The sequence below is a fragment of the Oryctolagus cuniculus genome, chromosome 20 (assembly GCF_051225735.1).
Source record: "Oryctolagus cuniculus isolate XC-2025 breed Fujian yellow rabbit chromosome 20, ASM5122573v1, whole genome shotgun sequence".
Classification (NCBI taxonomy): Eukaryota; Metazoa; Chordata; class Mammalia; order Lagomorpha; family Leporidae; genus Oryctolagus; species Oryctolagus cuniculus.
In genome coordinates, this window is record NC_142886.1 from 17679836 (window position 1) to 17750247 (window position 70412).

Below are 70412 nucleotides of genomic sequence, written 5' to 3' on the forward strand. Positions count from 1 at the left end.
ACTTCCAGTCAAAGAAGTGAATGCCTTCATGTAAGCAGAGAAGGTAGAAGAGCCACTCAAGTGATTTAGAAAGCACACTGCCTATTCCGTCCAGAAAACCATGTGGGTTTAGCTGAACTGGCTGATCAAGCACTGAGCCCTCCACCCTCTTCCTGGGAGTAGGAAAGAGGGCGGAGGCGTGGAGGTGGTGATGCGGCAGGACAGGGGAACTAGATGGAGCAGAGGAACATGAGGGGAGGAGAGAGCACTGTGCCCAGACACATTTCTCAGGGACAGCAGAGCTGCCAGGGCCTTGTCCAGAGCCTTGTGTCCTGGGCCCAGATTACTCTGAGGGCTGCGGAGTGTGGGGTGGATCCAGGTTACCAGAGACAGTCAGAGTAGAGTGAAGAGGACTTGGCAGGGGGTGCTCCCTCCCCTCCCCACCCAGCAACCCCCCCTGGTTCAGGATAGCCTAGCACCAGGATGTCCTGGCTCCCAGCAGCCCCGGGACAATGGACAGCAGAGATGACTCAGAGGCAGAACTGGAACACAAACACCAGTATATTTCATGTGCACGAATGTGAAAAGGAAGAGACAGAGAGACCAACGGAGACACAGAGCAGGCGATGGGTGCACACCAGCCATGGCCTTCTCAGGAGCTGCCCAGTTAGGAGCCAGTCCCACCCCCTTCATGGGCTCCTAGGCAGAGCCAGAGCCTGCAGCCCCTCCAGGTCTGGGGTGACCTCAGGATAGAAGGCACTGTCCCTGTCTCAGCCAAAGCTCCTTGAGCCATGGGCCTGTCTGCCTCCCCGATGGTGGTGGATGCACAAGCCCAGAGCTCCCTAAAGGCAGGTTCTCATAGTCTGACTGGCTCAGTGCCAGCCTCCCCAGGAGACCCATGCAGAGCAAGGGGCGAGCACAGAAGGCTTCATGGACACTCCCTAGGTATTATTGCTGTGAATAAGCATAGGCCATTGTGACTCACCGGCATAGAAAAGGGGTAGGGTCAGGGACGTGGGGCGGGATGCCTAGCTGACATCAGAAGCAGTTGAACCATGCAGGGCAGCACACCGTGACCTGTCACTCAGAGGTGCGCTGCGTCTGGCAGAAGAGGGGCCGAGGACACCAAAGGGTCATGAACAGCCAGCAGACTCTGCCTACCAGCACCCTGCTGCTTGGCAGGGCTGGCACTACTCCTAATGCTGAGTCTCTGGGCATAGAGGGGTTGGGCCTTGAAGATACTCCCCCGGAAAAGCAGGAGTTGAAGTCTGGGCTACCTCTGGTGAGACAACCTGCAGATCAGGCCACTGGCAGCCACCTCCCCTTTGTGGGCTCTATGCCCTGCAAGGGGCCAGAGAAGAAATGGCTGCCGGGCACGGCAGGCTTGCTCCAGGGACTCCTGCACCTGAGTGTTACCGGGCCCAGAAAGAAAGTGGTGCCAGGGGATGCCCACAAGGCATCCGGAATGGTGCAACCCAGACAGCTGTCCAAGGGTTTTGCTCTGGCCGAGGACTGTGGGGGCCTCTTGCTGGGAGACTCAGGCAAGATGGCCACTGGATTCGGTTTAGGAGAGGAGTGAGAACATGGATGGTGTGGTCAAGGGGCCCACATGTTGAGGTCCAGGAGACCAACACATGGAATTGGAGAAGAGGACTCAAAAAAAACAATTGCCGAGGGAGAACAGTGAAGCCAGACAGTATGCTCCTTCTGGAACACTCCACCTGTAGGTGGGAAGCAACCCACACCCACAGGAAGCCCAACTCCCCATAACTCCTGGAGCCTTGGAATTGGGACCACAGTGAAATAAAAGGCAGGGCCGGCCCCCTGCAGAATATAGCTCATCCCTGGACTCCACGGGCCTGAGCGGGAAGTAGGCTGGCAAATGCCCATCACCCTGCCCTGGCCATGGCCGGCTGCAGGGAAATTCTGTCAAAGGCAGGTCCAAGCCGTATCCTGAGCCAGCACACCACTGCCATGCACCATGCTCAGACCAGCCAGCGGCCCAGCTCCGGCTGCCTGCATGGTCAAGGAGGAGCAGCCCGCAGGGAAGGGGTGTCGCTCTGGAGGCGGCATTCCCACTTTGCAACGATCTACAGAAAGGGAAAGGCTAATTTCCACCTACGAGTTCTAGTGCACCCAAGAAAAGACCATGACCATGGGTCGGGCCACTTCCTCAAGCCGGAGGGGAGAGCAGAAGAGAAGTGGGCTGGAATGAGGCTCCCAGCTGTCCACTGCCAGCAATGGACCCGTCACGGGGAAAAGGGGACAACCAAGGTGACAATGCCCATGACAGTGGCAGGGTCAATACTGTTCAAGGAGTAAGCACATAGGGTCCGCCTTGCTGGGGGGTGGGAGGCAGAAGAGCAGTCCTGAGGTTTTGCTGCAGAGCTGGGGCTATGACAGGATCAGGACTGGTACCTCCCCATGCGGGGGAGGGTGCCCCGAAGAGCCAAAGCTGACAGGTCGTCGTCTTCCTCCTCATCTTCCATGGGTCTCCAACACAGGAGATCTGCTCCTCCAACCCCTGGAAAGCGAGATTCCCTGATTGACATGTGAATATACCAATCAAGGCAAATGAACCTTCTCCCCAGCTGATTTCCCTCTGTGTTCCCACTGTGGATCCACAGGGCCCATCTTGGCCTGACTGCAGGGAGTGGGGGTGGGGTGGGGTGTCCTTTGTTTTAGTCTGGGACCCTGCAGGGAGCAGGTGCAGGGACAGCCCACCAGACTAGGGGTGTGGAGGCATAGCTCAAGGACTGCCCACACATCAGGCCCACACAGGAGTGTGGGCAAAGCTGCAAGAGCCTGGCGGGGTGGGGGATGGGGGTGGGGGAGGTCTGTCCCAGGCTTTTACATCTGGCAGCGGCTGTGTTGGCCAGGGAGCTGGGATGGGAGTGGACATAGTGATCAACATGGATAAAAGGGCTAAAGTGGTCAAGGCCTTGAAAACAAGAGAAAAGGGGAAACGCCACCGAACACACGGGGATTGATACCTCCAAAAGCCCAAGGTTGGTGGGAATCCAGCACCACATGGACCCCCAGAAGGCCGAAGGAGCAGCGAAGGGCCCTGGGGGAGGGGAGAGGAGCCAAGGGAAGGTGTCCCAGCCCTCCCAGACCAGCCTGGCCACGGCGCAGCCTCCTGGCTGCCCAGTCTCTCTTGGGCTGTAGCTCAGCAGGCCCCTGGGGAGGTATTGGTTGCAAGCAAGCACCTGAATATTGCCTAATGGAGCCAGCCAAAGCCCAGTAAATCCAGGTGAGAGGGAGGGACATGGCCACAGCAGCAGCCCAGAGCCTCCTCTGGCCTTGCCTCCCACCTGCGGCCCCAGTGTCAGCATCCCGTAGCCAGGACGTGGCCTGCTGCTTCCAGAGTCATCCGTGTGGTCCATTCGCTGCTCAGCGACAGGCCTCCTGCTTCCAGCCTCTGAGCTGGGTGCAGACCCGTGGCCCCTTCCCAGCGCTCCTCTGCTGCCTGGCACCCTGCCCCCCTGCCCCCCCGTCACCATCTGACCGTACCCCACAACAGTGGAGAGGGCAGGGCTGTGGGTGAGGCCCAGCCCGGGCAGGGCTTGTGCTGTGCAGAGGGGACAAGCCACCAGCTTGGTCTCTTTGTCCACGGGTTCCACAAGAGACCCCCGGGCCCCGCCGCCAGCCCCCCCAACTCAGTCAGTCTTGACGTGGCCATTGGCCAGGGCCAGGGCACTGGCGGGCTGGCCGGGCTCGGCGTCCCGGTCGAAGCGCAGGCGCAGGGTGTTGCGGATGATGAGCTGCTCCATGATGAGTGCGCCGCAGAACCAGGGCACCGCGTACTCCAGGGTGATGAGGCCCATGAAGTCAAAGTCGAACTGGGAGTAGTCCCAGGGGCAGGCGTTGAACTGGCGCAGGATGAAGCCGGTCGTGAACTCCCACAGGTAGGTCCAGAGCGTGTAGATGAGGCAGCGCAGCAGCAGCGGGCAGCGGCCGCGCAGGTGCAGGTACATGCGCTCCACGATGAGGATGGACGTGCCGTAGATGAAGAGCGCCCACACGCTCGTGACCCCCGGGAACTTCCAGTTAAAGTTCACCACGAACTCCCAGGCCGCCGTGAACATCACCTCGCAGAAGTAGCCGTGGATGGCGTACAGATACCAGCGGGACAGCGCCGTCAGGGGCTCGGCGGACGCCATGGTGCAGACAGGGCTTGGCTGCTGGAGACAAGGTGACAGGGTGAGGGCGGGCCCGCGGCTGCCTTCACATCACCCAGCTCATGGACCTGTCATGGGGAAAGGGGGACAAGCTAGAGGGCTTTCAATCTGGCCACTACCTTCTCTGTCCAAACCTTTTGTTGATTTGAGAGGCAAAAACCAGAGGTCTCCCTTTCACGGTTTCACCCCCAGATGTCCAGAACAGTGGGGAGTCAAGAACACAATCTAGATCTCCCATGTGGGTGGCAGGGACCCAACTACTTGGGCCATCATCACTTGCCGCTTACCACGGTGCACATTAGCAGAAAGCTGGACTTTACTGGAAGAGGCGCTAGGACTCCAACCCAAGCACCCCAATATGGGATGCATGCATTCAAACAGCAGCTTGACCACCAGGCCAAATGCCTGTCCCATAGTTCTTGACCTGATTCCCTGTTTATTGCTTCATTCCACATACCAGATGGGCATAAGAGATGAATGCAATAAAACAACCCAGCCCACTGGGTGTCTCTGAGCAACGTGGATGCTACTTGGAGGACAGTGTCTACTACATTCTCTATAACTTTTTTTTCTTATCTGTGGTCCTTTGAAGAACTGGTTCTCCTGGCCCAGTCACCTTCATTTCTAAGCTAATATGTCTGACCAAGCCCATCCACCATCTCTTCTCCCACTTCTTCCCAGACAGTTCCGTGTCACGCTTATCTTAGCCATTTGCAACTATACAGCTCAGTGGCTTTAACTACACCACGTTGTAGTGCCCATCCCCACCATCTAGCTCCACAATCTTTTTATCATCTCAAACTCAAACTGTGTACCCATTAAATAGTAACTTCCCTGTTCTCCTCCCTACTGCACCCTAGGTATGGAATCATACAGTATTTGCCTTTTTGTCACTGGCTTATTTCACTGTGTTCATAGTTCACGCATGAGACAGCATATGTCAGAATATTTTGCCTTTGGAGGCCAGTGCTGTGGCATAGTATATTAAGTCTGGCCTTTGGTGCCAGCATCCCATATGGGTGCTGGTTCAACTTCCAGCTGCTCCACTTCTTTTATTATTATTATTTATTTGAGAGGTAGAGTTTCAGACAGTGAAATGGAGAGACAGAGAGAAAGGTCTTCCTTCCGTTGGTTCACTCCCCAAATGGCCACCATGACCGGAGCTGCACTGGTCTGAAGCCAGGAGCCAGGTGCTTCTTCCTGGTCTCCCATGCGGGTGCAGGGGCCCAAGCACTTGGGCCATCTTCTACTGCTTTTCCCAGGCCACAGCAGAGAGCTGGATTGGAAGAGGAGCAGCCAGGACTAGAACTGGTGCCCATATGGGTGCCGGCGCCACAGGTGGAGGATTAACCTATTGCGCCACGGCACCGGCCCCTACTCCATTTCTAATCTAGCTCCCTGCTAATGTGCCTGGGAAAACAGTGGAAGATGGCCCAAATGCTTGGGACCCTGCATCCATGTGAGAGACCCGAATGAAGCTTATGGCTTCTGGCTTTGGATCAGCTCAGCTCTGGCCATTGTGGCCATCTGGGAAGTGAACCAGCAGATGGAAGATTCTCTTTCAGTCTCTCCCTCTGTCTGTAACTCTATCTCTCAAATAAAATCTTAAAAAAAAAAAGACTCTCTGGCCTTTGAAGTCTAACACTCCATTGTATGCACAGGTCACACCTGGTGTATGTGTCTCTCTGTTGACCAATACCTGGGTTGTGTCCACCTCTTATGACTGTGAAGCAGGCCGATGGGCCCATTTCACCCCTCTGTGCTGGAGGCTGGGTTTTCAGGATCTTCCTGGCCTATCTAGTTCTTTTCAGGCCATCTTGGAGTAACTAGAGTCCAGCACATCTTTCCCCGGGATCTAAACACCAATGAGCGGAACGTCACTACTTTGGCTCCCTCCTCCGACCCCCAACAAAAGCTCCACCCAGCCTTGAGCTGGCATCTTTTTGGATGTCCACTCAAGGAAATTTTCAGATTCAGCCTTTCAGTCTGTCTGTCCAGAAATGTTAACAAAGGCCCTTAGTACCATGACTCAACCCTGCTACCAAATTCCTTTCCCCTGTACCAGAAGATCCATCTCATCAGCCTGACAGATGTGAGACGATGTTCCAGATGCCCAGCAGGAGGAGAGGAGCAGGGACACTGTTATCTGAGTGGAGAGACACTTCTTAATGATCAGATATTCTCAGCTTAAAACAGAACACAGAGACATTGGCCTTAAAGAAGTCCAGAGTGAATCAAATGAGCCATTCAAGTGTAGCTGCACAGGCTGGCGCTGTGGGTGGCAATTTAAACCTCTTCCTGTGGCACTGGCATCCCATATGGGCACTGGTTCAAATTCCCAGCTGCTCTTCTTCTGATCCAGCTCTCTGCTGTGGCCTGGGAAAGCAGTAGAAGATGGCCCAAGTCCTTGGGTCCCTGCACCTGCGTGGGAGACCTGGAAGAAGCTCCTGGCTCCTGGCTTCAGATCAGTGCAGCTCTGGTTGTTGCAGCCATTTGGGGAGTGAATCAGTGGATGGAAGACTCTCTCTCTCTCTCTCTGTCTTATTCTTAAACTGTTCTTGCTGGTAATTTTACATAGTAGATAGAGGAAGCAATTCTATGCTAAGATAGACTTGTATGTGAATAGTTTTGATAAATTATGACTTGAGTTCTGTGATGTTTTTCTCTTGATACCAGTAATTTATAAGCGATCTGTAGTTTGTATTTCAATTTACTTTAGTTCTTTTTGATTTGACCCAACAAGTTTCAAGTATCCCTGTGTGTTTTAGAAGACTGGAGGCAAACAGATGAAACCCAGCTCCAAGAACCGACATGCAGAGTAACTTCTGGGAAAGGAATGTAAAGAAAACACTGGGTATTTCGGCTAGAGCATAATAAAGGCAGATAATTAGATTTTCTGGTTTTCAAATGTTTGAATTGCAAAAAAAGGAAATTTTGAGGAAAAGAAAAAGACTACTGCTGTGGAAATGGGTGTATAAATCTCTCTTCAAGACTACTTTCCAAAAGAGGAAGAAATACCATTTTGCCCACCTCTGGGTATTGGGATTTTGGAATAATTGTTTGTACCTTCTTACTATATATTTTTTGCATGTGCTGAATTCAAAATGATTCACATTTAATATTCTAGAGTTTAAAAATTACAAAAGGCTCTGCTTTCGGTTATTTTGGGCATACACCCGGAGAGAGCTGCTAGATTCCATGGTAATTCTCTGGTTAACTTGTGAAGAACCGCCTTACTGTTCTCCACAGCACCTGCACCATTTCACATTTGCACAAGCAATGTACAAGAGTTCCAGTTTCCCAACATCCTTGCCAATTTTTACAGTTTTTTTTTTAAAGTATACAATGGCTACCTTAATGAGATACCTAAAGTGGTATCTTATTGTGGTTCCATTTGTCTTTGCCACACTTAATGGGGTTTTGGTGTTTAGTTTCAGTGTCGACTGAGGAAGGAGATAGTGTTCCCTTCTCCCCCTGTTCTCCCTTCTCCCTTCCTCTCCTCTGTTTTAACCCCCACTAGCCTTCAAGGCTCAGCTCCCAGCCTGCTTCCCCAAAGCCTGCTCCACCCCACAGGCCTCTCAGCTTTCCCCTTTGCCTGCACCCATGACTGTCTGGATCTCTCACTTGGACGATTATCAAATGCCACTTCCTTAACATTTTTCCTTATTTAATGCCTATTTTTATTTGAAAGGCATGAAATAGAGACAGAGATCTTCCATCTGCTGGTTCATACACCCAAATGCCCACAGCAGCTAGAGCTAAATCGGGTCAAAACAGGAAGCCCAGAACTCCATCCAAGTCTCCCACGTGGGTAGTAGGGACCCAAGTACTTGAAGCATCACCTACTGCCTTCCCAGGGAACACACGTTAGTGATGCTGGTATCAGAAGCTGGGCTGGGACTCAGACACTCAGATGTGGGATGCAGGCATCAGAAGGGATATCTAACACGCACCCCCTTGTTTTTGATGTTTTGGTGTCCATACGCTCTTCCTGAGGGTCTTGGCTGTCTCACAGTCATCTGCTCTGCAGCCGGGGCCCAGGCCTGTCCTGAGCAGATCCTCTCTCACTGACATGTATGGGCCGAGCAGTGTGTCAGGGGCTCAGAGCTGCATCAAGAATGGGAAGATGGGGCTTGAGATCACAAACCTCAGCTCTGCCAGCTGCCCGTGGGCCCCCAGCTTGACAAGGTGGGAGAGGGGACAGAGGCGAACAAGACGACACCTGCAAGTGCCCACCTGACGGGGAATCCCAGCGGATCTTTCAGCCTAGCAGGTGTAGTCGCAACAGCAGCCACCACCCTGTGCAGTGTTCTGTGGTCTTCGCAGCACTGTTTGAACTTCCTGTCATTGGTTCTTACATAAATGAGATTCCAGGGGAGGACAGGTAGTTTTATTTCCATACTTTAGCCAGACAGTGGGGACTCAGAGAGGGGACATGATTTGCCCAGTATCTAAGGGCTAAGTAATTAGAAGAGCTGAGACTAGAACCAGTATTTCTTGCTTTCTGCTTCGCAACTGCATACTACTGTCCCTCTCCTGGACATGTGTGCCTCATGTCCCCTCCCTGCTCAAAGATATTCAATGGTTCCCCATTTCCCAATGAAACACTATCGATTCCTTGGCCCAGCATTTGAGACTCTTCACACTCTCTCCCCAGTCTACTTTCCAGCCTTATTCTCATAGTCCAACACTTGTAGTCTTGCACTTCCCGGTCTTGGTAGACGCCTGCCTTGTTTTTGGTGTGTCTTTCCCCTCTCACATCCACAATTCAAATCCAGCTCTCAGGTCACCTTTGGAACAAAATCCCCTCAACCACGTTTCCTCTCCAAATTTGCACAGCACGTCCTATGTCTCTCTCGGGTACAGATTGCCTTTTGTGATATATTACGTTGGTAATGTTCAGTCCCTAGTCAGACCTCTCTCCTGAATTCTATACCCTGCTCTTTCCTGGACAGCTCCACCTAAACATCCCTCACATACCCCAAGTTCTTTCTTAAATCGACCTCATTATCTTTCTCCCAACACCTGTTTCCCACCTGTGACCGCATTCTGAATAATGGTACCATTAGGCACGCAGGAGCAGAGGTCCTGGAGTCAGCCTCACATCCCCTTTCACATCCCCACTCTACTGTGTGTTCCTGAGCTCAGCTCTGGCTCAGCACCGTGTCTGCACAGTGTCCAGCACACAGAAAGCACTCAGTCTAAGAATGAAGACATTTCTTAGTAAATGCCACCTCACAGATCATCCCCAAACTCAGTGGCCCACAGCAGCTATCATTGACTCTACAGCTTGCATGTCTGTGGGTGGGCAGATCTTGGGAGACTGCAGGAGTCCTCTGGGGCTCCGCACTGCCTTGGCTGGGGCAGTGCAGCTGAGGTGGCTTTGCTCCACCTGTCTCTCATGCTCCTCTTGGGCCCAGAGGACAAGCCCGGCATATTCTTCTCACAGCAAGGGCAGAGACAACACAGTAAGGAAGCCCGACTGCACAAGGACTTTGGAGGACTCTGGTTAAGGGAGAGGGGGGAGAAGGAGAGGGGATGGTTAATGAATGCAGGAGAGCTTCTGGATGGCAGGAATGATTTCTAGTATTCTGTATCCTAGTACCGTAACTATGGCTGACAAGAGCTAGTCATATATTTCAAAACAGCTAGTAGAGGGGCTGGTGTCATGGCTCACTTGGTTAATCCTCCACCTGCAGCGCCGGCATCCCATATGGGCTCCAGGTTCTAGTCCTGGTTGCTCCTCTTCCAGTCCAGCTCTCTGCTATGGCCTGGGAGGGCAGTGGAGGATGGCCCAAGTGCTTGGGCCCTGCACCCGCATGGGAGACCAGGAGAAGCACCTGGCTCCTGGCTTCAGATCGGCGCAGTCCTGACCATAGCAGCCATCTGGGGGGTGAACCAACAGAAGAAAGACCTTTCTCTCTGTCTCTCTATATCTCTGTCTATAACTCTACCTGTCAAATAAATTTAAAAAATAGCTTAGTAGAGAGGATTTTAAATGTTCCTAACACCAATAAATGATATGTGGGGGCCAGTATTGTGGCACAGTGAGTTAAGCCACTGCCTACTACACTGATATGGGTGCTGGTTTGAGTCCCAGCTGCTTTACTTCTGATCCAGCTCCCTGCTAATGCACCTGGGAAAGCAGTGCAGGATGGTCCAAGTCTCTGGACCCCTGCTACCCATGTAGGAGATCCAGGAGGAGTTCCAGGCTCCTGGCTTTGGCCTGGCCCAGCCCCAGCCATTCTGGCCATTTGAGGAGTGATCTAGAGGATGGAAAATCCCTCTCTCTGTCTCTCTCTTTCTTCCTCCTTTCCTCTCTCTCTTTGTAACATTGCATTTCAAATAAATAAATCTTTTAGAAAATATAAAAGCAACAATAAAGACAATCCAGTTAAGGGGCAAGCGTTGTAGAGCGGCAGGTTCAGCCACCACTTGCGACACCCACATTCCTTACTGGAGTGTCTGGGACTGACTCCCACCTCTGCTTCCAATCCCATTTCCTGTTAAAGTGCACCCCGGAAGGCAGCAAGTGATGGCTCAAGTACTTAGGTTCCTGCCACCCACGTGGCAGACTGGGATGGAGTTCCTGGCTCCTGATGTCAGCCTGGTCCAGCCCCAGGTGTTGCAGGTATTTGAGGAGTGAACCAGTAGATAGAAGATATCTCATTCTCTCTCTCTCTTTCCCCCTCCCCCTGCTTTTAGAAAAAGTAAAAATAAATAAACTTTTTAAAAACAGCCCAATTTTTAAAACTTCACTGGTTAAGGCACATCTACAAGCACCCCAACAGCCAAAGCAAGTAACATGGCAAAGCCATCAAGCTGTCAGCTGGCTCCTGCCCCTTCTGCCTCTTAGATGTCTTTGCAATCCACCTTCTCTTCATTCCTCTCTGCTCAATGCTACTGTGCTGGCTGAAGTCTTTTTCATGTCACATCTGATGACTCCAAGTCTCCTAACCTCGTACCTCCCACCCCCCAATGCAAACCACAGGACAGAAGCATGTGCAGGGGGCCAGCACTGTGATGTAGTGGGTTAAGCTGCCATTTGCATCCCGTATAGGAGTGCCAGTTCAGAGTCCTGGCTTTTCCATTTTCAATCCAGTGCCCTGCTGATGCCCATGTGAAAGCAGCAGAAGGATGGCCCAAGTCCTTGGGCCCCTGCCACCCATGTGGGAGACCCGGATGGAGTTCCTGGCTCCTTGGCCCAGCCCCAGCTGTTGTGGCCTAATTGGAGAGTGAACCAGTGAATGGAAGATCTCTCTTCTCTGTCTCTCCCTCTCTGTCATCTTGCCTTTCAAATAAACAAATCAATCTCTTTTTTAAGAAAGCATGCAACTCTGATGTTTCTCCTCACTTCCAGCCCATTAGCAGATCATTGGTCTACAGAGTAAACCTCAAACTGCTAGGGGTGGCTGGCAAGGCCCTTGGGACCCCCCTCCACGTCAGATCCTATCCTTGGAATTTCTGCATTGCAGTTTGCTTCTGTTACTGTTGTCCTCCCCCACCCCACTCCCTTCTCCATGACCCATAAACCCCCTTTGAGAGGCAGAACTCTAGAACGAACCACTGCGCTGTCTGCCCAGCCCTGCACCTCTGTGGAGACAGCACTGTGCTTTGCCGTGATTCTTCCGAAGGCCAGGAATAGTAGCAACTCAAGCAGTGTTCGCTGAACACAGTGTTAAAGAGAGAAAAGCAGGATTCCAAACAGAGTAATTTCACATGACTTCGATTTTCCAAAAGTTCACATGCATGTAAATAAACAAGAAATTTAGCAACAATCATCTCTGGATGGTGATATCTATCATGTGATTTTTCTTTGTATTTTTCCTTATGCTCTTAAAGTTTTTAAAAATTTTTTTTAACCTAACAAGTATGCTTAACTTCTATAAAACCAAAATCTTATTTTCAAAATGCTTGCTGAACTGTTGAAATCTTTACTTAATATATGCTAAATTGGTCTTCTGTACATAAAGATAATTGAAAATTAATCTTGATGTGAATGGAAGGGGAAAGGGAGTGGGAGAGGGGAGTGTTGTGGGTGGGAGGGAAGTTATTGGGGGGGGGAAGCTATTATAATCCATAAGCTGTACTTTGGAAATTTATGTTCATTAAATAAAACAAAATAAAAAAATTAAAAAAAATGCTTGCTGAATGAGTATGTGTTAATTCTCTTTGTAGCTTGTAGATGACGCTTGGTGAGGGGACAGGCATTTAGCTTAGCTGTTAAGATGCTCACCTCCCACCCTGGAGCACCTGGGTTTGATCTCTGCCTCCTGACTCCAGGTTCTTGCTAGCACAGACCCCTGGGTTCTGGTCTCCCACAAGGAAGACCTGGATTGAGTTCCTGACTTCTGGCTTTGGCTTCACCCACTGTGGACAACTGGGGAGTGAACCGGCAGGTAGGAGCTCTCTGACTCTACCTGGTGGAAAGGGGGATTGGACTTGTGGTGCAGTGGATTAAACTGCCTGGGACACCAGCATCCCACATGAGCACTGGTTTGACTCCCAGCTACTCCGCTTCTGATTCAGCTCCCTGCTGCTGTGCCTAGGAAAGCAGTGGAAGATGGCCCAAGTACACAGGCCACTACCACCCATGTGGGAGACGTGGATGGAGTTCCAGGCTCCTGGCTTTGGGTTGGCCCAGCCCTGGCTGTTGCAGCCATTTGGGATGGTGAGCCACAGGATAGAGATCTCTCTCTCTCACTCACTCTGCCTTTCAAATAAATAAATAATTCTTAAAAAAGAAAAAACGATTCTCAATATGCTTGCTAAATAAATGGTCCCAAGGAACTCTGGAGCCACATAAAGTTAGTGCAGGTTTTTTCCTCCTGAGCCTTCCCCAGAACGAGCCATAACCCACAGCTCTGAACGTGGCACAGTGGTTAGGCTGAGGGGTGCTGGATCCTACACAGATCGAGGGCTGGAGCCCTGGCTGATCCTTGCCACCTGTGGGATCTGAGACAGGTTGGCTGACTGCTCTGCAGCCCAGTTTCCCTGCAGGTAAAGCGAGGGTACTAAGAATTCCTACACAGAGGGTTCTTGTGCGAATGAATGAGCTAGCAGCCATTAGGTGAATGCAGCAAACGATCCAGAAACGGTGACCGGCACCGGGTTCTGGATATCCCTCCTGCTTTGGGTACCTGCTCCCACCCCAGGCACAGGTACCCTGACCCTGCCCTCGCCAGCCCCCGAGCCACCTCCCCTGCCAAGCCAGGAGCCCAGAAACGCTGAGGAAATAACACTGTCCCGTGCAGCCCTCCCTCCCACACCATGGCCGTCGGCTGGCTGTGAGCTGAGCAGAGCTCTGAGGGGCAGGCTGGAACCAACGGCAGAATACTGGTGGGCCTTCCCAGCACAGCCTCTCACACCCTCACGTTCTCCACTGCAGAAGAAAGGCCAGGCCCAGGCTGGGCAGGGGCTGATGGCCCTGAGGGTGGGCAGCCCAGGTGCAGTGATCAGACACCACACGGCCTCCTGATTCAGGCCCCTCAAACTTCGCTCGTGCCCCTGGGCTTGGAGACTCCAGTCCCTCCCTCCAACCCTAACAGGCAACTCTGAAGAACTGGACCCCCGGAGTAGGTATGAAAAGGAAGAGAAACCGCATTGCGGGAGACCACAGCTGGGTCCCCTCTGCGGGCAGCAGGAGGCTCTGGGGAGATGGAGGGGAGCGTACCTGGGCAAGGTCAGCCCTTGTCCGAGAGGCGGTGCCAGGAGAGCGGGGCTGGTCCAGGCGCAGGGAACAGGAGACAGCTGAGAGGCCTGGCTGGGGGCACAAGAACGGGTGTGGACAGGGCAGTGAGGCGGCAGGTGTTATCAGCTGGGATGCAGTCCGGTGGGGGAGGTGCTCAGACTAAAGGCAGGCCCAGGGCTGGGCTGCAGGTTCAGAGTGCCATTTCTAAAAATCACCCAAGGGCAGGACGTGTGGCGCCAGAGTCAAGTCACTGCTTGGGACCCCCACATCCCCCATCACAGTGCCTGGGTTTAAGTCCCACTCTCCCGACCCCTTTTCAATTCCAGGTTCTTGCTAATGTTCACCCTGCGAGGCAGCAGGTGATGATTCAAGTACTTGGGTCCCTGCCACCCACATAAGAGACCCAGATTAAGGTCTGGGATCCTGGCTTCTGCCTGGTGCTGTCTTGGCTGTTGCAGACGTTTGGGGAGTGAACCATTGAATGGAAAATGGATCTCTCCCTCGCTGGGTGCGTGTGTCTGTCTGCCTTTCAAATAAATAAAGAAAAACCTGCCCTGGCCTCCCCCTCCCCCCAACCTGACTCCCTTTACCCCCAAGCCCCGTCCAATACCTCCTTGCTCAGCCCCGGGGAAACTTCAGCAGCAAGAACCAGCGGCTCAGTGAACGTCGCCTCTTTGTCCTGGTGACAGACAGAATCATCATGAGGACCTTGGCAGGAAGGTGGAATTGCGCCAGAAAGAAAACTCGGGGGAGGAGGGCACGAGGCGAGAGGAACGCTTTTCCGAGTGGCGGATGCTTTCACAAGCAGGATCTGGGGAACAACACTCAAATCGGAGAGCCCTTGAGACGGGCCGGGAACGCGGAGTCCCAAGAGAGAGGCCACGAAGGAGGGTGAACTCAAGGGCGGGGAGCTGTGCTGTGAGGGCGCAGGGGACGGGCAGGAGGAGCTGGCCCTTACCTGCTCCCCAGAGCGGGCAGAGGGCAGGTGCACAGGGGACGGGGCGAAGAGACGGCCATAAAGGCCTGAGACAGGCAGGAAGCAAAGTCGGGTGAGTGCCCTTGGGCCAGCCAAAAACTCCCATCCAGGAAGCAGAGGTGCCGATGACTGAAAATGTGTGCCCAGAGAAGCACCGTGCTAGGAAATTGGGAGAAACCCCCTCATAAAAAGCCCGGCCCTTCTCTTTGACTTCCCAAACTTTGCCTCCTCATTTCTCAGGCACTCAAATCACTATGGTTCCAGGCTCGGGGAGGGAAACACACAGCCCTTCTAGGAGACTCCCAAGGCAGGGGTGGGGGATGGGGCAGCTTCGGCAAGCTTGAACAGTCACCTTCGAGGCTCCAGGCTGGGTGGGTGGAGTTACGGAAGGGAGGGCACTTGCTCCACATCCCGGGTAAGATGGAAGGTCTAGGGGCCGTTGCTGTGGCATAGTGCGTTAAACCACCGCCTGCAGCACCGGCATCCCATATGGGCACCGGTTCGAGTCCTGGCTGCTCCACTTCCAATCCAGCTCCCTGCTAATGTACCTGGGAAAGCAGTGGAAGATGGACCAAGTCCTTGAGCCCCTGCCACCTACATGGGAGACCCAGAAGAAGCTCCTGGCTCCTTGCTTTGGCATGGCCCAGCCCTGACCATTGTGACCATTTGGGGAGCGAACCAGTGGATGGATTGCTCTCGCGCGCTCTCTCTCTCTCTCTCTCTCTCTGCCTTTGCTTCTCCCTCTCTGTAACTCCACCATGCAAATAAATAAATAAATCTTAAAAAAAAAAAAAAAAAAGGTCTGAGACCACCCAGCTTCCCCTGTGGTTCTGAAGGGAGTGGGGAGAAGGGAAGCAAGGGGCAGGGCACCCCAGTGGCCCCAGCTGGCTCAGACGCCGGAGTTCCATCCCCTGGGACGGCCCCTACGACCTGTGACACTGGAGACCTGGAAGGAGTCCTCCCTCTGCGTCCCAAGGCACAAGAAGAACACAGTCAGGCACTGTCCTCGGTGTATGAACTCAGATAACCCTCAAGCCCACCTTACAGATGGGGCAAGTGAAGCGAAGGGAAGCTCCACTCTCAGCCTGGGCTCTCCGAGCTACGGAAGGCAGGGCTGGGACTCAAACAGGGCACGTCTGGCTCCGGAGTTCTCGCTGCTGCTCAGCCCCTCCGACGGCACTGTCACTCTTGTCACTCGTGCATTGCTGCTTCTGGGCGGCCAGGATCATGAATGGGGAAGCCAGGAGAAGGCCATGTGCTTCTGGGTGGATCATCACTGACCTGGGCATCAGTTCCCAGGTGAAATCCTGGCAAGATCCGCACCCAGGTCCCGCAGCCTCCTCACTGGCCCTCCCGCGACCCTGGCGGCGGCGGCCTCTCGGGCTCTAAAGGCACGCATCATTCAAAGACCAGGACACACATTCCGCAGAGCCTCCCCGACTGCCAGCCAGTCTGTCCCGGCGAAGCTGGGCATCTCCAAGGGCGCAGCCCTGCCACGAAATGCCAGCCAAGAGTGGCAGCCAGCGGCCAGGCTGCCCGGCGGCACCAGCTGCTCAGGGTGTCAGGAGCAGCTGCTGCATACAGAGAGGATTTGAGGAGGCTTCAGATACCATGCAAATCCCAGCTGGGAGGTGCAGGGGGCAGGTGGGCTCCGGGAATGGAGTCAGTCCTGGCCCAGGGGCCCATGAGGTTGGAGAAGCAAGTGTACCTACAGGGCCCACAGGCTGGGCATCCTGTGTGCCACCTGCTCTGCTCCTCCCAGGCCTCCGCCCAGCTCCCACCCCTCACACGTCTGAGCTCACTTCCTTCATGGCAATTGACTTGTTTGGCTCCTTGTGTATCGTCTGCCTCTCCCCGGTTAGAATGAAAGCACCATAAAGTCAGGGGCTTTGTCTTGTCCATTATTGGGCAACCACTGTCTAGAAAGAGATTAATACCAAATGGAATGATGTCTAAAGAATGAATGAGTTGGGGCTGGCATGGTGGCGTAGTGGGTAAAGCCTCCGCCTGCAGTGCTGGCATCCCATATGGGTGCCAGTTCGAGTCCCAGCTGCTTTACTTCCAATCCAACTCTGTGTTATGCCCTGGGAAAGCAGTAGAAGGTGGCCCAAGTGCCTGGGCACCTGCACCCACGTGGGAGACCTGGGAGAAGCTCCTGGATCCTGGCTTTGGATCAGTGCAGCTCCAGTCATTGCGGCCATCTGGGGAGTAAACCAGCGGATGGAAGACCTCTCTCTCTCTCTCTCTGCCTGTGCTTCTCTGTAACTCTTCCTTTCAAATAAATAAATATTTGTTTAAAAAAAAAAGAATGAATAAATGAGTGAATGGGTGAATGGGCCCAAACAGGCCCAGGCCCTTAAATACTGAGGAGCGCAGGTACAGACAGCTCAGCTGGCCCAACGTCTCTCGTCTCCCCTTTCTCGGGAAATATAGCCTTCGTGAATGTTTAATTCTAGTGTCTTAAAATATCTTTGTTTCTTCTAATTACACAAGTAACATGTGCGCACAGTTGAGGTTTAAACATTACTGGAAGGAATGACTTAGCAAAAACTCCCCCTGATCCCACATCTTAAAGTCACTGTTAATGGTGTTGTCAGCATCAGTTCTGTTTTAAAAGAAGCCAATCTGTGCATCAGAGAAAAGCAAGCAGTCACAATTCCAGCAAACTAACAACTATTATCATTGCCCCTTTGTAATCTTTTCCTATGTGTGTATTTACAGGTTAACCATAATGTGCTTATCCTGTAACCTGCCATTTTTACTTATTATATCATAACTGGTATTCCAAGTTATGGAGCCCATCTGCTCATTATTATAATGGCAATGTAATATTCCACCAAGTGGAAAACTGTAATTTACTTAACTTAGATGTTCAACAAAGGGAGCATTTACTTGCCATTTCCACTGAGACGGATGATATCATAAAGAATGTCTTTTATGCTTATAACAAAAGAATTCAGTGCTTTTCCTCATTGAGACTGATTCCTAATGAAAAATTTCCTAACAAATAGTCCCAGGAGTGGAATCACCGGGTGAAAGGGGATAGTAGCTTAAGGCTGATGATGTAGATGGCCACGGGGAGCTGTGTCACGTGGGGAACAAGTTTGCCACCACGTTCCCACAGTCGCCTCTGTGGCCATCTCCCCATTGTCTATACCCCTCCCAGGGGCCAGGCGGCTCGCTCCACTGCAGGTACAAATCAACCCAAGAACACCATCGGAAAGGCCTTCTAACCCCAAACTGACTTAACAAACTCAGGCTGAGTAGGAAACAGATTCCAGGCCTGAGCAATCAACTCTCATCTGGGCAAGTCAAGATCTACCTAGAGCAAGGGCAGGTGTTTGGTGCAGGGGCTAAGATGCTGTTTGGAGGACCAGTTTTGTGGTGCAATGGTATTAAGCCACCACTTGTGATACCAGCATCCCATATGAGCCCCAGTTTCAATCCCGGGTGCTCCGCTTCTGACCAGCTCCCTGCTAATGTGCCTGGGAAAGCAGTGGAAGATGGCCCAAGTGCTTTGGCCTGGACCAGCCCTGGCTGTTGGAACATTTTTTGAGTGAACCAGCTGATGAAAGATCTGTGTGTGTGTGTGTGTGTGTGTGTGTGTGTATCTCCCTCTGTCTCAGTAACTCTGCCTTTCAAATAAATAAATAAATTTGATTTATTTGAAAGCCAGAGTTACAGAGAGGCAGAGGGGGAGAGAGAGAGAAAGAGACAGGCCTTCCATCCGCTGGTTCACCCCCCAGATGGCACAATAGCCAAGAGCTGCGGTCAATATGAAGCCAGGAGCCAGGAGCTTCTTCTGGGTCTCCCATGCAATGCAGGGGCCCAAACATTTGGGCCACCTTCTACTGCTTTCCTAGGCTATAGCAGAGAGCCAGATCAGAAGAGGAGCAGCCGGGACTGGAAATGGCACCCATATGGGATGCTGGTACTGCAAATGGTGGTTTTACCTGCTATGCCACATCACTGGCCCCGATAAAGAAATCTTTATTTAAATCTTTATTTATTTGAAAGGCAGAGTTACAGACAGAAGCAAAGAGAGAGACACACACAGGGTAAGATCTTCCATCTGCTGGCTCACTCCCCAAGTGGCCATAATGGCCTGGGCTGAGCCAAGCCAAAGTCAGAAGTCAGGAGTTTCATCCAGGTCTCCCACGTGGGTGGCAGAGGCCCAGGCACTTGAGTCATCTTCTGCTACTTTTCCCAGGCACAATAGCAGGGAGCAGGATCAGAAGTGGAGCTGCTGGGGCCCGAATCAGTGCCTATATGGGACGTGAGCATTGTAGGCGGCTTCACCTGCTGTGCCACAATGCACAGCAGGTGCACAATGTAATGGCCTCAATATATCTTTCTTTTTTTTTTTTTTTAAAGATGCTACTTGGGACACCTGCATCCCCTAGTAGAGTGCCTGGATTTGAGTCCTGGCTCCCCTCCTGACTCCAGCTTCCTGCTAAAGCACACCCTTAGGAGGCAGCAGTGATAGCACAATTACTTAGGTCCCTGCCACCCATATGGGAGACCCAGTTCCAGGCTGCAGCTTAGCCCAGCCCTGGCTGTTGTGGGCATTTGGGAAGTGAGCCAGTGCATGAAAGATGGCTCCCTCTCTCTCTACCTTTCACAACAAATAAATAAACAAACAAATCAGGAATACTTTAAAAAAAAAATCTCCCTAAAGCTAATTAGCCTTTTTCCACACCCTGCAAACTAAGGCTCCCATGGACCAGCCAGGAGCCCCAGCAGCTTGTCCAGTGAAGCTCTGCCCAAGTGCCACTCTGTCTGCCCTTCCTGTGGGGCCTCTCACCCTGCCCTGAGCTCGTCTGGACAGACAGACAAGGAGATGCTGCAGAAATGAGGCAAAAACAAGAGGACTTGCTCCTCTGGGGCTCACTTCTGCGGCAGCTAAGCCTCCAACAATTCCCTTACCTCCCAGGGCCCCAGACACTTCACTCAAGCCCCCCACCCCCACCCCGCCGGCCAGCACCACTTGACTCGTTCGTGGTGCTGAGCTGGGTCGGGAGCTCAGGTGGAATGCCCTTCCCACTGCATGCACGGAGGCCCAAGGCCCAAAGTACCCAGGAACCTACTGGTAGAAAGGGAACGTGGGAAGATGCTGCCTCCCATGTGCCGGCTCTCTTGCCTCACTCACGTCTGCCAGTCTGGGTCTGGCCCAGTTTTTAGAAGCCATGTGTCTCCAGCAGTGACGTGCTGTGACTGCCGGGCACTCCCACCACTTTAGAACCACAGCCCCGTGATGGGGCTTGGATAGGAAGCCGGGTAAACCTGCAACCTCCAGACCCAAGCCAAAGAGGCACTGGGCAGGCAGGCTGGGCTGGGGACCCCCTCGGTGCCCATAACACACTCACTTCTCACACCCTGAGTGCTCGGCTCCGAACAGACATCAGGATCGGTGTCCAGGAGGGTCCGGGGCCAGCCGCTGTCCTGGTTCCACACTGGAGCTTGGTGCCATTCTCAGCAGCGTGGGCAAGCATCAGCCACGGGACTCAGCTGAGCCCTGGCTGGTGGGCGGGCCACCTCCATCACTTCCATGCGTCCCTTGGGAATGAAAGAGGAGGCCTTTGTTAGCTTCATCTGTCCCCTGCCCTGAGCCACCAAGTTAAGCTGGCTGAAGGGACAGCTCTAAGGCAAACATTGCAAAGGCCTGGGCTCCGGGCCCAGTCACCAGGGCCCCTCTCCTGGAACCGGCCACCTCCTCTCAGCTGTTTTGTCTGCTCAGGTCTGGTCAACCCAGCCATGAGAGCCTGAGATGGTGCCGGGACAATCCACACCGTGGGGACAGGACCTGGGGCTTCTTGCATCACCAGTGAGTGAGCGCACACTTGTCAATCTGAGCAGAGATATAATTTTAGAATCTAGCTCCATCCTCAGTTAGCTTCAAATTACTCTCTCACCTTCACCCTGCAGTGGGGACATCTGTCGTCAAGGGCGGTCAAGAGCCTCACGGGAGGCAGACAGGGTGGGGCATTTGCTGCAGCATTTTGGACATCAAGCAGAATCGCACACAAACAAGCAGTCTGCTCAAACCTTCCACCCGCAATTTCACGACTGTGATACATATTTATCTCTCTTTATTACTTTGCAATCGTTACTATTATTTTCTCATTGTTATTATTACTCTTAACATCGATAACTGGCTATAAGTTGTTATCAACCTTACTTTATAACACCCTTTGCCAAGTACATACGTTTAACAATGTTGCCAAGACTCGTCCATTTGATGGAGATCCCAGCGTTTTTTGCTTTACAATGAAGGTGCTGGGGCAGGTGCATGGCACAGCGATTAAGCTCCCACTTAGGGTGCCTGCATCCCAAATCATAGTGCCTGGGTTCCACTCCAGGCTCCTCTCCATTCCAGCTTCCTGTTAATGTGCACTCTGGGAGGCAGCAGATGATGGCTCAAGTGGTTAGGTTCCTGCCATCCGTGGAGGGGATCCAGATAGCGTTCCTGGCTCCTGGCTTCAGTCTGGCCAGCCCCAGTCATTACAGGCATTTGGGGAGTGAATGAACCAGGGCATGGGAGATTCAATCTCTCTCCCTCTCTCTCTCTCTCTCTCTCTCTCTCTGAGTGTGTGTGTCTCACTGCCTTTCAAATAAAGTAAAAGTTTTTAAATTTAAAAGGAGGATGTTGAAGCTTCCCTGAAAACCCGATATAACACAGTGCACAGCTGCCCAAGGACAGTATTGAGGCCTAACAGAGCCCTGTGGAGACTCAGATCAGTCTCTCGGATGCTGATCTCCGTATACGGCTGGGGCGGGAGTGGGCGTCACCCCCACATGGACAGCCAAGCACAGTGCATCACAGGCACAGTCCCACCACGCAGCAGACGACACTCACCTCCACTTCCTCCCTGCCTCCACCCTCAGGCTCTGAGCAGAAGTAACTAGGTCTTTGCTCCCCAGGCTGACAGTCTGTGGGGCAATCACCCAGAGGAAGTGAATGCATAGGGCTCAGAGATCGGAAATGCACTATATGAAGATGCACTTTTGGGGGGTGGGGTGTGTACCCCTTGCATCTCCCACTCCGGGCTCCTGGCTTCAGTGTGAAGTGCACTGGGCTGTTGGGCTCCCCTTGCCTCTGTCTCTCCCCAGCTCCTTCACCCCACACACCTGTCTCTCTTCCTCCCTCCCCCAGGCCGCCGATGGTGGACAGGGACCACCCTGGCATGTACCCATCAGCTAAAGGAAAGGGCCGCAATGGCCGGGCACATCTGATACCCACCCCCCAAACACACCAGCAGCACTGTGACCCTGTGCCTGGGGAGTTCAATCCCACCCGCGAGTACTTCCCCTTCTCTGGCCCTGAGCAGGCCACAGCATTAGCACAAGCCCAGACCAAAACAGAAACAGAAACCAAAGACCACATTCTGCCCGCCCAGCCTGCCGGTCGCTGGCTGCCGTTGGCCCAGAAAGCTGCTGCCGGCCACGCCTTCCGCTTCCTATGTGCAGATGGTCCCACCCCTGCCCCCAAGCTGTCCCCAGCCCTCTCCAACACTCCCTGCCCCCCAGGAACAGGTCCCAGAGGACAGAGGACAGAGGACAGGAGGCCCCTTTGTGGACCGCTTGGGCTACACCGTCAGTGTTCGGAACAGATGAACGGGTGAAGAGCTCATGTGCAGGTGGACTGACTTTTTCATGGCTCTCCCCTCTGTGACTCTCCCAGGACTCCTGCGGAGCAGCGAGTACAGAAGCGACCACTTCCATTTCATAGGAGAAAACAGAGGCTCAGGACTTGGACTTGCTGAGATCCACACTTTGGATTCAACTTCCATCCTCAGGCTCTGAGGCCCCCATAGCAAACCTTCAAACTGCCTCCCACCTACATCTCGTCCTTAAGGCACACATCTGCGCCCGCGCAGCACGGGTCTTCCATTCCGCGTAATCTACTTAGTCTGTTCGCTAAGCTGCTTATTTTGCAAACACACAGCTGAGTTTGTCCACCGGCTTTTCCATCAGCATGCTTGGGGCACTCCTGGGAGCTTGAAGAAGCAGAGACCATGGCCCTGTCCTCCCTTCCTGCCATCCTCTGCACTCACCCACCCCCACCACCCCTTCCTCTGGATCCTGCTTATCCCACAGCAACTGGGCTGTTCTGTTCCTGATGTCCCCACGAGCCAGGGACCATCCTTGTAGTGAAACACCTTGTTCCAGCCTAAAACTATCTGTGTGCCTGTTTCCCCCACCAGGCAATGCAGTCCTCGAGAACACAGAACTCCTGTTGGATGCATGCACCAACAAGGTAGAGAAAGGCCCAGTCAAATTCCTGGGAGATAGAATCACCCAGTGTTAGTAACCAGGCAGAGTCATGTCTGGCGCCATCATGGAGGGCGCCTCTCCCACAAAGCACCATGAATGTAGGCTTGCGACGTCAAGGCTCTACCGATCAGAGAAGATAGGAGGCTGCCTGCTTTTCTTTCTCCCATCTCCAAGAGGCATCACACAAACTGAGAGGTGAACAGGGCCAGAGCCGGTGGCTTGGATCTGGACAACACCCAAGTCCCGTCCAATAACACATAAGGATGGCTGGGGCAGGAACAGAGCATCCCAGACAGCCTGGGGGACAGCACAGGCCCCTGCAGGAGCCAGAGGCCAAGCCCTGGTTCAGGTGAGAATAGCACTGCCTGTTCTGTTCTTCCCACAATGCACTGGCACTCACAAAAGGCACATCCAGTGTTCACACACCCAGGACTCGTTTCCCAAAGAGGTTTAACCAGCAGCTGCTGGCTGGAAATTCCCTCTGCATCATTTTCTCTCCACCCCTGTAACTATTTAGGGTGCGCTGGGCTTGCAGGCTTGAGCCTCAACTCCTCCGACAGCAAACCAAAAACTAGATCTCTCCCACCCCGTCGCCACGGTGGGAACCTAAGACTGGACCCGGAAAGGCTGCAGCAAACCCCATCCCTTTTCCTTCCCAACTCTCCTCTTCCTTAACCCTTCCCAGATCCCCTTGCCCTTCTGTGAGCTGACGGGTGGGGTCTTCCCACCTGCCAGGCAGCTCTCCAACAGACACCAAGGGGCGTCCTACAGTTCATTTCAGGTGCCCCCTGGGTCCCACATGTCGAGGGCTCAGACCCACAAGACTGGCCCAGCTCAGAAGCCAGACAAACCCTTGTCACCTGTACTTCTGACCGCCTGGCTACAAACCATGGTTCCCAGCCACCTCCCTCTTTTCAGGTTCCGTTGATTTGCTAGGAGGACTCACAGAACTTGGAGAAGCACTCGCTGATCTTTACTGGTTTATGATCAAGGATCCAAAGGAACAGCCAGATGAGGACAGACGGGGCATGGTGGGGGTGGGGAGCCGCTTTCCAACACCACGTGTTCTGCTACCCAGAAGCTCCCCAAGTCTTACTTGAGTTTTCAAGGAACTTAATCTCTAGCCCTCCACACCTTCCCTGGAGGTGGGGGTAAGGCTGCAAGCCCCAGCCCCCTAGTCCTCAGTTGCTCTTTCTAGCCCTCCACTGGCCCCATCTTGAGGCTACTTAGGCTCCCCGCCCCCAGGATGTCATCAGCATAAACTCAGAGGTTAATCAAAGGGACTCATTATGAATGACAAGATAATCCTGCCACTCAAGAAATTCCAAGAGTTTTAGGATTCTATAACTGAGAGCCTGGGACAAAGGGCAAATATATTTCATATTACACCACACCCCCACACACACCCCGACCCAGGGGTCCACGGAGTAAAGAGAAAATGCCCCCCCCCGGGGGGGAGCTCCCTGCTTGCTCAAAGCACCACAGTGCTTCCCCATAATTCAGAACGATTGCTTTTACTTATCCAGGAGTAAGACCAGCTCTGAACACCAGTGGGTTAGGCACTTTCCAAACCCAGGACCGATCGTGCTCACCTACAAAAGTGACTGGTACTCCGAATCCTGGGGGCGGGGAGTAGCAGGGGGGAACTGTGTCTTGGAAGCTGGGAGGCAGTGCAGGGAAGGTGGGTGGAGGCAGGCACTGAGCCCCCACTGCTCTTGACCTTATCCCTCCTCCCTGGGCTTGCAGTCTAGATTTGCCTGCCCGCCCAGCATCTCCCCATGCCCTCTTCTGCTTCCATTGGAGGCCACCTTGTCTGTCACCCTCCTCTCCTCTCTTCTTCCCCGCATCTGACCTCTTATAAGCTCCCGCCTATCTCCCCCCTCGGAGCCAACTCCTACTCCTTGGAGGGCAGTTTCTGAGTTTCTGGCTCCAGGGTCCCCTCCCCCCTCCTGCTACTATCCCACCTTCTGGCACTGGGTAACTGCTGCTCACTGCCTGAAAGGCTGGACAGCTGCTGGGCTCTCTAATTAGCCGCCTGGCCGCCGTCCCAGCACGAGGCATGTGTTACAGTAAAGAGCTGCCTCACCTCCCCTTCACCAACAATCCACTATGCAGCCAGAGCCCTGGAATCCTCATCACATGACACCAGCAAGCCTCCCCCCAGCCAGCCAGGAAGGAGGAGGCACTGGCCTCCCAACCTCACTAACGAAGTGACCAGGACTTTGTCGGCATTCTCTCCATAACTGCCTGTGTCCTTCAGGTGTCGCCCAGGTCAGCCTGCCACACAGCAGGGACTCTGCCTCTTGGATGCGTCACCAGCGCAGGTGGAGAACAGGCCGGCAGGTCCCTCAGAGGACAAGCCTGGACCGCCCCACATCCTGACACCTGTGCCCTGAGGCCAAGCCACCCTGGATGCTTCCAAACAAACAACAGGGCTGCTCCAGGAAGGCTCACGGAAGCTGGTTGGTCTCTTCATGGTGTTGTATTCCAGCGGCCCACGAATATTTATGGGGTACCCGCTGAAGGCCAGGCACAGTGCTAGGTGTGAACAAGACAAGGAGGCCAGGCATAGTGCTAAGTGTGAACAGGACAATGTTCTGGAGCTCACAGGCCGCCAGGAGACAATACCCATTGGCCAACACACACTGGAGTTTCTGCAATTATGCCATGAAGAAGGAAAAAGGCCTGGGAGGGGACAGAAAAAAACTGGATGCTGGAGGGTGAGCCTTAAACAGAAGGAGGTGGAAGAAGCCATGCAGGGAAGGGGGAGACCCTGCGGTCAGAGAAAGCTGAACAGCTTGAGAAGCAACAATAGTGGGCATTCAGACTGCAGAGACCCTGCGCAGGGTGAGGAGGCGTGGACCCCAGCCTGGCCAATCACAGCACCACATTCCCCTGGCCCAAGGAGTGGTCCAGGAACAGACACCTGCTCCAATCAGAGCCAAGGCTGGCACTTTTGTTGCAATGACCAGAAAAGTGTGCTACATAAAAAAAGACAGGAGGCCTTGCTTATGGACCATGTCCTGTATTGGGCCCCAGTAGACCAGGCTGCAAATTAAAATGGAGTCACCCACACTAACGTTACAAATGACTAAGCTATTTATCTGACCTTCTGAGAAATCAGGATTAGAGTGATAACAGTCAAATTTCCCAATCAGGCCAGTTTCAGTTGGCAGATAAAGTCCCTTCTGCCTTAATCCTTACACAGAGAAAGACAGCCTAACACCACCTGACTGCGGCAGGAATTCGACATAGTGCTTAAGAAGCCTCTAGAGGGGCCAGCACTGTGGCTTAGCAGGTAAAGCTGCTGCCTGCAGTGCCAGCATCCCATATGGGCACGGGTTCGAGTCTCAGCTGCTCCACTTCCGATCCAGCTCTCTGCTATGGCCTGGGAAAGCAGTAGAAGTTGGCCCAAGTGCTTGGGCCTCTGCACCTGCGTGGGAGACCCATAAGAAACTCCTGGCTTCAGATGGGTGTAGCACTGGCCATTGCAGCCATCTGGGGAGTGAACCAGCAGATGGAGGACCTCTCTCTGTGTCTCTCTCTCTCCCCTCCCACCCCCCACCTCTCTGTAACTAAAAAGAAGCCTCTGGGGTTGAGGCCAGCGCTGTAGTGTAGTATGTTAAGCCTCTGCCTGCAGCGCCGGCATATGGGATGCCAGTTCATTTCATGTCCTGGCTGCTCCTCTTTTAATCCAGCTCTCTGCTAATGGCCTGGGAAAGCATGGAAGATGGCCTAAGTGCATGGGCCCCTGCACCCACATGGGAGACCAGAAGAAGCTCCTGGCTCCATTGAGGCCATTTTGGGGGTGAACCAGCATATTGAAGATATATATATATATATATATATCTGTCTTTCAAACAAATAAATAATGGTTTTTAAAAAGCCTCTAGGAACACCTGCATCCCATTCAGAGTGCCTGCTCTGCTTCCGATTCCAGCTTCCTCCTAATGAGCACCCTGGGAGGCAGCACGAAAATGAGTCCCTGCCACCCAAATACTTAAGACCTGGGACTGAGTTTCAGGCCCCTGACTTTGGCCTGGCCTAGCAGCTGTTGCAGGCATCTGGGGAGTGAATCAGAATATAGATCTGCTCTCTCTCGCTCTCTCTCTCTCTCTCTCTCTGCCTTTCAAAACAAAACAAAAAAATCAATAAAACTTAAAATAACCTGATGTTACTTTAATTATAATTAAAATTATAATTATCCCTTATTTTTCTATTGTTCTGTTCCTCATCTTACAAGGAAGGTAACTTGGAGAAAACCAATCCACTTTTTGTTCCTTGTTTTGCTTTCTGCAGCCTCTCTCTGTGTAGAAAACCAACCGCTTTGCTCAGCCCAGCACAGCACATTTATTTTACAGAGCAGCATTGCTTGGTTCTGGAATCCAAACTAAAAGCAATTGAGGGTGCTACATGAAATTGCAACATTGTCCTTTGAGAAGAGGCACTTTCTTTCCACTGGACCTGGAAAGACGTAAACCTGCAGGTGAACGGGTGAACATGGAAGAAGTTTGAGAGAGAGAGAGATGGAGCAAGTCCCAGAGGCAGTGTAAGAACCCCGGATCTGGCTTTATAAAGATTTATTTATTTATTTGAAAGGCAGAGTTACAGAGAGACAAGGACACACACACACACACACACACACACACAGAGGGAGAGAGAGAGAGAAATCTTCCATCCTCTGGCTCCCTCCCCAAATGGCCACAACTGAGCCAAGCTGAAGCCAGGACCAAGTGCTTCATCCAGGTAACATGGGTAACAGGAGCCCAAGCACTTGGGCCATCCTCTGCCGCTTCCCCAGACTCATTAGCAGGGAGCTGGGTTGGAGGTGAAGCAGCTGGGACTAGAACTGGTGCCCATATGGGATGCCGGCACTGCAGGCAGTGGCTTTACCTGCTGCGCCACAGCACCAGCCCTAGGGCCATCTTTGAGAAACCCCTAAATAGAGCCTGACAGCCCTGACACTGTAAGTCTGAGCTTTCCCTGGAATGGGAAGCACAGGGTATTAACAAACTGGGGCCTCTAGCTGCTATCCTGTTTCTTTTTCTTTTTCCCAATCTTAATTGACTTTATTTTGGATTCTAGCATCCAGTAATGCCTTGCTCCATAACACAGAGAGAATGTCATGATGGGCTGAGCAGCAGGGCTTGGTTTTAGACAGCGAAAGCCTGAGAAAGCAGAAACAAGGAACAAAAAGCAGATTGGTCACTTCAAAATCATTTTCCGTGTAAGATCAGGACGCTGAGACAGAACAATAAAAAAGTAAGGGATTGGTTGACACGGGGTGACATTTCTTTTGTGTAAGGATTGAGGGAGAGGGAACTTCTTTCCCATGCCAATTGAAGCTGGCCTGATTGGGAAATTTGGCTGTTTATCTCTGTGGTCCTGATTTTCTTTTCTTCTTCTTTTTTTTTTTTTTTTGACAGGCAGAGTGGACAGTGAGAGAGAGATACAAAGAGAAAGCTCTTCCTTTGCCGTTGGTTCACCCTCCAATGGCCGCTGCGACCGGCACACCGCGCTGATCTGAAGCCAGGAGCCAGGTGCTTATCCTGGTCTCCCATGGGGTGCAGGGCCCAAGCACTTGGGCCATCCTCCACTGCACTCCCTGGCCACAGCAGAGAGCTGGCCTGGAAGAGGGGCAACCGGGACAGAATCTGGCGCCCCGACCGGGACTAGAACCTGGTGTGCCAGCGCCGCAGGCGGAGGATTAGCCTAGTGAGCCGCGGCGCCGGCCCTGATTTTTCAGAAGGTCAGAACCAGCTGAGTTTCAGCCTGATGACACGGAACTTCAGCGTGAGTGACTCCATTTTGATTTTTAGCCTGCGCTGGTGGGGCTTGGCGTAAGAACTGAGCCTGTAACAATGGCTCCTGTAATTTTCTGTTTACCAATTCCTCCTGTTGGTCAGGCCCTCTGAGAGAGCCCCACCACTGCCTTCAGTCACCAGCAGATTTCAGCCTCATCACTCACAGTTCCCGGTGTCCTGATGATCATGCATTTCTTTGAGTTTTTTCATGCCAGCCAAAGAAAGATCATTTGACAGTCAACAGATAACTGTATGCAAAATATTTTGAGGGGCCGGCGCTGTGGCGTAGTGGGTTAAAGCCCTAGTTTGCAGTGCCGGCATCCCATATGGGTACAGTTCAAGTCCCAGCTGCTCCACTTCCGATCCAGCTCTCTGTTATGGCCTGGGAAAGCAGTAGAAGATGGCCCAAGTGCTTGGGCCCCTGCACCCACGTGGGAGACCTGGAAGACACTCCTGGCTTCAGATCAGCACAGCTCTGGCCATTGTGGCCATCTGGGGAGTAAACCAGCAGATGAAAGACCTCTTTCTCTCTCTCTCTCTCTCTCTCTGTTTCCCCCTCTCTCTGGAACTCTTTCAAATAAATAAAATAAATCTTTAAAAAAAAACTTTTTGAGAGAATAGTTCTATTCTAGTTGTCATTTGCAAACAGGAAAACTGTGATTAGCACGGATGATTCTCCTCCATCTGGAACATACCCGGCTGGCTCAAGGATCACACACCTGAAGGCCACTTGCCCCCACTGCTGCTATAAAAACCAATGGCTCTGCTCTGTGCAGACAGAAAGGCAAAGAACTGAGGACAAGCTATGTCAGACTCCTAGCAAGGTGGCTCAGTCTCAGTGGGCAGGTGTAGCTTGGGGGCTCCAAATCTCCCTCCTGGCCGCTGCTCAGACTTAGTCATTTCCCCTAGGTTGGGAGAGAGGATGACTCAGCACACGGTGGTCAGCAACCTGGCACCCATTGACCATCTCCTCCCAGCAGCACTCATGAAGGCTGGAGACCAGGCACGAGTCAAAAACAGGTAGTTCACAAAGAGATTATTCTTACTGTCCCTCTCCTTCAAGTAATAGCCCACAGGGAAGGCCTGCATCCACTTGACTGGACACTGACCCAAGCCAGACTAGCACTTCCACCACGTGGCTTAATCCCAGCAACCCTAGCCCTGGCTGAGTCTCTCGCTGGACAGCTCCATCTATGGAGAAAGCACCAAGCCTTGCAACATCCTCAAAATATGGCTCCCAACAGCAGTTAGGCAAGAGTAATTAAAGGGAATCTTAGCTCAGTCAGTCTGTCATTAGCCATGTAATTAGCCTGTTGAAAATAATTAACATTCCTTTTGACAAAGTAAAGAGAGGACCCATTACATTCATTAGCACAGCCACAAATCAGCCTGAGGAAGGCCGTGAAGTCATCGCCTCCTGGTCTTGCAAAGGATGGAGATAGCATTAGGTGACTCAGACCAGGTGGCCAGTCCCGCCCTGAGCCAGGCTCACGGGTGAGCTGACGCATATGAGCATGGATCCATTACAGATAAGAAGAATACGCCCATACCTACTCAGAAAGAACTTGAAGGAAATGCATGACTGTACCAAGACAGCCAGCCAAGGGCCAAGGCATGCCTCCCCAAAGGCCCTGAAAATGACAGAAAACCCATCATCTAGGGAGAATAAATGCATTACCAGCAAGCAAGAGAGGAATTGTATGAACCTCCTGTAGATGGAAGGCAGACGGGAATGAGGGGAGAAACCACAACCCTCAAACACAAAACCGTAACTGTAATCATAACAATAATAGCTTCATATGTGACAGACACGTTCTAAGAACTTAAGCATATACTATCTCATTTAATTCTCACACAAATCTTTTGCGATAGACAGGGACTATTATTCTCCCCACACAGGTGAGCTAGCTTTCTCAAGGTCACAGGACCAGTAGTGCCAGGACCAGGATTTGAACCCAGCAGTGTGGCTATGGATTCTACGCTCAGCAGCTCTGGGGGCTCCACATTCAGATCAGCAGATCCAGGGCACACAAAAGAGACCCCAATCAATTTGGAGCAGTGAGGCCAGCAACCTCTTCCCCACCTCCCCATCACACTGTGCCCCAGGTTCCCACCAGGGCTTAGCAGCCACATCCTACCCTCCTGCGTCCAGCTAGCTGCAGCTGGCTCCCGTGTGCAGAATCAGTGTTCACACAGAGGTGTTCAGAAAACCTCAAGACACAACCGAGGGCCTGGTGCTGTGGCACAGTAGGTTAATCCTCTGCCTGTGGCTCCAGCATCCCATATGGGCACTGGTTCTAGTCTTGGCTGGTCCTCTTCCAATCCAGCTCTCTGCTACGGCATGGAAAAACAGTGGAAGACGGCCCAAGTGCTTAGGCCCCTGCACTCGCGTGGGAGACCCGGAAGAAGCTCCTGGCTCCTGACTTCAGATCGGCTCAGCTCTGGCCATTGTGGTCATTTGGGAAGTGAACCAGTGGATGGAAGACCTCTCTCTCTGTCTCTCCCTCTCACTGTCTATCTCTCAAATAAATAAATAAATCCTTTTAAAAAAAGATACAATGGAAGGAGTGCAGAGGGTTCCCCCAGCATTTGACAAAGAACAATGCTGTGAAAAAAGTGTCAACTATTTAAAAACAGAAGTTCTAGGGGCCAGCATTGCTGCTCAGCAGGTTAGGCAGGTTAGCCTGCCCCAGCTGCATCCCACATGATCCAGCTCGCTGCTAATGTGCTGGATGATGGCCCAGATGTTTGGGCCCCTGTCACCCCATGGGAGACCCAGATGGAGTTCCAAGGTTCTAGCCTCGCCATGGACCAGCTCAAGCCATTGTGGCCGTGTGGGGAGTGAACCAGCGGATGGGATCTCTCTCTATCTCCCTCTTTGTCACTCTGGCTTTCAAATAACTTTGAAATAAAATTTGCTGACGAACTACTTTACCAAGCAAAAGGAGGTAGATGCTATTTCCTGCACCAGCCCGTGGGCCTCTCCAGTCTGGTTGGTCATTCCTGTCCCGTAGTCACTCCACATCTGTCTATGCTCCTGTCTAAGGTCTCTGCTCACAAGAGTCCTCCACCAGAACGCCCTGCTCTCTCTGCTCTGCTTACCCACATTTGCCTCTCCTTCCCGGCCCACTCAAAGATCATCCTGCTTAACGACAGGCCTGTGCATCCCACTTAACCCGCCACAGCCCCTCCCCCCCAGACTCCTCAGTGCACCTAACTCTCCAGCTCTGGTTGAGCTCTCCTGTGGAGCACAATACTGACAACTCACACGTCCTTGATCTTTGAGTGAGTCCAAGTCTTACCTTCGTAGGCTGCTCACAGACACACAGAGAGAGCATTAGCTTCTTCTTATACCCCAGTGTTTCACAATAACGTCCTCATAGGTCAGCTGAGCAGGTGCTGAGTGTGCTTTTGTTTCTCTTGGAAGTAGGAAGAGGAAAGCAACCATGGGGATATACTTCAACAGGGCTGGGCCCAGCACGCCCCACCCTCGCACATGGGCCATGACCTCCGAACTAGGCTACCTGGCTCTAGAGAGCTGGGAACGCCCTCTCCTTGGGCTGGGATCCAAAAAAAACACCTGCAAACCCCAAGGGTAAATCCAGAGGCAAAATACTCAAGAGGAGTAGGGGGTTCAGATGCTCTTTTTCTTTTTAAGAATAATTTATTTGAAAGAGTTACAGAGAGAGGTAGAGACGGAGAGAGAGAGGTCTTCCATTCCGCTGGTTCACTCCCCAAATGGCCACAACGGCCAGAGCTGCGGCTGATCCGAAGCCAAGAGCCAGGAACTTCTTCCAGGTCTCCCATGCGGGTGCAGGAATCCAAGGACTTGGGCCAACTTCTACTGCTTTTCCAGGTCATAGCAGAGAGCTGGATTGGAAGAGGAGCAGCTGGGACTCGAACCTGGTGCCCATATGGGATGCCGGCACTGCAGGCTGGGGCTTTAACCCACTTCACCACAGCACCGGCCCCTCAGATGCTCTTAAGGTGCCTCCCTCAGATTGTGTTAGTAGCCAGGAGACAATGGTAAATACCCAGAGGAGAAACTGGACAACACCCTGACCAGGTGATCAAAACTTAACATCATGTCCAGGGGGCACATGGACACCTAGTGCCTATGGATGTAACGTCCTAAAAAGAACACAGTTTTACTCATGCATGCACCAGCTGGGAATGGAACCTAAACACGAGGCAGCATCAGACAAGTCCCAAAAAACATTCTATTTTTTAAAAAGGGGAGGAGGCCGGCGCCGCGGCTCACTAGGCTAATCCTCCGCCTAGCGGCGCCGGCACACCGGGTTCTAGTCCCGGTCGGGGTGCCGGATTCTGTCCCGGTTGCCCCTCTTCCAGGCCAGCCCTCTGCTGTGGCCAGGGAGTGCAGTGGAGGATGGCCCAGGTGCTTGGGCCCTGCACCCATGGGAGACCAGGAAAAGCACCTGGCTCCTGGCTCCTGCCATCGGATCAGGGCGGTGCACCGGCCGCAGCGCGCCGGCTGCGGCGGCCATTGGAGGGTGAACCAACGGCAAAGGAAGACCTTTCTCTCTGTCTCTCTCTCTCACTGTCCACTCTGCCTGTCAAAAAAAAAAAAAAAAAAAAAGGGGGAGGAGAGGGGGGAAACTTGTATTTGTCAAATATGTCAACATCTCAAAACACAAAGATGGCCAGCGCCGCGGCTCAATAGGCTAATCCTCCACCTGTGGTGCTGGCACCCCGGGTTCTAGTCCAAGTTGGGGCATCGGATTCTGTCCCGGTTGCCCCTCTTCCAAGCCAGCTCTCTGCTGTGGCCAGGGAGTGCAGTGCAGGATGGCCCAAGTGCTTGGGCCCTGCACCGCATGGGAGACCAGGAGAAGCACCTGGCTCCTGGCTTCGGATCAGCGCAGTGTGCGCTGGCCTTAGTGCGCCGGCTGCGGCAGCCATTGGAGGGTGAACCAACGGCAAAAAGGAAGACCTTTCTCTCTCTCACTGTCCACTCTGCCTGTCAAAAAATAAAATAAAATAATAATAATAAAAAAAAAAACACAAAGACAGGTTAGGAACTATTCTAGATTAAAGGTGACTAAAGAGACAAGACAACTGACTGGACTGCATTGTGTGACCCTTTGTACTGGAGGAGAGAAAACATTCCAAAGGACATTGGGTCAACCGACAAAACTGGAAAACAACCAGCAGATTAGATAACGTATCGTATCCATGTTCAACTCACTCAAGGTTATGTAAAAGAATACCCGTATCCTTGTGAAATCTACACTGAAATATTTAGAGATAAAGGGCCACACTGTAGGCAACTGTTACGGGTTGAATATGATTTGTCTCCTAGGGAAACTTGTTGAAATTTAATCCCTATTATGAGATATTAAGAGGTGGCACCATGGGCCGGCACTGTGGTGTAGCAGGTAGAGCTGCCTGCCACCTGCAGCGCCGGCATCCCATATGGGCGCTGGTTTGAGTCCGACTGCTCCACTTCTGATCCAGCTCTGTGTTATGGCCTGGGAAAGCAGCAGAAGATGGCCCAGGTCCTTGGGCCACTGCACCCCTGTGGAAGCCCTAGACGAGGGTCCTAGTTCCTGGTTTCGGTCTGGCTCAGCCCTGGCCATTGTGGCCATTTGAGAAGTGACCCAGGGGATGGAAGATCTCTCTCTCTCTCTCTCTCTCTCTCTCTGCCTCTGCCTCTCTGTAACTCTGCCTTTCAAATAAATAAATAAATCTTAAAAAAGAAAAAAAAAAAAAAAAAGACGTGGGACCAGGTGAGACCTTTAAGAGGTGATCAGGGCTCTGTCCTCATGAGTAGATTAATGGATTAATCCATTCATGTGACTGATAGGTTAATGAGTTAAGGATTATCTGTAGAGTGAGTCAGCTACAAAAGCCAGACACCCTGTCTCTTGCCGTGGGAAACCCTGGGCCATCTTAGGACTCTGCCTGCAAAAAGCCACCACCAGATGCAATCCCTCAACCCTGGACCAGGACCATGAGCCAAAATATGCCTTTCTTTAAAACTTCCCCTGGGGGCTGGCTCTGTGTAGTAGGTTAAGCTCTGCCTGCGGCGCCAGCTTCCCACATGGGCCCCTGCACCCTCATGGGAGACCCAGAAGAAGCTCCTGGCTCCTGGCTTCCAAATGGCCCAGCTCCAGCCATTGCAGCCATTTGGAGAGTGAACCAACGGAAGGAAGACCTTTCTCCCTGTCTCTCCCTCTCTATAACTCTGTAACATACATTTTAAAAAGAATCTTTAAAACATTCACCTTAATTAATTTTATTTATTTATTTATTTTATTTGACAGGTAGAGTTATAGTGAGAGAGAAAGAGACAGAGAGAAAGGTCTTCCCTCCGTTGGTTCACTCCCCAAATGGCCACTACGGCTGGCGCTGTGCCAATCCAAAGCCAGAAGCCAGGTGCTTCTTCCTGGTCTCCCACGTGGGTGCAGGACCCAAGCACTTGGGCCATCCTCCACTGCCTTCCCGGGCCACAGCAGAGAGCTGGACTGAAAGAGGAGCAACCAGGACTAGAACCTGGCGCCCATATGGAATGCCGGCGCCACAGGTGGATTAACCAAGTGAGCCATGGCACCGGCCCAAAACATTCACCTTAAAAAAAAAAAAAAAACTTACCCAGGCTGTAGTATTGTGCTATCAGCAACAAAAAACAGAATAAGACAGACGCTTGCTCTTAAATGGCTCAGAAAAACAATTATCCAGAAAGAGAGGGGAGAGAACACAAAAGGCAAAGCAAATGGGGCAAACGTTAACACCTGGTGCACCTGGATGCCGAGCACGAGAAAGTGCTGTGTATTCTGTAAGTGTGAAGTCACTTGCAAATAAAAAGTTCCAAGGAAAAAACCAGAAGACAGGGAGAAACTCTTGGGCCTATTCCTGTATGTAGTTAGCATATTCTGGAGACGTCCTGGCACCTCTTTTGTTCACCAGCCCATAATAAGGAGTCAGGCTTACATGATATTTCATTCACATAAATAAATAAATAAATAAATAAATAAATAGGTGAACACTGCCTGGCCTTGGCCGGGGGAGGGGGACGGGGGGCCCACATTCCTCGTTCCTGCCTTCTGAAATGTTGTGCAGGATTTCTAGAGGGAGGGGCCTCACGTCCAATTCCTCATCACCATCTCTTCTCAAAGTAGACCTGCACACAGGTACAGCCCCCCTGTCCCAGGTTCACTGTCTTAGGTATATGTGGCCACTCTAAATAACACAAAGGGATGAGTGTTTGGCCTACTTGTTAAGACACTGGTTAAGAACCCGCATTCCAGCCTGCACCACGGCTCACTAGGCTAATCCTCTGCCTGTGGCGCTGACACACCGGGTTCTAGTCCCGGTCGGGGCGCCAGATTCTGTCCTGGTTGCTCCTCTTCCAGGCCAGCTCTCTGCTGTGGCCCGGGAGTGCAGTGGAGGATGGCCCAAGTGCTTGGGCCCTGCACCCCATGGGAGACCAGGAGAAGCACCTGGCTGCTGGCTTTGGATCAGCACAGTTCGCTGGCTGCAGTGGCCATTGGAGGGTGAACCAATGGTAAAAGGAAGACCTTTCTCTCTCTCTCTCTCTCTCTCACTGTCCTGTCAAAAAAAAAAAAAAACCCCACATTCCAAATCAGAGTGCCTGGGCCCCAGTCGCAGCTCTGCTCCTGATTCCAGCTTCCTGCTCATGCGCACCCCAGGAAACAGCAGGTGAGGTCCCTGCCACACATCTGGGAGATCCTGATGGAGCCCCTAGGTTCTGGTTTCCCCTGGCTCAGCCCCAGCTGTTGGGTACATTTGAAGAGTGAGCCAGCAGATGAAAGATCTTTGTCTGATTCTGTCTCTCACTCTTTTTCGAATAAATAAAAACATTTGATTGCATTCCTAGCCCCTGGCTTCAACCAGCCCAGCCCTGGCCATTGGAGGCATGTGGAGAGTGAACCAGTACATGGAAGCTCTCTCTGTGTCTGTCTCTGTACCTCTCTGCCTCTCTGCTCCTTTATAAGTAAAATAAATACATAAATTGTTATATAAAATTGAATTAATTTTTGTCTTTTTGTATTAATTTTTAAAATGTATGTAATTGACAGAAAATCAGTACAAGGGTACTTCCAAAACTTTGCAGAAAACTAGAGTTAAAGAATAAGGTTTTATTTTGGGGACAGCACTGTGGCACAGTGGATTAAGCCACTGCCTGCAACGCTGGCATCCCATATGTGTGCCAGAGTCCCAGCTGTTCCACTTCTCATTCAGCTCCCTGCTAATGCACCTAGGAAAGCAGAGAGGATGGCCCAAGTGCTTGGGCTCCTGCCATCCATGTGGGAGACCCAGATGAAGCTCCTGGCTCCTGACTTGGCCTGGCCCAGCCCTGGCTGTTGTGGCCATTTGGAGAGTGAGCCAATGAATGGAACTTTCTCTCTCTCTCACTCTCCCCTCCCCCATCTCTGTAATTCTGCCTTTCAAATAATTTTTTAAAAGATAAGTTTATGTTGATGCAAAAATTTTGTCTATGCATAGTTTCTTCCTCATACACATTTTCCATAAACATTTTGAAGACCCTTTGTATTTAATTTCAGTATTTTTTTGAAAAAATATGCATACCTTGTGCAGTGACTAAGTCTATATAGTAAACATAAGCATTACCTCACGTAGTTGTCATTTTTGTGATATCCAGCCTCTTGGCATTTTTTGAGACTACAGTATTTAACAGCAGTCACCAGGTTGTACTTATTCCTACCTTCATGAAACTTCCTATCCTTCAACCGACATCCCCTCAAGCCACCCCTGCACCTGGTAACCACCAGAATTCCACTCTAGCTCCATGCGATCAACTTTCTTAGACTCTACGTGAGACCTGAGTCATGTGACAGATTGAGTCATGGGAGTCATTTAACATCTGACATAGCTCCACATGAGTGAGATTATGTGGCATTTGTTTGCCCGTGCCTGGCTTCACTTATAATCTCCAAATCTATCCTTGTCACAATGGCAAAGATTTCCTTCTTTCGTGTAGCTTAATAGCATTCCATTGTGTATATGCTCATATACCGCATTTTATTTCTCTTATCTCCAATCATGTTTTTGGTTTTTTTAAAAGATTTATTTATTTTATTTAAGAGGCAGAGATACAGACAGAGGGAGAGACAGAGAGAAAGAGGGAGAGAGAGAGAGAGAGGTCTTCCATCCGTTTGTACACTCCCCAAATGGTCGTAACGGCTGGATCTGAGCCAATCCAAAGCCAGGAGCTTCTTCCGGGTCTCCCACACTGGTGCAGGGGCTCAAGGACTTAGACCATCTTCTGCTGCTTTACAAGCAGAGAGTTGGATCAGAAGAGGAGCAGCCGGGACTCGAACCGGCACCCATATGAGATGCTACACCACAAGTGCCGGCCTCCAGTTATCTGTTAATGGACATTTATGTTTAGCCAATACTTTGGCTACTGTGTATAATGCTGCAATAAACAAAGGGGTGCTTCATTTATTTTTACTTATGCAACCCTAATACTGTCAGTGCTGAGGGCACCCACAGGTCTTCCTCCAGCCCAGATGGTAAATATACAGGCTGCAATCCTAAATGCTAACAAGCACTGAGCAGTCAACCCACAATAGAGAAGGCTACTGAGACATAGAGTCGGTGAAGAGTTGTTCAGACACGCTGGGTGCTTCCTGGGTGGCAGACAGAGGGAGGAGTGGAAGGCGACACCTGACTTCAGGCGTGGGCAAGGCGGTGCACTCCTTGAGAGAAGAGGATACAGGAAGAGACATGAGCCGGGGACCCAGCATGAGCTGCACCTTGATGCTCAAATTCTGCAGTGTTCACAGGACATGGGCAAGGCAGCTCCGGGCTGGAGATGGGCTTGGGACCCCAGCGGGGGGATCACTGTCGCAGAAGAGCACGCCGGTGACACTGTAGGAGGTGACACCTGGGGCTCGCAGAAGCTGAGGTGCTGTTTTTTGTTTTTAAAGATTTATTTTATTTTACTTGAAAGAGTTACACAGAGAGAGAAGGAGAGGCAGAAAGAGAGAGAGAGAGAGAGGTCCTCCATCCGCTGGTTCAGTCCCCAGATGGCTACAACGGCCAGAGCTGCGCCGATCCGAAACCAGGAGCCAGGAGCTTCTTCCGGGTCTCCCACGTGGGTGCAGGGGCCCAAGGACTTGGGCCATCTTCCACTGCCTTCCCAGGCCACAGCAGAGAGCTGGATCGGAAGTGGAGCAGCTAGCTCTTAAACCGGCGCCCATATGGGATGCTGGCACTATAGACGGTGGCTTTACCTGTTATGCCACAGTGCCGGCCCCCTAGGTGCTGTTAAACCAACTCCCTGCTACTGCGGCTGGGAAGGCAGTAGAAGACGGCCCAGGTGCTTGGGCCCCTGCCACCCATATAGGAGACCTGGATGGAGTTCCAGGTTCCTGGCCACAGTCTGGCCCAGCCCCAGCCAATGGAAGATATTCTCTCTCTCTCTCTGTCACTCTGCCTCTTAAAAATAAATCTTTTCTAAAAATACTGAGATACTATAGGGCAGGCCAAAAGCACAGGCATCCCAGGTCCTGGCCCCGGGCCCTTCTGTCAGTGTGTGGCAGGGGTAGGGGTTGATGGAAGGAGGCAGGCTTATCAGCACCCTGATGGGTGGGCAGCGCTTCAAGCACCTAGAGGTGGGACCTGGAATCCCCCACAGTCTGCAATTCCCACACATGCCACAAACGAACTTTCTGTGTGACATTAGAATGTTCCAGTGGACTTTACAAAGGTGAAAAGCCCACTTGTAATTATGCATGCCTATAACTCAACTTTCTTTCTGAAATAAGCACAGGGGATTTTGCATGGTTTTAACACTGGCTGAATTTTCCAGGAAGCTCATTAGCATGCAAATTGAGGGGACACAGTACTTTATGTTTTTTGACACTTTACCAAGAACGGTCCAGGATTTTTGGAAAATCCTGTCGGCACCCGGAGTACTTCTCTGGGTATTGGAGCCACACAACACAATTGTAGCTTGCAGACCTTTGTGGAGATTACATCCTCTGTAGTGCTGTGTTCAAACGTCTGACTGCATGCTTCCATCTTTTGTGTGGCCATGGACAAGCAAATGCCTAATAGAACATAGGATGTTGAGCCAGCACTGTGGCATGGTGGGTTAAGCCATTGCCTGTGACACCAGCATCCCCTACGGGTGCTGGTTCATGTCCTGGCTGCTCCACTTTGATCCAGCTCCCTGCTAATGCGCCTGAGAAGACAGTGGAAAATGGCTCAAGTGCTAGGTGTCCCTGCCACCCATACGGGAGAACCAGATAGAGTTCCAAGCTCCTAGCTTCAGCCTGCCCCAGCCCCAGCCATTACAGTCACTTGGGGAATGAATCAGTGGATGGAAGATGTCTCTCTCCTCTCTCTCTCTCTCTCGCTCTCTCTCTCTCTCCCCTACTCTCTCTGTAACTCTGCTTTTCAAATAAATAAGTATGTCTTAAAAAATACAAGGGGGCTGACACTGTGTCGTAGCAGATTAAAGCTGCCACCTGTGATGCCAGCATCTCATATGGGTGCCAGTTCCATTCCCAGCTACTCCACTTCCAATCCAGCTCTCTGCTGTGGCCTGGGAAAGCAGTAGAAGATGGCCCAAGTCCTTGGGCCCCTGCACCCACGTGGGAGACCTGGAAGAAGCTCCTGGCTCCTGGTTTCAGCCCAGCCCAGCCCAGCCCTGGCTGTTGTGGCCATGTGGGTAGTAACAGTGGATGGAAGACCTCTCTCTCTCTCTCTCTCTCTCTCTAACTTTTTCAAAATAAATAAATCTTTAATTAAAAAAAGATAGTATATTATTACTAACTTTTTATTTCTTTTTCAGATTACAGTTGAGGCACTATATTGCCTTTAAACATTTCATGTATACAGAGAGGTCATATTTTCTATGAATTTTATTCAGAGTGAGTAGCAGGCATTACAAAAACACAGCCAATAAAGGGGAGTTACCACTGCAGATCGTGTGCCCCCGGAAGCAAGGGGGCGATGTCAAAGGCAGGGGTGGGCAGACGCGGGGTGGCTTAAAGGGATCAGTCCTGGAGAAGGAAGCTCGGGCTTCTGTCCTGATACTGACATGAAACTCCCTGATGACGGGAGCACAAGGGGTCAACCCACAGGGCTTAGGAATAGTATTCCATGGGGCACGATGCGAAATTTCGTTGCCCCGATTAATTCCTATCAGATTGTATCTCATCTTTTCCCAGCTTAAAGACGATGGGCAGAAGCCCACAAATCATCTTGGGGCCAGGGAACTATGGCTCCACGTCTGCGGGCAGAGGTGTGTTCAGACAAGCCCACGCAACAGGTGCCAGGCGTGGTCGGGGGAACATCGTCCTTAATGGAGGAGGAGATGAGTAGACAGCATCTAGGAGGATGCTTGAGGGTATTTATGGAAACTGTTGTGTCAGAGACAGGAAGTGAGGATCTCGGGGGATTGCAATAGGTTAAAGCAGCGAGGCCGCAGCTACTACGGCTCAGACTCCGTGCAGCCGGTTATTTAATGGCGGGGAGAAGCTGCTCGAAGTTCCCACAGGGAAGGCCATCACTGCTAAATGGGGACGAAGGCCGGCACCACAGGTTCTAGTCCCGGTCGGGGTGCCGGATTCTGTCCCAGTTGCTCCTCTTCCAGGCCAGCTCTCTGCTATGGCCCAGGAAGGCAGTGGAGGATGGCCCAAGTGCTTGGGCCCTGCACCTGCATGGGAGACCAGGAGAAGCACCTGGCTCCTGGCTTCGGATCGGCGCAGCACGCTGGCCACAATGCACTGGCCGTAGCGGCCAGTTTGGGGGTGAACTAAGGGAAAGGAAGCCCTCTCTCTCTCTCTCTCTAATTCTGCCTGTCCAAAAAAAAACCAGCACCCACTAGGATGGCAGATGGCAGCCTAACCCACTGTGCCACAGTGCCAGCAATTTTTAAACGTTGATTTATTTATGTTAAACAACTTGAAAAACAGAGCGAGAGCAAGTGAGCGAGAGCGAGAGAGAGAGGGAGATCTTCCATCTGGTCATTCACTCCTCATATGCCCCCAACAGCCAGGGGTGGGCCAGGCCAAAGCCAGGAGCCTGGAATTCCATCAGGGTCCCCTTGTGGGTGGCACAGATTCAAGCTCTTGAGACGTCAGCTGCTGCCTCCCAGGATGCATTAGTAGGAAGTTGAAGCAGAGGAGCCAGGACTCCAACTGGCATGCTGGTATGGGATGTGGGTGTCCCAAGAGGCCACTTAACCTACTGCACCATAATGCCTTAAATTTGCCTTTGTAGGCTGGCGCCGTGGCTCACTAGGCTAATCCTCGGCCTTGCGGTGCCGGCACACCGGGTTCTAGTCCCGCTCGGGGCGCCGGATTCTGTCCCGGTTGTCCCTCTTCCAGGCCAGCTCTCTGCTGTGGCCCGGGAAGGCAGTGGAGGATGGCCCAGGTGCTTGGGCCCTGCACCCCATGGGAGACCAGGAGAAGCACCTGGCTCCTGCCATCAGATCGGCGCGCTGCGCCAGCCGCAGCGGCCATTGGAGGGTGAACCAACAGTAAAAGGAAGACCTTTCTCTCTGTCTCTCTCACTGTCCACTCTGCCTGTCAAAAAAAAAAAAATTGCCTTTGCAAACCTAAAACATTGGATGGCAGCAACTGCAGGGATTAAGGAACAAACTGACTCTCCAATGAGTAGCTGCATTTCCCAGACAGAAATATGAGGATATATCAAATAGTGTGTAGAAAAACAGAATTAAAAGTATGAGCTGACTTCAAAATAGTTTTTTTTTTTCCATAATCTATGTGTTTTATGGGGAATGGGGCTTTGACCTCATGGCTAAGCTGCAAGGTGGGACACCGGGCATATTGGAGTACCTGGGTTTGATTCCCAAGTCCATTCCCATTTCTAGTTTCCTGCTACTGTACACCCTGGGAGGCAGCTGGTGAGGGCTCAAGTACTGGGATCCCTGCCACCACGTGGGAGACCTGGATTGAATTCCCAGCTCCCAGCCGTAGCAGACATCTGGGGAGTGAACTAGCAGGTCAAAGTGTTCTCCCTGTGTCTCTGAAATAAATAAGAAGTTTTTAAAAATGTGTGTTGCATGGATTCCATTTTTTTTTTTTGCACCAAAGCAATCTTGTATGTTGAATTCCATTTCCTATGAACTTACTGAAATGTCTTCACTAAGAAAACAAGGCTCAGTTGGCCTCCTAAGAACCAGATATAGAAAATGCCTCCAGGAGCCAGGCTTAGCCGCTCTTTGTGAGCTGCTAATTCAGCTGAGGTGAGAGGATTACAGAGACTCCTCTGTGTTAAACCAAAATGCCAACCTCCAGCAAGCTCCCCCCACCCTGAGGGCATCCCCGCCCGGCTCAGAGCCTCTGCTGTGGTTGGAAGAGGAAGAGCATTCCTGGTTCAGGAGTCCTGAAGGCACTGATCCCCAGGCAAGGATCAGGGTGAGGGAGCACACGCACCTGCTCGGGTACCAGAAATTTAGAAATCAAGATAAATGAGATCTTCATGCAATCAAATCTTAGGAAAAAAAAAAAAACCCTAATTGGTAACACAGCTGAACACAGAAGTTGTGTTGGAACCAGGCTCAGGACTGGGGGAGGGGCCAAAGAGGCGGGGACCCGTGTGGAGGTGCCATGTCTGAAGAGCCCAAAGACCAGCCCACCCTGGTGCCAAGGGCGCCTCTGTTGAGAAATGCCATACGGCACCACAGTCCCTCACCCGAAACCCTTGCAACTGGGAATGGTGTTTGATTTTTGTAAAGACCATGTAGCACACACATTGTCACTTATGTGACCCCACAGCAGAGACTGCCTGGGGACACTCATTCACCCTCCGCATTGGGGGACTCCGCCACCCTGCTCGAATCTTTCTGATCTTAATTTTTGATTAGCCTGTAATAACTACATACTTCTGGGGTACAGGGTGAGCCGGCACCACAGGCAATCAGACTGATTCACCTTTCCATTTCCTGATCACTTCAGTAAGTTTGGAACCTGTTGCTTTCACTCCAGTTAAAGAAAAGCTGTCTTTGGTTTCAGGACGTACCAGATTGCAAAACAGCAGATCAAGATCTGTGGCCCTCCGGAAAGTTACAGTGGGTTTCGCAGCAGACTTGACCTCACACGTTTGTCATAAACTAGTGCTGAAAAGACAACAGCCAAGTCCTGACTGGTCATCTACCAGATGCCGTCTCCAGAAGTCGGTCAAGGTCAAGAGCCGACTTCACGCAGTATTTCCCACCTGTAAAACACCTCGCGTTATTAAATATTTCCTGTGAGTAAAAGCTGGTGCAAACTGTCCTGGCACGGACTAAAACACACAAGAGAATGTTCCAGACGTCAGGTCAGTGGGGACAATCAAGTAACATAAAATTATACAATATCATAGACGGAAAGGATTTAACCCACATCCACTTTAAGGATGATGAAAACAAGATTCAGAGAGGCCAAGGGGCTTGGAACATTAGCAACAGGCAGTTAGTGGCGTGGAGAGACCAGGATCTGCCCTCGCTAACTGCCCATTACTTAAGCCATGTAATAATTGCAACATAGTGATGAAATGACCGGCGCATTAAGAGGTCCCAGCAGAACCGGCTCTGGTCAGATACACCTTTGCAGCAGAGTGGGCTCTGACTTTAGAGAGAGGGTGGCACTCAAGCAGACGAGGGCCTCCAAGGCAGTGGGCTGGGACAAGATGAGACAGGAGGGCATGTGCACGGCTCGTCAGCCTGTGCTTTGGTGAAGGCCAGAGGAGGAAGTGAAGGAGGGGAGGGGAGTGCAGTCTGGAAATGCAAGTAAAGAAAGGGCAATGCACGGAGAGCCTGAAGAATCCACAGTGGAGCTGACCTCCTAAGGAGTTTCCCACCTTCACGACTGGACACGGCTGCCCACCAGCCTTGTGCGAAGCAGCACAGCATAGTGCTTTAAAAGGGCCCACTCTTCTAGGCCGGCGCCGTGGCTCACTAGGCTAATCCTCCGCCTAGCGGCGCCAGCACACCGGGTTCTAGTCCCGGTCCGGGCGCCGGATTCTGTCCCGGTTGCCCCTCTTCCAGGCCAGCCCTCTGCTATGGCCCGGGAGTGCAGTGGAGGATGGCCGGTGCTTGGGCCCTGCGCCCCATGGGAGACCAGGAAAAGCACCTGGCTCCTGGCTCCTGCCATCGGATCAGCGCGGTGCGCCGGCCGCAGCGCGCCGGCCGCAGCGCGCCGGCCGCGGTGGCCATTGGAGGGTGAACCAACAGCAAAGGAAGACCTTTCTCTCTGTCTCTCTCACTGTCCACTCTGCCTGTCAAAAAAAAAAAAAAAAAGGGGGCCCACTCTTCTAAAAACTGACGGAGTTTGTGAACTCAAGAGGCTTCCATAGCCTTGGCAGCTCATGTCAAGAGCCTCGGGTGATTACTGACGTCATAAATAAGAGTGCCAATGGTTAGAGCAACAACAGGAGTCACTGTGCACTTACTCCCCATGCTGGACCTCTGTCCTTAATGAGTTGCACTATGAGAATTAACGGTAAAACTAGTTTCAAACAGTACTTTATACTGTGTGTGTCTGTGTGGGTGCAAATAGTTGAAATTTCTCTTTAGTAAAGAGTTGATCTGTGTATATAAAGTCAACTAAAAATGAACCTTTTTTTTTTTTTTTTGACAGGCAGAGTGGACAGTGAGAGAGAGAGACAGAGGGAAAGGTCTTCCTTTTCCGTTGGTTCACCCCCTAATGGCCACTGCTGCTGGCGCACTGTGGCCTACGCACCGCGCTGATCCGAAGCCAGGAGCCAGGTGCTTCTCCTGGTCTCTCATGGGGTGCAGGGCCCAAGCACTTGGGCCATCCTCCACTGCCCTCACGGGCCACAGCAGAGAGCTGGCCTGGAAGAGGGGCAACCGGGACAGAATCCGGCGCCCCGACCGGGACTAGAACCCGGTGTGCCAGCGCTGAAGGTGGAAGATTAGCCTAGTGAGCCGGGGCACCGGCCCTAAAAATGAATCTTAATGGAAAATGGAATGGGAGAGGGAGTGGGAGGTGGGATGGGAGTGGGGGTGGCAGGGCGGGTATGGGAGGAAGAAACACTATATCCCTAAAAGCTGTACACATGAAAATCTGTATTCATTAAATAAAAACCTTCAAAAAAATAAAATAAGCTGGCGCCGTGGCTCAGTAGGCTAATCCTCCACCTAGCGGCACCGGCACACTGGGTTCTAGTCCCGGTCGGGGCGCCAGATTCTGTCCTGGTTGCCCCTCTTCCAGGCCAGCTCTGCTGTGGCCAGGGAGTGCAGTGGAGGATGGCCCAAGTGCTTGGGCCCTGCACCCCATGGGAGACCAGGATAAGTACCTGGCTCCTGCCTTCGGATCGGCGCAGTGCGCCGGCCGCAGCCACCGGCTGCAGCGGCCATTGCAGGGTGAACCAATGGCAAAAGGAAGACCTTTCTCTCTGTCTGTCTCTCTCACTGTCCACTCTGCCTGTCAAAAAAAATTAATAAAATAAAATGGCCCACTCCCAGGTCAGACTCCTTCCCTTTGAACACCGGCTCTCTGATGCCAGCCTTGTGACCCTGGACAAGGTGAATAAGCTCTCTCTGCCTGTTTGCTCATTTGTAAAATAGAGAAGGGGCTGGCACTGTGGCATAGCAGCTTGCAGTGCCAGCATCCCATATGAGCACCGGTTCAAGTCCCGACTGCTCCTCTTCCGATCCAGCTCTCTGCTATGGCTTGGGAAAGCAATAGAAGATGGCCCAAGTCCTTGGGCCCCTGTACCTGCATGAGAGACCCAGAAGAAGCTCCTGGCTCGTGGCTTCAGATCGGCACAGCTCCAGCCGTTGCGGCCAATTTGGAAGTGAACCAGCAGATGGAAGACCTCTCTCTCTCTCTTTCTGCCTCTCCTCTCTCTGTGTAACTCTGCTTTCAAATAAATAAATAAATCTTAAAAAAAAAAAAAAAACACAGAGATAATACAACTACCTCCCTATGAGGATTAAGTGAGGGAGCACATTTACTAAAATCAGTACTTGGCATGACAAGTACTCCATAAGCGTTACTTGTTGTCCATAACCTTTTCATTGTATTGATTTATCTTATTTATTTGAAGGACAGAGAGGCAGAGACAGACACAGATAAAGATCTATCCACTGGTTCATTCCTCAAATGCCTGCAACAGCCAGGGCTGAGCCAAGCTGAAGCCAGGAGCCAGGAACTCAATCCGGGGATCCCATGTGGGTGGCAGGGGCCCAAGTACTTCACGCAGGTTTATGCATCAGCAGGAAGCCAGAAGAGGAAGGAAAGCCAGGACTCCAACCAGCCACTCTGCTAGCGATGTCTCAGACACTGTGCCCAAGGCCCACCCCAGCCTTCTTATTTAAGTGAGCTTTTACTTAGTTAAATATATCCTAGAGCCTTATCCTAAACAATATATTCATGAAACCATGGCCTTATTGTGGCAGGTATGGTTTTGAGAATATTCATATAGAAGATGATAAATCGAAAGCCTGACTAAGACACTGAACTAGAACAGATACAATACTCGCAATTGTTGGGGCCGGCACCGTGGCACAGTAGGTTAATCCTCCACCTGCAGCACTGGCATTCCATATGGGCACCAGTTCTAGTCCTGGCTGCTCCTCTTCCAATCCGGCTCTCTGCTGTGGTCCGGGAGTGCAGTGAAGGATGGCCCAGGTCCTTGGGCCCCTGCACTCACATGGGAGACCAGGAAGAATCACCTGGCTCCTGGCTTCGGATCGGCGCAGCTCTGGCCGTTGCAGTCATCTGGGGAGTGAACCAATGGATGGAAGACCTTCCTCTCTGTCTCTACCTCTCACTGTCTGTAACTCTACCTCTCAAATAAAAAAAAAAAAATGCTCGCAAGTGTGATGGGGACAAGGACACACATGTCCAAGAGACCATGAGAGAAGCCCTCCCCCTGGCTGAGACATTGAAGGGCTGGAATGTACCCGCTGCGGGAGCATCTCTGGGGGAATCTGGGATTGTTGGAGGAAGGAGGCGTTCCCCCTATCCTATGGGACACCAGCCTTCAGGGCAAGCTGATGCGAGGGCTTCAACAAGACTCCCCAGGAAACAGAGTGCATTGGCTCTAACCACCACCTTGACTCCCCAAAGACAACACACAGGCTGGCCACCTGCTGTCAGGGAAGCCCAGGGAGCAGCTCCGTGGGGGTCGGCCTGCATGTCCAGGGACACTGCACCAAAGGAAGTGTGAGTGTTTCCTTAATGACAGCCAACTACAAAAGAGGGCCGGCACAAGGTCAGAACATGTCTTGTCCTACAGGGCCACCTGGACAGACAGAAGCACCTTAGCCAAAGGAGACAGGAAGTGCAGTGCTGGATCTAAGGCTGAGAAAGAAGCTAATATCTAGAATAAAGCAGGATTTGCTGTTTTCAAGACGACTGGAAGCGAGACATCATAGCATGGGGGGGGGGGTTCTCTGAGAAACCCAGCAGCAAGTACCTGCCAGGCCCAGAGAGCTGGAGGCCACTGGGCAGCAGTGCTGGCTCGAGGGTCCTACCCAGGCCCTCTCAGCCCAGTGACAAAGGAACAGATGTAGTAATCACCAAAATGAGACTGGGTCTGTGTCTTAAAGTGGCCTTAAGATTTTCTTATGCCTATGACTGACCAAGTTTTCATCCCGGGGCTAGGAAAGAACTAATCCCACTGAATAAACACAGAAGGACAGTGGGAGGCCAAATTCAGTTGCTTTGTGAGTACATCCCAGTGAGTCATGTTTCTTCAAAAGCACTTGCAACACAGCTATTCAAATGAAATGTCTATTGGGCTAAGCCTCCGCCTGTAGCACCAGCATCCCATATAGGCGCCGGTTCGAGTCCCAGATGCTCCCCTTCTGATCCAGCTCCCTGCTGATGGCCTGGGAAGACAGTAGAAGATGGCCCAAGTGCTTGGGCCCCTGCACTCACACGGGAAACCTGGAAAAGAAGCTCCTGGCTTCGGATCAGCCCAGCTCCAGGTGTTGTGGCCATTTCAGGAGTAAACCAGCAGACAGAAGACCTCTCTCTCTGTCTCTTCCTCTCTCTGTAACTCTACCTTTCAGATAAATAAATAAAAATCTAAAAAAAAAAAGTCTGTGCCCGTACCAACTAAAATTGTCTTTCTCACCACCACCACCACCCAGCCCATGGAATGGTAACAGCCATAGAAATGAGTGGTGTAGGACCATAGGAGCTAGGGAAAAAGTGCAGAAACAGGGACAGACAGGGGACTCAGCATCTAAAACTCAGGGGTAAGACCCCATTGCTCAGTGTAGGAGACAAAAACCGACACTAGTCACTAGCAATGGCAAATAACCTTCACCAAGTATTTGCTCCTTAACTTTGAAAATGATGAAATGAAAACAGAAGATGTGGCAATGAACGAGAGAACCCCAGGTCCTTAGACAGAGCTTTGTTAAAGGGAATTCAAGATAGCCCACATCCTTGGGGCTGGCATTGTGGCATGGTGGGTCAAGCCGCCGCTTCGACACCTGCATTCCATACTGGAACACTGGATGGAGTCCAGTGCGGCAATCCTCTAATTTGCTGGGAGACAGCAGGCAGCGGGTGGCCCGAGTACTTGGGTCTCTGCCACCCACATGGAAGACCCAGATGGAGCTCCTGGCTCCTGGTTTTGGCCTGGCCCAGCATCTGGGGAGTGAAGCAGTAGATGGAAAGTCATTCTCTCTCTCTCTCTCTCTCTCTCTCTCTCTCTCTCTCTAAATATGTGTGTGTGTGTGTGTGTGTGTGTATGTGTCTCCCTGTCCTCTGTCACTCTGCCTTTCAAATAAATAAATCTTAAAAGAAAAAAAATCTCAATTCCACGAACAAAGCAGCCAGGACTTGAGTTCCTGTGCTGAGCTGACCTGACGGTTTGGTCTTGCCCTTCTAAGTGGCACTAAGGCAGCAGAGGGGCCATGTTCCCACCAGCACAGAGTCACCCGGAAGGCATCAGCTGAGTTCCCAAGCCCTGGAGACCCACGGCACAAGCTTATCACTGCCTTCACCTGGGGCTTCTCCCCCCAGAAACTTCAGATGAAAGGTGGAAGTGTTGGATTGTTGTTTTTTTAAGTTCATGTATTTATTTATTTACTTGAAAGAGTGACAGAGAGAAAAGGAGAGACAGAAGAGATCATTCATCTACTGGTTCACTTTCCAAATGCCTATGACAGCCAGGGCTGGCCCAGGCTGAAGCCAGGAGTCTAGGACTCCATCCGGGTCTCCCACATGGGTAGCAGGGACCCAAGTAGTTGCACCATCACCTGCTGCCTTCCCAGGCATGAAAGTTAGCAGGAAAGCGAAGGTGGGACTTAATCTCAGGCCTTCTGGTTGTTCTAAGTGGTAGCTTAACCACCATGCCACAGTACCTGCTTGTTGGCATTAAAATGAAATAGGGGGTGATGGGTGTTCGGAACAGCAGTTAAGACTCTGCTTGGGGCCGGCGCCACAGCTCACTTGGCTAGTCCTCTACCTGCGGCACAGGCACCCCGGGTTCTAGTCCTGGTTGGAGCTCTGGATTCTGTCCTGGTTGCTCCTCTTCCAGTCCAGCTCTCTGCTGTGGCCTGGAAAGGCAGTGGAGGATGGCTCAAGTGCTTGGGCCCTGCACCTGCATTGGAGACCAGGCGGAAGCACCTGGTTCCTGACTTCGGATCGGCGCAGTGCACCGGCCGCAGCATGCTGGCTGTAGCAGCCATTTTGGGGGTGAACCAACGGAAGGAAGACCTTTCTCTCTGTCTCTCTCACTGTCTGACTCTGCCTGTAAAAAAAAAAAAAAAAAACAAAACTCTGCTTGGAACACCTGCATCCCACAGCAGGGTGCCTGGGTTCCAGTCTCGGCTCTGCTACTGATTCCAACTTCCGGCTAATGTACGCCATGGGAGATAGCAGCCAATGGCTTCAGTAGTTATGTCCCTGCCACCCATGTGGGAGACCTGGATTGAGTTCTCAGCTCCTGGCTTCAGGCCTGGTCCAGCCTGGCTGTTGCAGGCATTTGCGGAGGGAACCAGCAAATGGAAGATCTCTTTCTGTCTCTCTGCCTTGCAAATAAAATCACAATTAAAAAAAAAAAGAATCTGCATTTCCATCTCCCCCTTTTTTTTAAGATTTATTTTTTATTTAAAAGTCAGTGTTACACAGAGAGAAAAGTAGAGGCAAAGAGGGAGGTCTTCCATCCGCTGGTTCACTCCCCAGCTGGCTGCAAAGGCCAGAGCTGTGTCGATCTGAAGTCAGGAGCCAGAAGCTTCTTCAGGATCTCCTACGAGGGTGCAGGGGCCCAGCACCCATATGGGACGCCAGCACTGTAGGCGGCAGCTTTACCCACTACGCCACAGTACTGGCCCCTTCCATCTCCCTTTACCAGAAGTGCTTAATCCATATCACTTTTCCTTCTTACACTCCTGGGGAGCTTTCAAAAAGCTCATAGAGGGGCCGTGCTGTGGCATGGTGGGTAAAGCTGCCACCTGCAGTGCCAGCATCCCATGAGGGTGCCAGTTTGAGTCCTGGCTGTTCCACTTCCGACCCAGCTCTCTGCTATGGCCTGGGAAAGCAGTGGAAGATGGCCCAACTCCTTGGGCTCCTGCACCCACATGGGAGACCCAGAGGAAGTTTCTGGCTCTTGACTTTGGATCCATACAGCTCAGGCCATTGCAGCCACCTGGGGAGTGAACCAGCAGATGGAAGACCTCTCTCTCTCTCTCTCTCTCTCTCTCTCTCTCCATCTGTCTCTCTGTAACTCTGATTTTCAAATAAATAAATTTTTTTAAAAAGCTCATGAAAAATGTGTATTGTGCAAAAACACATTCCAAAATGTAGATTTCAAAATTTGGGGAACCAAAATAAGCTTTTTTAAAATTTCCATCTTTCCATGAGCATTTTTTTCTTTTGGAAGAACAAGAGAGAGATATCTTTGGGGAGTGTGAACACTGCTGGTTCACTCCCCAAATGTCTGCAACAGCCAGGGCTGAGCCAGCCCAAAGCCAGCACCCCAGAACCCCATCTGAGTCTCACAGGTGGGTGGCAGGGACCCAAGTACTTGAGCCATCACCTGTGTGTTGCAGACGCACATGGGCAGGAAGCTGGATGGTAGAAGAGGCAGAACTCTTCCCAGACAACTCCAATGTGGCAGCAGCTTAATCCACTGCACCACAATGTCCACCTCATCCTCAAAGCATCCCAACCAACACTCCCTCCACTTTTACCCTTTCCCCAGCATTTGCTCCATCGCCCAACCCAAGGCTGTAGAACAGACTCAGATGGATCTCAGTTTAAATTCCAGTTTGGACACTTAACAAGCGGTATGATATAGGCCATCATGGCAAGTCATACGCAGTCTCAGTTTTTCCAGCCGTAAAATGGGGGTAATTAATAGGAGCTATTTCATTGCTGTGAGAAAAAGCAACCATATGAGAAGTGCTTAGCCCAGTGGCTGGTACATAGAAGTTCCTGGTAATGGCGGCTGTCACTGATGTCAGCTGAAGTTTCCTTTGTGACAAGAAGTCTCAGAGGCCTGAAATGGGCTGTCCAAGGTCACACCAGTAAACAAGGCAGGAAGAGATCCCAGATTTCCTGATTCTTTAAGTCTTTGCCAACCATCAGTTGCCACACAAATGACATCATTGCCCAGTGACCTAGAAATCTGGGTATCTGATCACATCCAAGGAGCCAGGAGCTTCTTCCGGGTTTCCCATGTGGGTGCAGGGGCCCAAGGACTTGGGCCATCTTCTACTACTTTCCCAGGCCATAGCAGAGAGCTGGATCAGAAGTGGAGCAGCCGGGACTCAACCTGGCACCTATATGGGATTCCAGCACTGAAGGTGGCGGCATTACCACTGTGCCACAGCGCCAGCCCTACCAGCTGATGATTTAAAAATGTTCATCATCTGCCTGAAACTGCAGCTTTATGGTATCTACAGGGGCCAGCACTGTAGTGTAGCAGGTTAAGCTGCCACCTGCAGTACCGGCATCCCACGTGGGCACCCATTCTAAGTCCCAGCTGCTCCACTTCCAACCCAGCTCCCTGCTGGTGCACCTGGGAAAGCAATGGAGGATGGCCCAAGTCCTTGGGCTCCTGCACCCTCAACAGGGACCTGAAGGAGGCTCCTGGCCCAGCCCCAGCCATTGCAGCCATCTGGGGAGTGAAGCAGCAAATGGAAAGTCTCTCTCTCTGCCTTTCAAATACATAAAAAATACATCTTTAAACAAACAAGGTATCTACAGGTTAGTATCAGGAGGTCATCCCATGATTATGCTAACAACAGCACAACAAGGGGTCTGGAGGAAGGTCATGAAAATGTATATTATGAAAAAACTATGCCTAGATTTCAAATGTTATGCACCAAAATAAAATTATCTTTTACTTCTGTTTTTTATGAACTTTGTGAAGTACCCTTGTATAAAAAATTTGGGACCGCATTTGTCTTAACACGGTCAACTAAAGTGAGACCAAAGCCCTGGTTGCTTTACTCCTGGCTTTGGAGAGACTTTTTGATCAGGAACAAGGGGGAGGTTGCTCCTAAGCACTAGGCAATCTAACACGGTCTTGCCAAGGACAGCATGAAAAAGGACATGGGGAGGGGCTGGCATCTGAAAGGAGCACGGTTCGAGTCCCGGCTGCTCCACTTCCAATCCAGCTCCCTGATAACGCACCTGGGAGAGCAGCAGAAGATGGCCCAAGTGCTTGGGTCCCTGCACCCATGTGGGAGACCTAGAAGAAGCTCCTGGATTCTGGCTTCAGTCTGGCCCAGCCTCGGCTATTGTGGCCATTTGAGGAGTGAACCAGCAGATGCAAGAACTCGCTTGCGCGCTCTCTCTCTCTCTCTCTCTCTCTCGTCCTCTCTCTGTCACTCTGCCTTTCAAATAAGTAAAAAAGAAAGCATATTTTAAAAAATAAATAAAAAAGGACATGGAGGTTGCCAGGGGGTTAACAGCAGTTCCCTGAGAGTGCTTCAAATTATGGCAGTTACTGTCTACAAGGTGGGCTCCTGGCTGTCCCGGGCCTGCCCCTCTGCTGACTCAGGAAGCAATGAAACCGTGGAGCGCCAGGAAGCACGTTTTCTCTGGAAGCATGAATCGCCCCTCTGAAGTTCAGAAAAGAATCCTCTCTTTGTGGCTGTACAGTCTCCTTCTTGGCTGGCATCCCTAACTCCTCGGGGCTGGTGTCAAGGCCCTACTAAGACGCACAGTGAGTGACCTTTCCGAGAGGAGTCACGGACCACTCCAGAAGCTCAGAGGACAGGGGTGCCCCTTGAAAATGGAAACAGTGAATGACTGAACCAGCTAGAAGGCCTTCGTCCTCCAAGGCCAAGTGTGAAAGCGGCCGGAAACAGATAGTCTAGTACGTTCTGAACGTGGGAAGAACAGTGTGTTCTGGAAAGAAAAAGAGTGGCAGAGAGCGCTCTCGCCGATGAAGTCCTCTTATCTGTTCAGGCTCCACACACTGGCTGGCAGGATCGGCAGGATGAAGCAGTAACCCGAGGACACAAGACCTGCCCATGCAGCCTGCTGTCCCTCATTTCAAAGATGGCACCTCTTCTGCAACACCAGCCGTAAGGGGAGCCAAGAGCCCCAAAAGGCCCCTATTCTCCCTGGGAGGCAGCAGAGTTATGGACCACGGAAGGGACCTGGGTGCTCAGAAATGGAGATTGGCAATGACTGGTTGCTCTTGAGGTTGCCAGACCGGACTACGACCTACCCCAGAGCAGAAACACCAGCACCAGGAGAGGATGAGGAGCTGCCCTTCAGCACTGTCCTCCCAAGGAGCGGGGGCCAACATCTCACTGTGGCGTCAGCCCCACTAAGTGTACACCCAGGGGAACTGGTTTAAAACGGACATGGAATTCAGCTCCTTGGCGGAGGAGGGCAGGCGTCGCCATCTGCAGCCTGATGGAGGGAGCCCTGGGAAGGGGCAGGGCCTCCTGCGCATCCTGGGACCGTGATGGATGACTTCCTCAGCCCCGCCTGTGTGTGTAAAACCCACCTTTTCCCCACTCCAGCCCGGCAGCAGGGAGCAGCCCACAGCTCAGAGTCTGAGGCCAATGTGCATCTTGAACCAAGCACTCAGGTGTCTGAATTCTACCAACGCATCTTTATGTCACAGTGAACAAGTGTGACCCTCCAATTAGGGTACGTGACTCTAAATACTCTTAGATCCCAGGAAAGGAAAACTTCCTGAACACATGCATTCACCCACAGCACAGCTAACGTGTAACTCTCAGTGTGACTCAGTTTCCCTCAAGGGGCGCGCATCGTGGTGCAGCAGGTTAAGCGACTGCTTCAGATACCACAGCCCACACCAGCATCGCCAGCTGGAGCCCTCACTGCTCGGCTGCTTGTCCAGCTTCCTGCTACTGCATCCTGGGAGGCCACAGGTGTGGCTCAAGTGCAGAGGGCCCCTGCCACCCAGTGGGAGACAAGGGTGGAGTATGGCCCGACCCAGCCCTGGTGGTTGTGAGCATTTGGGGAGTGAACTGGCAGATGGAAGATAACCTCTCTCTCTCTCTCTTTCAAGTAGATGAAAGTATATAAGTAAACATTAAAAAAAAAAAAAGAAAGAAAAAAGCAGGGAGGGGGCCAGAATAAGCAATCATGCCACTTCCTCCAAAGTCAGCCTACATCTCCCTTTTCAGACACAAAGGCTCTGAGTCCTGAGAAGCTCTAAGGGGCAGGGAACCCAGCCAAAGGCTGCCTTGAACTTCAAAACTCTTCCAACACCCCCTCCTCGGACAGGTACTGCCTAAAGGACGGACGGGAGCTGAGGTTTTGCCAAGTCATAAATGATCCACACCTTACAAGGAACGATCCTGAGATTAAACAATACTACTGCTAATAAAACACTACCCACCTTGTGTGTGACTGGGTGCGGGGAGGGGTGGTGTGAATCGATATTTGTGTTCACGCTGGCAGTGGGAGAGTCAGCCGTCCCTTCCCTCCCCTCAAGGACAGCCAGATCTGATAGGGCTGCTGGGCAGGACCACGCTGCTTCACTGGACTGTCCCTCCCCAGCGCTCTCCTTTAGCAACACTGCAGACCCTGCTCCGGGCTCCGAGGGTGACTGTCACTGACGCCCAGCTGGACAACCATCTGCCAGATAAACCCCCGCCAGGAAGGAGCTCCAAGATGTCCCAGAGAGCAGAGAGAAACACATGGCTGCCTACGGGCTGTAGCAGGGCTCCTCTACACTTCTAAAGCCAACACCAGAGCTTCCCTATCTCAAAAGCTGTAATTTAGCCCCTTGCAGTAAAATGACACCCTTCCCTTGAAAAAACAATACGTAAATCTGATACAACTGAAAGCAACAGTTTAGTGCTCACTCACTCACGTAAGATCTTTCCGCCAAGGACCCAAGGCTCTTAAATCACTTTATAAATGCAAAAAATTCATGCCTCATCATTTTCAAAGAGGGGGTCGGGGAGTTATGGGGTTCTCCATCATCGCACTGTCAGAACCTGTAGGGTACAGCCAGTCCGCAGAAAAGCCCACTCTCTCATCGCTGCAGGAGTGGGGGGCAGGCCTCCAGCACCTGGCCTGACTTTAGCCACGATTTCCAGGGCCACAGATCTCACTCAGCTCAGGGGACACCGCCTTCACCTGCTACGTGTTTCTGGTCCTGAAACCTCCCTGGAGCCTGTCCTTTCAAGTTGCCAAAGTCAACATTAATCAGCTCCTCATTCCCTCCAAGGACCAGCTCCCCCCACCGGCCTCCCCATCTTTCCAGTTGCTATCTCTGTCTCCAAACTCAAAGCTTCATTTCAGCCCACCCTCTCGTGTCTCTAGAGCAAGGTGTCCTGGCAGGCTCGCCCTCAGTCTCTACTCATTAGCTCACTCTTGGGAGCAGACAGGAGAGACACGGGGTAGTCCAGAGCCTGACTCCAGAGGCACACAGATGAATCTAAGTTTCCTACCAGGATAAACCTGAACTCCGAAGGGCTTCCTGCCCCATGATGGGGACCACTGGTCACAGGCAAGCCAGCCTGGAGCGGGCGGCACCTGCAACCTGGAGACATGGGGTCAGGGATTGGGGACCTGGGTCCTAGCTCTTGGTTTTCTTGCAAGAAAGACCCTGAAGCAGTCCCAGGCAGGCCACTGAGCTCTGGTCTGGGCTCCTCTTCCTAGTACAGCAGGGCCTCTGTGTGACCCGGCTCATTGGTTACTAGGGTGGTGAGAACACAGAATTAGTGAGCGCAGTCCCCAGGGGGGCGCTGGCAGACGCCCTCCCTGGGGTCCTGCTCTTATCCTCTGGGAAGAACCTTGAAGCAGCATCTGACCTGCACCCAGGCGCTGCACCTCGGGCAACCTAACATATCCCCCCAAGGAGACCCTGGAGAGAGAAAGGAGCCACAGTTAGCCTCAGCCGAGGAGCGAAGGGGGTCGGCCTCTGGCTGGGCACGCACGGAGGGGAAGGAAGACACCTGGGAAAGCCGCCAGAGCCTGCGTCCTTGCTAGGAGCAGGGCTGTAATGCTCTCCATCCCAGCCCTCCAGCGCCCGGCGAGGGCAGGTGGAGAGTGGCAGCCCGGGGGCTGAGCCAGCCCTGGCATGGACCTGGGCAGAACAGGACGCCCAGGTGCGCAGTCCCCCAGCTTCGCCAACCTCCGCCGCAGAAGGCAGCAGGGTCATTTTGAAGGCGCCCCCTCCCCTTCCGCAAAGTCCTCAGCCTCAAACTCAGCAGGGGCCGGGCTCCCAGCGCCAAGCCCTGGCTCCCCAGTTCCACCCAGACGGGCGCCCTCCTCCGTCCTCCCGAGGAAGCCTGCGGGGTGCTCTTCGCCGGGGGAAGAGGTGTCCACCCTCCGCGGCCGGCGATCCCCGGCTTTGGCCCCTTCCCCCTCGTCTCGCCCCGACACCCCTTTGTTTCAGGCCGGGAAAGTTGCCAGCGTGCACCCCCTTCCCCAACACGCCCCCCTGGGCGCCCATCCCCCGCAGGGAAGCCAGCCTCGGGCGCACCAAATCATCTGCAGCTCGCTCTCGGGCCCGGGGCAGCCGCTTCGAAACCGAAAGCAAAGAGAGGAAGCGAAATCCGGCAGTGCCCCCAGCCCGGGCGCCCGGTCTTCCCCATCACTGCCCCCATCGCCCGCGCCCCCCGGCGCTCGGCGCTGCCCGGCCGGCGCGGCCACCTCTCCAGGCGGCCGGCGGAAAGGCCTCTCTTTCCCTCTCTCTGCGGGCATCGAGGACACCTACCGGTGCGGGGTCGGGGCGGCGGGCAGGGGCAGGGGCAGGGCAGGGCCGGCCGCCCGCCGGGCGCAGGTGCCGCCAGGAGCGCCGTCTCCCCGGCAGGCTCCGCTCCTCCTCCCGCGCCGGGACTCGGGGCGCTCTCCTGCGCCGCCTGCTCCCCGCCCCCACGCCCGGCGCTCCGGCTCCCCCCGCGCCGACTTGCGGGCCGCGCGTCCCCCCCACCCCCCACCCCGAGCCGCCTGGCCCTCGGCGCCGCGCCTAGTCCCGCAGCGCTCGCCGGCGCGGGGGCCGGGGGGCTGCAGCCGCCGCGGCTCGGGAGCAACGGAGCCCCTCGCTGCGGCGGCGGCGGCACTCACCCATAGTACGGATGCGGTGCAAACTGCACATGCTCGTGTCTGACAGGCGCTCTGCCCCCGGCCCGGCTTAACTCCTTGCTCACCCGCCGGCGCCGACCTGGCCGCTTCCTGCAGCAGGGGGCGCCTGCAGCGCAGGTGGGGCTGTGATGCAGGGCTCCCCGCCACCCCGCCTGCATTTAAGGTGTCCGCAGGGCGAGGGGGCACCTCCCAGCTCGCAGGAGTCGCTGGGACCGCGTGTATAGCATCCACTGTGGGTGTCCCGCAGGCCTGGGCTCCCTGAGAACCACCCGTGCCCTGGTGTTGCAGGCCCACTGTGCGCCGGCCTCGTGAAACAGCCGTGCAAGGTCTTTTGTTTTTTATGATCCCCATCTCCAAGATGGAGAAACTGAGGCCTATGAAAGTGGAGGAATTTGCCTATGGCGAGGGCTGAGTCTCCAACGTCCACGATTTCATGTGTGCCGCCAAGATAAACGGAATGTGTTCCTTATGAGGTCAGTCTGCATTCCTGTATTGGGAGGTGAATATAATGGCTGTCATCCTGCAAGCCTGCGGATTCCATGATATGAATGTGGGAAATACCATGCAGGAATACCCTGCGGAAAGGATGGGCTGGGGTGGAAACGAAATCCCCATTCCCACGCAGAGCCTGGGTCCTGGCGCTGGCCGCCTCGGCCGAGAAGAAAGGACATTCTATTTATGCATTTATTTTAGATCTATCTATCTATCTATCTATCTATCTGTTTATCTATTTATTTGACAGCAGAGTTAGAGAGAGAGAGAGAGAGAGAGAGATCTTGCATCCATTGGTTCACTCCCAAATGGCCACAATGGCTGACGCTGGGCCTGGCCAAAGCCAGGATTCTGGAATTCCATCCAGGTCTCCTACGGGGGTGGCAGGAGCCCAAGTACTCAGGCCATTTTCCTCTGCCTTCCCAGGCACGTTGGCAGGGAGCTGGCTTGGAAGTGGAGGAGCCCGCACTCAAACCAGCACTCATACATGGGATGTGTTGCAGGGAGTGGCTTAAGCCACTGTGCCACAGCACCAGCCCCCAGGAATGCCCTTTTCTGATCCTCATGCAGACTCACTGTGTGTCTGGGTCTGATTCCGGCATCCAGGCTGCTTCTCAGTCTCCAGGGAGAGCAAATGGGGAGAGGGAAGACAGGAGAGATTGCTACCTGTACCCCCTCCCTTTGTTTAATTTTTTTTATTATTATTTACTCAAGAGACAGAGAAGAGAGGGTTCGGGTTCCCATCCACTGGGTCACTTCTCAAGTGCCCATGGAACTCAATCCCAGTCTCCCACATGGATGGAGGAGCCCAGTCGCTTGAGCTGTCACCACTGCCTCCCGGAGTCTGCATTAGCAGGAAGCTGGAGTCAGGAGCCAGAGCTGGGAATTGAACCCAAGCGTTCCAATGTGGGACATGGGCATCTTAACTACTGTGCTGAAGACCTGCCTCCTTACCCCTTTTTAAACCTTAAACCATGCCACGGTGACAAACAGCCCTCAGAAGTTCAAGCCAGTGGCCGGTGCTGTGGCATAGTGGGCTAAGCCTCCACCTGCAGTGCCGGCATCCCACACGGGCGCTGGTTCAAGTCCCAGCTGCTCCTCTTCCAATCCAGCTCTGCTATGGCCTGAGAAAGCAGTGGAAGATGACTCAAGTCCTTGGGCTCCTGCACCCATGTGGGAGACCTGGAAGAAGCTCCTGGCTCCTGGCTTCGGATTGGCTCAGCTCTGGCCGATGCGACTATCTGGGGAGTGAACCAGAGGATGGAAGATCTCTCTCTCTCTCTCTCTCTCTCTCTCTCTGTCTCTTCCTCTCACTGCCTGTAAATCTGCTCTCAAACAAATAAATAAAATCTTTAAAAAAAAAAAAAGTTCAAGGCAGCATGGAGTCTTCTAAGAAAAGGAACCTCAGGTTCATCCAGCTGTTCTTGCCCCACTCTGGGCAAGAAGCTGGGCTGCTTTTCTCTGAACCTGAACCTACCCTGATCTTATGTCTTCCCATAATTGTCTGATGGGGCCCTGAGTCTTCCCTTAACCTCCTGTACCTGCCCAGGGTGTTTAAAGATCAACAAAGGTGCATCCCAAAACTGGGGGTAGACAATGAGGACAAGGAATTCTAAGCTTATTCCAATATATACCCTGCTCTTGGCTGCCCAAGCCACTCTTATGGAAAATACTGGGTTTCCAACAAGGAGGAGTTACATTGGGTTCCTCAAACCAGTATAGGAAATACATAGCCACGTGGAGCCAGTGGCAAGAGCTCTGTATAATGGAGTGGCAATCTTCCTCTGTATAATGGAGAGAATATGCCTTCTTCATAAGCATTCTGTGACAGTGTAATGTCTGTGAAGTCCTCAGTACACAAAGGTCATTCTATAACAAGGATCTGTTTTCTGTGGAAGCAAAGACTGGGAGAAGGGAAAGGGGTCAGCGCTATAGGCAGCCATATAGGCTGTCCCCGGGACATTGTCAGAGAGGCAGTGGACAGCCCCATCTCAGGGATTCTGGTGAGAAGCAGTTTCAGTTACTCAGGCAGCAAGGTCTGTCTGATGAAGCAAGACACCCGCTAGGCTCCCCACCCAGGGGGCCTATTGCACCTGCTCTTGTTCTCTCACTGGGCCTGGTCTGGCGCGGCTCTCTCCCAGGCTCTGGGCGGCAGCACTGTGCAGAGGAAAGCAATAAAGAGATGGAAAGGCAGAAGGTCTGAGTTCCCGGCATCTGATCCATTAGGCATAGTAGGCACAGTGCCGAGTGCCAACAGTATTTTTAGGGGCCCACAGAAATGAATTTCTTATAAAATCAGAGGCAAAAAATAAACCTTGAGGTCAAAGACAATGTTTTCGTATATAATATTAATATTTTCTCCCTTAGTATAGAAGCTGTGGTCTAGAAGTTGAGATGCCAGTTACAGACTCGGAAGGGAGGGTTAGGAACTACAGCACAAGGCTGCTGTCATCTGGTCTCCGCTTCATCCTTGTCTCTTGTGGGCTTCATGAGGGGATCCGAGTTTCCTCCCTTCCTCCCTTAGGGATATTTCTTCCTACCTACAGTTTATAGTTCCTGCCTTAAAGTGGACCTATCTTCTGTTTAGGGGTAGGGCCCGATTTTTTTATCCTGTTATCATAAATGAGGAAGTCAAGGCTCGTAGAGGGTGTATGGTTTGGTCAAGGTTAGACTGCTAGTGAAGACAAAATGCTGTTCAGGCTCAGGTCTCCTGGCCTCCCACCCTAGGTCCCTTCCATCTGCACCAAGAAGAAGTCAAATAGAATCAGGTGTGTAGAGGACAGAGCAGTCTGCTGCAGCAGAGGCCCTAAAAATAGCATCTGGAGCAATGAGTGGGTCCCCTGGCTTTTCACGGGGAGAATGTCGAGACCAGCGTGCCGCGTTGCGAGCAGCGACGGGAAGGTGAGCGCAGGGGAAAGTAGGCATGGAAATTCTAGCTGTGGTGATTCAAGTCCAGATTGGCGATGGAGGGACCCAGAGTCTGAAAAAATGTGTTGCAGTCACGCACACTGAGGACTGCCGGCCTCCCTCGCCTTTTGTCCTCTAAGCAAGGGGAGCAGGGCAGAGCCACGGGCCATTCGTACACTTGATGCAGGCAGAACTCGGTTTGAGTTCAGAATCCACATCCTCATTTATTTATTTGAAAGGCAGAGCAACCAAGAGAGAGACCTGGGAGAGAGAGAGAGAGAGAAGAGAGAAGAGAGAAGAGAGAAGAGAGAAGAGAGAAGAGAGAAGAGAGAAGAGAGAAGAGAGAAGAGAGAATCCATTTGCTGGTTCCCTCCCCAAATGCCCTTAACAACAGGGGCTTGGCCAGGAGTCAGAAACTTCTTCCAGGTCTCCTATGTGAGTGACAGGGGCCCAAGTACTTGAGCCTTAATCTGCTGTTTTTCAGATGCATTAGCATGAAGCTGGATCAGAAATGGAGGCGGGACCAAATCCTAGGCACTCCAAAATAGGATGCAAGCATCCCACATGGCATCTTAACTCGCTGCCCCACAACAACCATCCTTGGTTGTCTTTTTTTTTTTTTTTTTTTTTTGAGATTTACTTATTTATTTGAAAGGCAGAGCAACAACAGAGAGAAGGAGGAATCTTCCAGCTGCTGGTTCACTCCCCAAATGGGCCAGGCTGAAGCAAGAGCCTGGAACTCCATGCAGGTCTTCCACACGGGTGGCAGGGATCCAAGTACTTGAACCATCACCTGCTGCCTCCCAGAGTGTGCATTAGCAGGAAGCTGGAGTCAGAAGCAGAGTAGCCCAGACTCAAACCAGGCACTCTGATAACTCCTGCCCCAGGCAGCAACTCAATCCCTGAGTCACATGCCCACCCCCATGTTGGATGTCCCAGCTCATTTAACCATTCTCAGCCCATTGCCTCATCTGCCAGATGGAAATGGCAATAACACCCAGGTAGCTGCTTGTTGCAAGAAGGTGGTGCAGTGAGGTGCTTCCCATGGCAGGCGCATAGTACACCGGGAGTAAGTGGCAGGAGTGCCATACTGACATGGAAAGCCCCTCCCACACTTAGGCAGTTAATGGTCGTTCTCGTCACACCTTTTGTCCACCACTGGGCAGGGAAAAGAAGAGTCTTCCAAGCATCCTTTTAGCCGCTGTGGTGCCTTGAACATGTTATGTGCTTGGACAAATTTGAGACAAGATTTTTCTGCCTTTCCTCCCAAGCAAACCATCCATAAAGGGGTTGCTCTTGTCCTCCACCGTAAGTAATTTTCTTGATGACTTTCAAAGGGAATCAGACAGATCTCTTTCTGCTTGTTAGAGAGGATTGGTTCCCTGGGGGTTGCCCTCTGACCGAAAGCCAGGAGAGATGTGGCTCAAGAGAGTGATTCCGCAGAGGGACTGGCCGGCAGCCAGATCAGAAAGGGTCTGGAGGGAGCTAGAGCGTGGAAACTGGAGATCAGGAGGAGACCACGTCCAGTCTGCTGCAGATGCTACGATAAGACAGACAGGAGTGAGGCAGAAGCAGGAGAAAGATCGAAGGCAAAGGCAATCTCAGTGTTGAGATCATTCGGATCTGCTTGATGGGAAACAGCTGATCAGAGAGACCTGGGGAATGGGGATGTGTGGCTTTGGTCTTGTTGGGAGGAGGTCAAGGTAATAGGCTGGCATTTGAAAATAGGGGGACTTTGCAACAGCCCCTTCTTTTTTTTTTTTTTTTTTTTTTTGACAGGCAGAGTGGACAGTGAGAGAGAGAGACAGAGAGAAAGGTCTTCCTTTGCCGTTGGTTCACCCTCCAATGGCCGCCGCGGCCGGCGCGCTGCGGCCGGCGCACCGCGCTGATCCGATGGCAGGAGCCAGGAGCCAGGTGCTTTTCCTGGTCTCCCATGGGGTGCAGGGCCCAAGCACCTGGGCCATCCTCCACTGCACTCCCTGGCCACAGCGGAGGAACAGCCCCTTCTTGAAATAGGGAGGAAAGGAGACACCAAGATGCTAAAGGGTTGAACCTCTGTCATTTAGAATTCTGTGACTGTAAGCTACAGAAATTGACATGAGCTAGCTTAAGTCTAGAAGGAACTTTCTGGAAGGATATGATCTGGTGGCTCCTGTATTTGAAGGGAATGCTGGAGTAAACAAGCTTGAAAAGGCGAGGATCGGGCCAGCTTTGGGAGCCGCTGAGAAGCTCACCAGGGCTCTGCTGCCAGAACCAGCAGACCCCAATTCTTCTATTTTTTAATCATTTCTGCTCAGTGTAAAGAGCCCAATTTGCTTTGTTCTTGACCAGGGAAGGGTCCAGTAGCCCCTTAGTGTAAGCCCGGCCAGCACCGCACATCTTGAATGAAAGAGAAATCGGGGATATTGTCAAACGGAAAGGCTGCAAAAAGACCCCAAAAAGCAAATATTCACGAAAAAGGCAAACAAGTGCTTGGGCATTCACAGCGGACTCAGAGCCCCTGTAAGGGTCTTCTTTCTTTTCTTTTCTTTTTTTTTTTTTTCAGACTTTATTTTGCAGAGCAGTTTGAGGATTACAGAAGAATTGAGTAGAAAGTACAGAGATTGCCCACGCACCTCCAGACCCCACGCGTGCACGGCCTCCCATAAACAACATTCCCTACCCCAGTCTTTGTTTGTTACAGTTCACCAGCCTGCTTTAACACATCATTATCACCTGAAGCCTGTAGTTCACATTAGGTTCACTCTTGTTGTATACTTTATGGCATACAATACTTTATGGTATTGGGCAAATGTATAACAGCACCATAACAGAATCATACAGAATCGTTTCATAAGCAAGTCTGGCGCTGTGGTGCAGCAGGTTAAGCTGCCACCTGCGACCCCAGCAGATCTCGTATTGGAGTGCTGGTTGGAGTCCTGGCTGCTCCTCTTCCCATCCAGCTCCCTGCTAACGCACCTGAGAAAGCATCAGAAGATGGCCCACAAACTTGGATCCCTGCCACCCATGTGGGAGACTCAGATGGGCTTCCAAGCTCCTGGCTTCTGCCTGGGTCAGCACCAGCTGTTGCAGCCCTTTGGGAGGCAAATTAGCAGATGGAAGATCTCTCTCTCTCTCTCTCTCTCTGCCATTATTCCTTTCAAATAAGTAAATTTTTAAATAAAAGGCTAGTTTCGGGGTCATAAAAATTCTCTCTGCTCTGCTGATTCATCCCTCCCCTCCCGCCACCCACCCCAGGCAGCCACTGATCTTTTCACTGTCTCCGTAGTTTTGCCTCTTCTGGGATGTCATGCCGTTGGGATCAGACAATTTATAGTCTTTCCAGACTGGCTTCTTTGCTGTCGTAATATGCACTTGCATCTCCCCCAGGTCATTTCACAGCTTGTAGCTCATTCCTTTCTAGCACTGAGTGGTGTTCCATTGTCTGGATGTACCACAGCTTGTTCCACACTCAAGGACATGGTGGCTGCTTCCAAGTTTCGGAAATAAAGAATACAGCTGATGTAAACTGGGGCAGGTGTAGGTGTTTGTGTGCACATACGTTTTGAGCTCCTTTGGGTAAATATCAAGGAACCTGATTGCTGGACTGTATGGTGAGAGTATATTTAGGTTTATCAGAAATCTGCAAACTGTTCTCCAAAATGACTGCACCACCTTTGCATTCCCACGAGTAATGAATGAGAGGTCCTGTTGCTCCACAGCCCCGCCAGCATTTGGTGATGTCAGGGCTCTGGACATTATAATAGGTCTGTAGGCCAGCTCATTCTTCCTTGTAACCTTCTTGGCTGTGAGAAATGGTGAAAGAACCAGGTAAGCCCCAAGAAAGCAGCAGGAGGCTCTACAGCTACGGACAGAAAGACAAACATTGCTGGTAAGATCACTTCTCATGCTAGGGCTGGTGTAAAGCCGAGTGACACTTCCTTGTCACCCAAAGTCTGCAATTTACATGAGGGTAAATCCATATTGCACTACAAGGGCAGACTTTGTGTGGATTTTTTACAGCTATGAGCAATGCTCAGGAATGGGTAAATTGTGACGGGGAAAGAAATGCAAAAGGCTATTAAAGATATCCTTGAATGTTTATAAAATGTTGCAGAGGGATGGAAAGAGGTACCAGTGTAGGGAGAAGAGGCATTAGGCCTTGGGGAAGTAATTCAATGACTGCAGGTTTAGCAGAAGGTTTGATATCGACGTGTCCATGTGGGAAAGGGAAAGAGCTCTCAAAATAATGTGTCCTGCTACTTTGGGGATATTTAAAAGTCATGTCCTCTCCCCTCTCTCTCTCTCTCTTTTTTTTTTTTTTTTTTTTGTCATCAGAAAGAAAATGCAGAAATGCAGTGGTTAGGGCTTATGCAGTGACTCACAAACACCTTGAGTCAGAAAATAAAGAACTCACGATTCAGTGATTATGTGAATTCATCCATAAAGCATCAAGACATTAATGTGTGTGCATCAGGACAGCCCAGAAAATCAGCGCAGGTTCAGGTTCATAAGACCAGCGATCTGTCACAGGGGTGAAGGCCAGTGCTGAAGAAGTCAAAGCAAGAACATGAACACACATTGAGACCACACCACACTGTTGTGACTCTTTTAGGGAATAGAGTTGGCTCTATTCCCTAAACCCTGGGGAGAGCCCAACTCCACCCCCACCCCTGACTCTGCTGCTCCCATTTCCAACTCAGCAGTCAGCCCAGATGCTGGGCAAATGTAAAAGAATTTCTGCCTTGGAGATTAAAACCCGAAGTCCAAACTGGTCACCTCCCGTCTGTGCCTCCCTTTGCCGGGATACAAGGAGCTTAGCAGTCTGAGGAGGGACAAAGGAGTATTGTTAAGGCGCGCCTGGTTATGAGAAGGCTTTGCAGCTCAAAGCTTTTATGCAGCTATCTAAGCCGTTCTCCCCCGGGGGGACACTGTGTGCCTGTCCCAACCTCACCATATCGGTTCAAAGAGAAATTTCAGCCAGACGCAGCGAGTGCACCGGATATCTTGGGACTTGGCAACATTATTAAGAATTTCTATCGCAACGTCTCATCCAAGCCCCAAACCCCAGCCCCACTAGATCTGGAATTGGGTAGAGAACTCTTTTTTGGAGAGTTGAGTCCAAACGTTTCTCTCACAGAAGCTGGCAGAGAAGCAGCCCAGGGTGGGGTGCAGTGGTGTGAGGACTGTCGCAAGGGTGGGGAGCAGGGGGTGAAACCTGTCCCAACTCCTTTTGCCCTCTCAGTTCTGGCCTTCCGGGAGAATTCTGCCACATTCTGGAAGGGCTGCCATTCCACCTCATCCAGGTGTCCCATTATTGTCTCAGATGCTAATTAACTAATCAGTGTGTGTGTGTGGTGTCTTCTCTTGTCTAGTATTATGCTGTTTCGAGGGCTCTCAACTTCAAGGAACTTGTTACTCACGTCAACAGCCTTTAAGGTATCAAGAGCTGGGCTAAGGTAACAAAGATTGAGACCTACACACAGAAGAGTACTTAAAAAGTTTGTTGGGGTGTGGCCGGTGCCGTGGTTCACTTGGCTAATCTTCCGCCTGCGGCGCTGGCACCCCAGGTTCTAGTCCCAGTTGGGGCGCCGGATTCTGTCCCGGTTGCTCCTCTTCCAGTCCAGCTCTCTGCTGTGGCCAGGGAGTGCAGTGGAGGATGGCCCAAGTGCTTGGGCCCTGTACCCCCGTGGGAGACCAGGATCAGTGCAGCATGCCCACCATAGCAGCCATTTGGTGGGGTGAACCAATGGAAAAGGAAGACCTTTCTCTCTGTCTCTCTTTCTCACTGTCTAACTCTGCTTGTAAAAAAAAGTTTGTTGGGGTGCAAATTTTTGAAGTCTATAGTTTTTGTTCAAAATATGCATTTTCCATGAACTTTCTCATGCCTCCTGCATGTATGGATTTCAAAGATTTTGCACCAAACTTATCGTTGATTTGTTTTCATTTTATTTGAAAGGCAGAGAGAGAGAGAAGGAGGGAGAGATCATCCATCCACTGATTCACTCTCCAAATGACTACAACAACCAGGATGGGGCCAACATAAAGCCAAGAGCCCAGAACTGGATCCGAGCATCCCACACACACCATCACCTGCTGCTTCTCAGGGTGTGCCTTTGCAGGAAGCTGGATGGAAAGTGGAGTAGCCAGGATGCTAACCAGGCTCTTTTTTTTTTTTTTTTTTTTTTTTTTTTTTTTGACAGGCAGAGTGGACAGTGAGAGAGAGACAGAGAGAGAAAGGTCTTCCTTTGCCGCTGGTTCACCCTCCAATGGCCGCCGCTGCAGCCGGCGCACCGCGCTGATCCTGGCAGGAGCCAGGAGCCAGGTGCTTTTCCTGGTCTCCCATGGGGTGCAGGGCCCAAGCACCTGGGCCATCCTCCACTGCACTCCCTGGCCATAGCAGAGAGCTGGCCTGGAAGAGGGGCAACCGGGACAGAATCCGGCGCCCCAACCGGGACTAGAACCCGGTGTGCCGGCGCCGCAAGGTGGAGGATTAGCCTATTGAGCCACGGCGCCGGCTCTAACCAGGCTCTTGAATGGGAGATGCAGGAGTCCCAAGCAGTACCTAACCACCGTGCCAAATGCCCACCCCTAAACTTACCTTTTTTTTTTTTTTTTTTTTTTTTTTTTTGACAGGCAGAGTGGACAGTGAGAGAGAGAGAGAGAGAGAGAGAAAGGGCTTCCTTTGCCATTGGTTCACCCTCCAATGGCCGCCACGGCCGGTGCGCTGCAGCCGGCGCACCACGCTGATCCGATGGCAGGAGCCAGGTGCTTACCCTGGTCTCCCATGGGGTGCAGGGCCCAAGCACTTGGGCCATCCTCCACTGCACTCCCTGGCCACAGCAGAGAGCTGGCCTGGAAGAGGGGCAACCGGGACAGAATCCGGTGCCCCGACTGGGACTAGAACCCGGTGTGCCGGCGCCGCAAGGCGGAGGATTAGCCTAGTGAGCCGCGGCGCCGGCTTCAAACTTATCTTTTATTTCCAGTCCTCGTGAACTTTCTGAAGTATCCTCATGTGGCAGATGAGACCCATACAAGATGGTCTATAATGAAGTGCTACCCCACGCTCCAACTGGTGCCTTGAAACCACATCTCCCACACAAGGTCTCTGATTATCTGTGTTCTACAACGAGGCCAAGTCCACAGCCAGGCTTTATTTCTACCATACTTTATTTGTAAGTTAAACTCAGGCTTTGGCTCAAAATTGACCAGTGTTTATAAATTTACCCCCTTCTTTCTGTCAAAAGACTCTAGCCCCGCCCTCTTCTTATCCACAGCTTAGGTCAAAGCCTGCTTTCTCTTATGTCCTTCAGCAAAGGCCAGACATGGGAAGGAAACAATGGCATCTTTGGCAGAATTTTTTCATATTTGTGAGCAGGGTTGTCAGGTACAGAGTTATGACTTTCCCAGGGAATATGAAGGGGACTTCAAAAAGTTCAGGGAAGATGGACTGAAAAGATAAGTTTACCCAGGTGCAAATAAAATTTGAAATCCATTCATACCATATGAAGGGTCTTGAAAAATTTCAAGGAAAATTATATTTTGAAAAAACAATGCATGGCATTAAAAATATTTTATACCTAAGTAAACTTTCATTCCATTTTTCCACAAACTTTTTTAAAATAGATAATAGTTTTTAAAAGATATTTATTTATTTTGAGAGACAGAGACATACAGACAGACAGACTGACAGAGATCTTCCACCTGCTGGTTCACTCCTCAAATGCCCACGACACCCAGGGCTGGGCCGAGTGGAAATCACAGGCCTGGAACTTGATCTGGGTCTCTCACACAGATGGCAGCCAGGGCTGGGCGAGCCTGAAGCCAGGAGCCCGGAACTCCATCAGGCTCTTCCATATGAGTGGTAGGGACCCAACTACTTGAGCCATCACCTGTTGTCTCCTAGCGTGAGCATTAGCAGAAAGCTAAGACCGGAAGCAGAGCTGGGACCAGAACCTAGGCACTCTGGTATGGAATGTGAAGGTCCAGGAGTGTCTTCACCACTTTACCAAATGCTTGTCCCTTTTCATGAACTTTTGAAAGTATGTTCTTGTAGAGTAAAAGGGCCAGGGTGCAGGGAGGAAAGAATAGTGGGGTCTCCAATGACACAAAGGAGGTTCTCAGAGGGGATGAGTTCTTTGTCCTGGAACTGCATGTCTGTGTTCAGAGTGGACAGGCTAAGAGGGGAGTAGATTGCTCAAGGGCCCATTTTGAGTAAGGTGCCGTGTATGAGTGCCCTGTGGTTGTATCATGGGAGATTAATACTCTGTCACATCCTTGGACTCTTACCATTGAAGTCCAAGTTCATGTTCTAGTAAGAAATTGGGCCCATTGGGTTCCAATTCCTACCCTAACGGCTGACTTGTCACCAGGCTGAATTGAGCTGGCCAGTGCCCCAGTATTCTCTAAGAAGGTTCAAGGAGGTCCTGGTGCTGCATTTAGGAATGTGGATACATGTGGTGGCTGTGGAGGAGTGACCAGGAGTAGGGAGAAGGAAGACAAGCAAGACTTCCCTCTCGAAATCACTCGCCATGTTGCTCCCACCCAACACAGTCAGGCCTCTGGACCACACCAGCTCTGCATTCCTTCTTTCTTTAAGTGCAGAAAAATGGCTGAATACATCATTTCCCTTGCAGGATGTGAGATGGGCTT

General features: G+C 51.9%; 1 protein-coding gene across 21 annotated transcripts; it reads right to left on the reverse strand.

Moving 5' to 3' along the window:
* Positions 1–522: 522 nt before the first annotated feature.
* On the reverse strand, positions 523–58519 carry TMEM229B (transmembrane protein 229B). 21 transcript variants are annotated; one of them, XR_007916881.3, is made up of 7 exons: positions 58015–58178; positions 20194–20383; positions 15180–15375; positions 14462–14530; positions 13834–13923; positions 3493–4163; positions 523–2503 (listed from the first exon to the last, which is right to left on the reverse strand). XR_007916881.3 is itself a non-coding variant. In XM_051839730.3 (6 exons), the coding sequence occupies exons 3-6, from the start codon at positions 15276–15278 to the stop codon at positions 3639–3641; spliced, it is 783 nt and encodes a 260-aa protein (XP_051695690.1). In that variant the 5' UTR covers positions 15279–15375; positions 20194–20383; positions 58365–58519; the 3' UTR covers positions 523–3638. The 21 variants fall into 21 exon arrangements, 19 of the variants coding, with proteins under 19 accessions (XP_051695690.1, XP_051695695.1, XP_051695689.1 ...); XR_007916880.3 differs by having other exon boundaries at positions 3294–4163; XM_051839730.3 differs by lacking the exon at positions 58015–58178 and adding an exon at positions 58365–58519 and having other exon boundaries at positions 523–4163.
* Between the last annotated feature and the right edge of the window lie 11893 nt (positions 58520–70412).

What these genes read in the sequence shown, in the direction of transcription:
- TMEM229B (XM_051839730.3), bottom strand. Translation starts at nt 15,278, where the DNA reads ATGCCACAGCAACGGCCCCTAGACCTTCCATCTTACCCGGGATGTGGA. An exon ending in CCCCGGGGCTGAGCAAGGAG is followed by an intron (nt 13,924 to 14,461) that starts GTATTGGACGGG and finishes TTGTGCCCCCAG; the next exon opens with CCAGGCCTCTCAGCTGTCTC. An exon ending in CAAGGGCTGACCTTGCCCAG is followed by an intron (nt 4,164 to 13,833) that starts GTACGCTCCCCT and finishes CCTTGTCTCCAG; the next exon opens with CAGCCAAGCCCTGTCTGCAC.